At 44.2% G+C, this 71,507-nt stretch overlaps 4 protein-coding genes across 5 annotated transcripts; 2 read left to right on the plus strand and 2 right to left on the minus strand.

The window, feature by feature from the left end:
• Positions 1-2,207: 2,207 nt before the first annotated feature.
• Positions 2,208-24,367, plus strand: LOC120056427 (cyclin-J-like). Its single transcript, XM_039004585.1, has 6 exons — positions 2,208-2,473; positions 3,118-3,219; positions 19,526-19,736; positions 22,354-22,653; positions 22,788-22,947; positions 23,258-24,367. The coding sequence occupies exons 2-6, from the start codon at positions 3,151-3,153 to the stop codon at positions 23,742-23,744; spliced, it is 1,227 nt and encodes a 408-aa protein (XP_038860513.1). The 5' UTR covers positions 2,208-2,473; positions 3,118-3,150; the 3' UTR covers positions 23,745-24,367.
• Positions 24,368-28,090: 3,723 nt separating this feature from the next.
• On the minus strand, positions 28,091-32,364 carry LOC120056842 (gastrotropin-like). The gene is made up of 4 exons (XM_039005079.1): positions 29,355-32,364; positions 28,942-29,117; positions 28,314-28,403; positions 28,091-28,207 (listed from the first exon to the last, which is right to left on the minus strand). The coding sequence occupies exons 1-4, from the start codon at positions 29,548-29,550 to the stop codon at positions 28,157-28,159; spliced, it is 513 nt and encodes a 170-aa protein (XP_038861007.1). The 5' UTR covers positions 29,551-32,364; the 3' UTR covers positions 28,091-28,156.
• Positions 32,365-33,002: 638 nt separating this feature from the next.
• LOC120056843 (PWWP domain-containing protein 2A-like) lies at positions 33,003-45,133 on the plus strand. Its single transcript, XM_039005080.1, has 2 exons — positions 33,003-34,162; positions 41,655-45,133. The coding sequence occupies exons 1-2, from the start codon at positions 33,024-33,026 to the stop codon at positions 43,516-43,518; spliced, it is 3,003 nt and encodes a 1,000-aa protein (XP_038861008.1). The 5' UTR covers positions 33,003-33,023; the 3' UTR covers positions 43,519-45,133.
• A 4,616-nt stretch (positions 45,134-49,749) lies between these two features.
• Positions 49,750-63,967, minus strand: LOC120056844 (tetratricopeptide repeat protein 1-like). 2 transcript variants are annotated; one of them, XM_039005082.1, is made up of 8 exons: positions 63,920-63,967; positions 62,047-62,590; positions 61,845-61,905; positions 59,039-59,151; positions 57,340-57,376; positions 56,876-57,024; positions 50,975-51,029; positions 49,750-50,089 (listed from the first exon to the last, which is right to left on the minus strand). In XM_039005082.1, exons 2-8 carry the CDS (start codon positions 62,566-62,568, stop codon positions 49,929-49,931), a joined length of 1,098 nt encoding a protein of 365 aa, XP_038861010.1. In that variant the 5' UTR covers positions 62,569-62,590; positions 63,920-63,967; the 3' UTR covers positions 49,750-49,928. The 2 variants fall into 2 exon arrangements, with proteins under 2 accessions (XP_038861010.1, XP_038861011.1); XM_039005083.1 differs by having other exon boundaries at positions 63,901-63,956.
• Between the last annotated feature and the right edge of the window lie 7,540 nt (positions 63,968-71,507).

Genomic DNA, 71,507 nt, shown 5'->3' on the forward strand with positions numbered 1-71,507 from the left:
ATCTGGATGATCCAGAGGAGGAATGGGAGAAGGTCATGTGGTCTGATGAGACAAAAATAGAGCTTTTTGGTCTAAACTCCACTCGCCGTGTTTGGAGGAAGAAGAAGGATGAGTACAACCCCAAGAACACCATCCCAACCGTGAAGCATGGAGGTGGAAACATCATTCTTTGGGGATGCTTTTCTGCAAAGGGGACAGGACGACTGCATCGTATTGAAGGGAGGATGGATGGGGCCATGTATCGCGAGATCTTGGCCAACAACCTCCTCCCTCAGTAAGAGCATTGAAAATGGGTCGTGGCTGGGTCTTCCAGCATGACAACGACCCGAAACACACAGCCAGGGCAACTAAGGAGTGGCTCCGTAAGAAGCATCTCAAGGTCCTGGAGTGGCCTAGCCAGTCTCCAGACCTGAACCCAATAGAAAATCTTTGGAGGGAGCTGAAAGTCCGTATTGCCCAGCGACAGCCCCGAAACCTGGGTGTTCCTTTTGTCTAGGTGGGAACGGGCAGTGTTGAGTGCAATAGAGATTGCGTTATCTGTTGGGGCGGTATGCGAATTGGAGTGGTGTCTGGGATGATGGTGTTGATGTGAGACATGACCAGCCTTTCAAAGCATTTCATGGCTACAGATGTGAGTGCTACAGGGCAATATTCATTTAAACAGGTTACCTTGGCGTTCTTGGGCACAAGGACTATGGTCATTTGCTTGAAACATGTAGGTATTACAGACTGGGCCAGGGAGAGTTTGAAAATATAATTGAGTCTATCTCCATTTTAAAGTATTCAATTTTCTTATTCACGAATGACTGATCCCTCCTGATGACCCAGTTGGACATGACTCCCACAGGGTCACCAGGAAGGATCAGCCAATGAAGTTGGACTACATTAAAATGGTGGAAGCCCTCAACAGCGCTGCACATGCTAATAAGGCCTTTCGGGCACTGGAGTCCTCTATCATTCTCTATGGAACAGGCTGACAAAAATGAATACATGGCCAGTGGTGGAAAGAGTACCCAATTGTCATACTTGAGTAAAAGTAAATATACCTTAGTATTTATTTATCTAACTAGGCAAGTCAGTTATGAACAAATTCTTATTTACAATGACGGCCTATCCCAGCAAAACCCGGACGATGCTGGGCCAATTGTGCGCCACCCCATGGGACTCCCAATCTTGGCCGGATGTGATACAGCCTGGATTCGAACCAGGGACTGTAGTGACACCTCTTGCACTGAGATGCAGTGCCTTAGACCGCTGCCCCACTCAGGAGCCCATAGTAGAAGACTTGAGTAAAAGTTTAAAATTATTTGGTTTTAAATATACTTAAGTATCAAAAGTAAATGTAATTTCTAAAATATACTTAAGAGAATCATTTCAAATTCCCTATATTAAGCAAACCAGACGGCAACATTTTTATTTTTATTTTCGAGAGCCAGTGGCATACTCATACTATACTTTGTATATAATTTACAAACTAAGCATCTGTGTTTAGTGAGACTGCCAGATCAGAGGCAATAGGGATGACCAGGGATGTTCTCTTGATAAGTGTGTGAATTGGACCATTTTCCTGTCCTGCTAGCCATTCAAAATGTAGCGAGTACTTTTGGGTGTCAGGGAAAATGTATGGAGTAAAAAGTATATTTTCTTTAGGAATGTAGTGAAGTAAAAGTTAAAGTGGTCAAAAAATATAGTACTTTAAAAAAAAGTAGTACTTTAAATTATTTTTACTTAAGTACTTTTACACAACTGTCCATGGCAAGCAGTTGAGTTCATGTGCCACCTGTTGGTCAAACAGAGAGATGGCATAAGGATCACACTGTGGTCAATGCCATTGTTCTACATGCTGGATCTGATTGTATTTACACATGGTTTTGATAATTTCTCTAGTTCACAAATATCGCCTATAGATTCTTATGTCCAGAAGGCCTATATGACCTGCACCACCAATATGCATTAGTCAAACTCAGTAGCCTTAATGCTGTCATTTCATATAGGCCTGCCCTGATCTTCCCAGAATATAAAACACTAGTTCAAATCCTGTAATAATGTACAAGTATAATATAGATGTTACATAGAATATCCACCAGAAGTTGATTTTAGTTGAATGCTGTCTGGGGGGCGCTGTCAAAACCCTCCCCATTCAAGATTTTCTCCACGGTACCAACAGGGAGAACAGCGTGTGGTTGTCTGACCAGGTTCCATTGAGTTGACGGGAACACATCAGAGGGGGTGAATGAAGAGGGGCGTCGAACAAAAATATAATTCAAACTCAACATACCAGTCTTTGGGTTTGAGTTCATGGATCTGTGACGATTAGACTAGGAGTTTATTATTTTTGCTGTTATTTTTCTGTTGTTGAAGGTGTTTAAAGGTGTAGGGAAACTGTCGGCGAAGATTTTAATCAGAATGCTGCTGGTCTGAAACAAAGGGTTCGGGACTCCGGAGTGTTGCTGTGGTAAAAACAGGTTGAAAGGTAACATTTTAGTGGATACTAGCCTACAAGTCCAACATGTGACTAGCTTTGCACGTTGTCACCATTCCAACCTCTTTCCAGTATGCACTGTGGTACAGTCGTCATGTGTAGAACAATTCTCAGAAATATCCGATTGGTCACCATAACTTTCTAGTGTGGCGAGGTGAGTTGCCACGCGTGGTAGATTAGTAACAATTTATAAGCACGAATATAAACAATGTATCCGAACATGAGCATGTATGTGCAATACAGATGGCGAATGTGAGGTGTTCGTTTTTTTTAAAAATTACATTTCTGTGCTGTAGGCTAGCTTACATATTTTTTGAATTTACCTAAGTGTAATGAAAACTGTTGTACAATAAGCAATACGCTATAGTATCTGAAATCAATGAGTGCGCACATACAAGTAGGGCACACTAGGCTGGCTACCCTAACGTTACTTCATAAAAAAACGGAACAAAATCTGAGTAACGTTAGTCAGTTTGAGTGCATTATTTTGCAGCAAATCCAAATGATTTGGATACCATAACACATAAAATCATACAACAATTCAAGTTAAACCTGTCAGTTTCCCAAAGTTTGCCTTGATGTAGATCGGACAGGTACCTAATGTGTTTCTGGGCACTGTTTGACGTTTTGCTCAGGGTGGACAGTGGCCACAACTCACCACTGGCAAGATGGAGCGGGAGGAGCAGTGGTGGACGTGCCAGCTCGCTGCAGACATCCACCAGTCTCTACGAATAAAGGTGAATGTCTCATTCTGATTCTCTAATGGTTTTTATCCACAGAAAACATGGTGCTTAGTTGAATTTCACAAATACCATCAGAAAATGACGTGTGTGTATTTTATTTGCCAGTAGTGAGTTAATCTATTCCTGTTACTACTTACTGTCTTTGGTGCTGAGGTGTGAAATGTCACGTGCCCCTCTGAAGCTTGGGCCTAAACCGTAACGCTTGATGTAGTTTCCCTGTCTGGTTAGCAGAACCTCTACCACAGCCTTGCCTACAATTGGCTGTGTTTAGACAGGCGTCCCAGATCTTTTCACATCAGATCTGACAAAAAATATCAGCCACTAAGTGTCACTAAGACCAAGAGATTGCATTTATCTGACCCGTTGTATCATTATATTTTGTAGTTCAGGATTTCCACGACCTATCAGGGATTGACACTTAATGGTTGTGAACAATAACAAAACCCGAAGACGGCTTCAAATAGAGATGTATTGATCAGTCATCTTAAATTGTAATTAGTCAAATTGGCCGCGCTATTGTGTGCAAATGCTGTCCAAATGAGCTGATGCAGCCAACTGAGCTGAGAGAAGATCTGTGAAGTGGGTTAATGGGTGGAGGGGGGTTCATTCAGGGCAGACTGTAATTGTCTGTGTTGAGCACTGAGGACCTGACGACTCTACTCAGCCTGTTGGCTCTGTTGTGGCTGTTTGTGTTTGTCTCCTGTTTATGGCACGGCTGTATATCATGCCCACTTCCTGTAGGAGCTGCTAAGTGGAAGCCTTTTTTGGCTGTATGTGGAGCATTTGCTTTTATGCTAATTTAGGATCTTGCTCTCTTGCCAAAGACTCAACATTGTTAGATCCAGGGGCGCATCTTTCACTGGGGACGTCCACATACTGAAATTGCATTTTTGTAATGTGATACAAAATGATGGCAGCGGGGTGCTTTAGGACCATGCGGACGACTCCGAGCATCGGATAGGCTGTTTGGAGTGTTTATCTGACTGGATTAGAAATAATGATGTCCCCCCCCCCCCAAACTTCTAAAACCAAAGTTGCGCCCCTGGTTAGTTCTGAAGTTCCTCTTGTCCTGCCTGTTACCCAGTAGCCAGATAAGGGGGCTGAAGTGCAACGACAGATAATGGGTCTGAAGTGATGTGTAACTTTATACTGACATTACTTGGTCATCGTGAAGGAATGCAATCTCCAGAGCTTTGATGTTTACACTCGCACCGCCCTCGTTCTAGTTTAAAACCATTTACAAGCTGGCAACTACTGGCAAGATCTGATTTTTATCAGCAGCTATTCAGAAATAGAATTTGACAGGCTTCATGGAATAAATATTTTAGCAAATGGTTGCATTAGAGCTAAATCTTGGTGCTTTTTTCACAAGGATGGTTTTTCATGAGAGCTTTGATGCATCTGCAGGGTTACTGTATGATAAATTGCACAAACCATTCTTTCCCACAGACTATGGGAAATGGCTATGGAGGCCTCTCTACCTGTGTCCTCCGTGCTCACCAAAGCCTGTTGAATGTGTTAATAGCGCTTCTCTGTATAAAAAGACACCGTTTGCTGCTGCCGGGTTGTAGGCCTAGTTTGTTGCTGCATCGCTAATTGCATTTTCACGATAATGCAGTTCACAAGGTTGAAGTAAAACAATTGACATTGAAAGTGGAACAATAATATTAGTGCTTTTGAATGACCAATTCATTAATACATTCCATTTCACAATTTGACAAGAATTTCCTGTAAGTGTGATGTCATCAAACCCTTCAGAATCTTTCAAAGTCATATCACCCACTGCCCTGGAGAAAATTAAATACTGAGAATCCTGCACAGGAGAATGTTGACCCAATTTCAACTGCGTTTCAGAATAGGTTTGTGCCGATATTACGACAAATCCAATATCGTAATATTTGACACTGACGATATATTGTGAAGTGCAAGACGATATATGACATGAATGTCAATTTAAGGCAGCCCCCCGCACCACTCTGATTCAGAGGGGTTGGGTTAAATACAGAAGACACATTTCAGTTGAATACATTCAGTTGTACAGCTGACTAGGTATCCCCCTTTCATTCAGTTGGACAACTGACCAGGTATCCCCCTTTCATTCAGTTGGACAACTGACTAGGTATCCCCCTTTCATTCAGTTGTACAACTGACTAGGTATCGCCCTTTCATTCAGTTGGACAACTGACTAGGTATCCTGCTTTCATTCAGGTGGACAACTGACCAGGTATCCCCCCTTTCATTCAGTTGGACAACTGACCAGGTATCCCCCCTTTCATTCAGTTGGACAACTGACCAGGTATCCCCCTTTCAGTCAGTTGGACAACTGACCAGGTATCCCCCTTTCATTCAGTTGGACAGCCGACTAGGTATCCCCCTTTCATTCAGTTGTACAACTGACTAGGTATCGCCCTTTCATTCAGTTGGACAACTGACTAGGTATCCTGCTTTCATTCAGGTGGACAACTGACCAGGTATCCCCCCTTTCATTCAGTTGGACAACTGACCAGGTATCCCCCCTTTCATTCAGTTGGACAACTGACCAGGTATCCCCCTTTCATTCAGTTGGACAACTGACCAGGTATCCCCCTTTCATTCAGTTGGACAGCCGACTAGGTATCCCCCTTTCATTCAGTTGTACAACTGACTAGGTATCGCCCTTTCATTCAGTTGGACAACTGACTAGGTATCCTGCTTTCATTCAGGTGGACAACTGACCAGGTATCCCCCTTTCATTCAGTTGGACAACTGACCAGGTATCCCCCTTTCATTCAGTTGGACAACTGACTAGGTATCCCCCTTTCATTCAGTTGTACAACTGACTAGGTATCGCCCTTTCATTCAGTTGGACAACTGACTAGGTATCCTGCTTTCATTCAGGTGGACAACTGACCAGGTATCCCCCCTTTCATTCAGTTGGACAACTGACCAGGTATCCCCCCTTTCATTCAGTTGGACAACTGACCAGGTATCCCCCTTTCATTCAGTTGGACAACTGACCAGGTATCCCCCTTTCATTCAGTTGGACAGCCGACTAGGTATCCCCCTTTCATTCAGTTGTACGACTGACTAGGTATCCCCCTTTCATTCAGTTGGACAACTGACTAGGTATCCCCCTTTCATTCAGTTGTACAACTGACTAGGTATCGCCCTTTCATTCAGTTGGACAACTGACTAGGTATCCTGCTTTCATTCAGGTGGACAACTGACCAGGTATCCCCCCTTTCATTCAGTTGGACAACTGACCAGGTATCCCCCCTTTCATTCAGTTGGACAACTGACCAGGTATCCCCCTTTCATTCAGTTGGACAACTGACCAGGTATCCCCCTTTCATTCAGTTGGACAGCCGACTTGGTATCCCCCTTTCATTCAGTTGTACGACTGACTAGGTATCCCCCTTTCATTCAGTTGTACGACTGACTAGGTATCCCCCTTTCATTCAGTTGTACAACTGACTAGGTATCCCCCTTTCATTCAGTTGTACAACTGACTAGGTATCCCCCTTTCATTCAGTTGTACAACTGACTAGGTATCCCCCTTTCATTCAGTTGGACAACTGACTAGGTATCCCCCTTTCATTCAGTTGGACAACTGACTAGGTATCCCCCTTTCATTCAGTTGTACAACTGACTAGGTATCCCCCTTTCATTCAGTTGTACAACTGACTAGGTATCCCCCTTTCATTCAGTTGTACAACTGACTAGGTATCCCCCTTTCATTCAGTTGGACAACTGACTAGGTATCCCCCTTTCATTCAGTTGGACAACTGACTAGGTATCCCCCTTTCATTCAGTTGGACAACTGACTAGGTATCCCCCTTTCATTCAGTTGGACAACTGACTAGGTGTCCCCCTTTCATTCAGTTGGACAACTGACTAGGTATCCCCCTTTCATTCAGTTGGACAACTGACTAGGTATCCCCCTTTCATTCAGTTGGACAACTGACTAGGTATCCCCCTTTCATTCAGTTGGACAACTGACTAGGTATCCCCCTTTCATTCAGTTGGACAACTGACTAGGTATCCCCCTTTCATTCAGTTGGACAACTGACTAGGTATCCCCCCTTTCATTCAGTTGGACAACTGACTAGGTATCCCCCCTTTCATTCAGTTGGACAACTGACTAGGTATCCCCCCTTTCATTCAGTTGGACAACTGACTAGGTATCCCCCCTTTCATTCAGTTGGACAACTGACTAGGTATCCCCCCTTTCATTCAGTTGGACAACTGACTAGGTATCCCCCCTTTCATTCAGTTGGACAACTGACTAGGTATCCCCCCTTTCATTCAGTTGGACAACTGACTAGGTATCCCCCCTTTCATTCAGTTGGACAACTGACTAGGTATCCCCCTTTCATTCAGTTGGACAACTGACTAGGTATCCCCCCTTTCATTCAGTTGGACAACTGACTAGGTATCCCCCCTTTCATTCAGTTGGACAACTGACTAGGTATCCCCCCTTTCATTCAGTTGGACAACTGACTAGGTATCCCCCCTTTCATTCAGTTGGACAACTGACTAGGTATCCCCCCTTTCATTCAGTTGGACAACTGACTAGGTATCCCCCCTTTCATTCAGTTGGACAACTGACTAGGTATCCCCCCTTTCATTCAGTTGGACAACTGACTAGGTATCCCCCCTTTCATTCAGTTGGACAACTGACTAGGTATCCCCCCTTTCATTCAGTTGGACAACTGACTAGGTATCCCCCCTTTCATTCAGTTGGACAACTGACTAGGTATCCCCCCTTTCATTCAGTTGGACAACTGACTAGGTATCCCCCCTTTCATTCAGTTGGACAACTGACTAGGTATCCCCCCTTTCATTCAGTTGGACAACTGACTAGGTATCCCCCCTTTCATTCAGTTGGACAACTGACTAGGTATCCCCCCTTTCATTCAGTTGGACAACTGACTAGGTATCCCCCCTTTCATTCAGTTGGACAACTGACTAGGTATCCCCCCTTTCATTCAGTTGGACAACTGACTAGGTATCCCCCCTTTCATTCAGTTGGACAACTGACTAGGTATCCCCCCTTTCATTCAGTTGGACAACTGACTAGGTATCCCCCTTTCATTCAGTTGGACAACTGACTAGGTATCCCCCTTTCATTCAGTTGGACAACTGACTAGGTATCCCCCTTTCATTCAGTTGGACAACTGACTAGGTATCCCCCTTTCATTCAGTTGGACAACTGACTAGGTATCCCCCTTTCATTCAGTTGGACAACTGACTAGGTATCCCCCTTTCATTCAGTTGGACAACTGACTAGGTATCCCCCTTTCATTCAGTTGGACAACTGACTAGGTATCCCCCTTTCATTCAGTTGGACAACTGACTAGGTATCCCCCTTTCATTCAGTTGGACAACTGACTAGGTATCCCCCTTTCATTCAGTTGGACAACTGACTAGGTATCCCCCTTTCATTCAGTTGGACAACTGACTAGGTATCCCCCTTTCATTCAGTTGGACAACTGACTAGGTATCCCCCTTTCATTCAGTTGGACAACTGACTAGGTATCCCCCTTTCATTCAGTTGGACAACTGACTAGGTATCCCCTTTCATTCAGTTGGACAACTGACTAGGTATCCCCCTTTCGTTCAGTTGGACAACTGACTAGGTATCCCCCTTTCGTTCAGTTGGACAACTGACTAGGTATCCCCCTTTCGTTCAGTTGGACGACTGACTAGGTATCCCCCTTTCGTTCAGTTGGACGACTGACTAGGTATCCCCCTTTCATTCAGTTGGACGACTGACTAGGTATCCCCCTTTCATTCAGTTGGACGACTGACTAGGTATCCCCCTTTCATTCAGTTGGACGACTGACTAGGTATCCCCCTTTCATTCAGTTGGACGACTGACTAGGTATCCCCCTTTCATTCAGTTGGACGACTGACTAGGTATCCCCCCTTTCATTCAGTTGGACGACTGACTAGGTATCCCCCTTTCATTCAGTTGGACGACTGACTAGGTATCCCCCTTTCATTCAGTTGGACAACTGACTAGGTATCCCCCTTTCATTCAGTTGGACAACTGACTAGGTATCCCCCTTTCATTCAGTTGGACAACTGACTAGGTATCCCCCTTTCATTCAGTTGGACAACTGACTAGGTATCCCCCTTTCATTCAGTTGGACAACTGACTAGGTATCGCCCTTTCATTCAGTTGGACAACTGACTAGGTATCCCCCTTTCATTCAGTTGGACAACTGACTAGGTATCCCCCTTTCATTCAGTTGGACAACTGACTAGGTATCCCCCTTTAATTTTCAGTTGGACAACTGACTAGGTATCCCCCCTTTCATTCAGTTGGACAACTGACTAGGTATCCCCCCTTTCATTCAGTTGGACAACTGACTAGGTATCCCCCCTTTCATTCAGTTGGACAACTGACTAGGTATCCCCCCTTTCATTCAGTTGGACAACTGACTAGGTATCCCCCTTTCATTCAGTTGGACGACTGACTAGGTATCCCCCTTTCATTCAGTTGTACGACTGACTAGGTATCCCCCTTTCATTCAGTTGTACGACTGACTAGGTATCCCCCTTTCATTCAGTTGTACGACTGACTAGGTATCCCCCTTTCATTCAGTTGTACGACTGACTAGGTATCCCCCTTTCATTCAGTTGTACGACTGACTAGGTATCCCCCTTTCATTCAGTTGTACGACTGACTAGGTATCCCCCTTTCATTCAGTTGTACGACTGACTAGGTATCCCCCTTTCATTCAGTTGTACGACTGACTAGGTATCCCCCTTTCATTCAGTTGTACGACTGACTAGGTATCCCCCTTTCATTCAGTTGTACGACTGACTAGGTATCCCCCTTTCATTCAGTTGTACGACTGACTAGGTATCCCCCTTTCATTCAGTTGTACGACTGACTAGGTATCCCCCTTTCATTCAGTTGTACGACTGACTAGGTATCCCCCTTTCATTCAGTTGTACGACTGACTAGGTATCCCCCTTTCATTCAGTTGTACGACTGACTAGGTATCCCCCTTTCATTCAGTTGTACGACTGACTAGGTATCCCCCTTTCATTCAGTTGTACGACTGACTAGGTATCCCCCTTTCATTCAGTTGTACGACTGACTAGGTATCCCCCTTTCATTCAGTTGGACGACTGACTAGGTATCCCCCTTTCATTCAGTTGGACGACTGACTAGGTATCCCCCTTTCATTCAGTTGGACGACTGACTAGGTATCCCCCTTTCATTCAGTTGGACGACTGACTAGGTATCCCCCTTTCATTCAGTTGGACGACTGACTAGGTATCCCCCTTTCATTCAGTTGGACGACTGACTAGGTATCCCCCTTTCATTCAGTTGGACGACTGACTAGGTATCCCCCTTTCATTCAGTTGGACGACTGACTAGGTATCCCCCTTTCATTCAGTTGGACGACTGACTAGGTATCCCCCTTTCATTCAGTTGGACGACTGACTAGGTATCCCCCTTTCATTCAGTTGGACGACTGACTAGGTATCCCCCTTTCATTCAGTTGGACGACTGACTAGGTATCCCCCTTTCATTCAGTTGGACGACTGACTAGGTATCCCCCTTTCATTCAGTTGGACGACTGACTAGGTATCCCCCTTTCATTCAGTTGGACGACTGACTAGGTATCCCCCTTTCATTCAGTTGGACGACTGACTAGGTATCCCCCTTTCATTCAGTTGGACGACTGACTAGGTATCCCCCTTTCATTCAGTTGGACGACTGACTAGGTATCCCCCTTTCATTCAGTTGGACGACTGACTAGGTATCCCCCTTTCATTCAGTTGGACGACTGACTAGGTATCCCCCTTTCATTCAGTTGGACGACTGACTAGGTCTCCCCCTTTCATTCAGTTGGACGACTGACTAGGTCTCCCCCTTTCATTCAGTTGGACGACTGACTAGGTCTCCCCCTTTCATTCAGTTGGACGACTGACTAGGTCTCCCCCTTTCATTCAGTTGGACGACTGACTAGGTCTCCCCCTTTCATTCAGTTGGACGACTGACTAGGTCTCCCCCTTTCATTCAGTTGGACGACTGACTAGGTCTCCCCCTTTCATTCAGTTGGACGACTGACTAGGTCTCCCCCTTTCATTCAGTTGGACGACTGACTAGGTCTCCCCCTTTCATTCAGTTGGACGACTGACTAGGTCTCCCCCTTTCATTCAGTTGGACGACTGACTAGGTATCCCCCTTTCATTCAGTTGGACGACTGACTAGGTCTCCCCCTTTCATTCAGTTGGACGACTGACTAGGTCTCCCCCTTTCATTCAGTTGGACGACTGACTAGGTCTCCCCCTTTCATTCAGTTGGACGACTGACTAGGTCTCCCCCTTTCATTCAGTTGGACGACTGACTAGGTCTCCCCCTTTCATTCAGTTGGACGACTGACTAGGTATCCCCCTTTCATTCAGTTGGACGACTGACTAGGTATCCCCCTTTCATTCAGTTGGACGACTGACTAGGTATCCCCCTTTCATTCAGTTGGACGACTGACTAGGTATCCCCCTTTCATTCAGTTGGACGACTGACTAGGTATCCCCCTTTCATTCAGTTGGACAACTGACTAGGTATCCCCCTTTCATTCAGTTGGACAACTGACTAGGTATCCCCCTTTCATTCAGTTGGACAACTGACTAGGTCTCCCCCTTTCATTCAGTTGGACAACTGACTAGGTCTCCCCCTTTCATTCAGTTGGACAACTGACTAGGTCTCCCCCTTTCATTCAGTTGGACAACTGACTAGGTCTCCCCCTTTCATTCAGTTGGACAACTGACTAGGTATCCCCCTTTCATTCAGTTGGACAACTGACTAGGTATCGCCCTTTCATTCAGTTGTACAACTGACTAGGTATCCCCCTTTCATTCAGTTGTACAACTGACCAGGTATCCCCCTTTCATTCAGTTGGACAACTGACCAGGTATCCCCCTTTCATTCAGTTGGACAACTGACTAGGTATCCCCCTTTCATTCAGTTGGACAACTGACTAGGTATCCCCCTTTCATTCAGTTGGACAACTGACTAGGTATCCCCCTTTCATTCAGTTGGACAACTGACTAGGTATCCCCCTTTCATTCAGTTGGACAACTGACTAGGTATCCCCCCTTTCATTCAGTTGGACAACTGACTAGGTATCCCCCCTTTCATTCAGTTGGACAACTGACTAGGTATCCCCCCTTTCATTCAGTTGGACAACTGACTAGGTATCCCCCTTTCATTCAGTTGGACAACTGACTAGGTATCCCCCTTTTATTCAGTTGGACAACTGACTAGGTATCCCCCTTTTATTCAGTTGGACAACTGACTAGGTATCCCCCTTTTATTCAGTTGGACAACTGACTAGGTATCCCCCTTTTATTCAGTTGGACAACTGACTAGGTATCCCCCTTTTATTCAGTTGGACAACTGACTAGGTATCCCCCTTTCATTCAGTTGGACAACTGACTAGGTATCCCCCTTTCATTCAGTTGTACGACTGACTAGGTATCCCCCTTTCATTCAGTTGTACGACTGACTAGGTATCCCCCTTTCATTCAGTTGTACGACTGACTAGGTATCCCCCTTTCATTCAGTTGTACGACTGACTAGGTATCCCCCTTTCATTCAGTTGTACGACTGACTAGGTATCCCCCTTTCATTCAGTTGTACGACTGACTAGGTATCCCCCTTTCATTCAGTTGTACGACTGACTAGGTATCCCCCTTTCATTCAGTTGTACGACTGACTAGGTATCCCCCTTTCATTCAGTTGTACGACTGACTAGGTATCCCCCTTTCATTCAGTTGTACGACTGACTAGGTATCCCCCTTTCATTTCATTCAGTTGTACGACTGACTAGGTATCCCCCTTTCATTCAGTTGTACGACTGACTAGGTATCCCCCTTTCATTCAGTTGTACGACTGACTAGGTATCCCCCTTTCATTCAGTTGTACGACTGACTAGGTATCCCCCTTTCATTCAGTTGTACGACTGACTAGGTATCCCCCTTTCATTCAGTTGTACGACTGACTAGGTATCCCCCTTTCATTCAGTTGTACGACTGACTAGGTATCCCCCTTTCATTCAGTTGTACGACTGACTAGGTATCCCCCTTTCATTCAGTTGTACGACTGACTAGGTATCCCCCTTTCATTCAGTTGTACGACTGACTAGGTATCCCCCTTTCATTCAGTTGTACGACTGACTAGGTATCCCCCTTTCATTCAGTTGTACGACTGACTAGGTATCCCCCTTTCATTCAGTTGTACGACTGACTAGGTATCCCCCTTTCATTCAGTTGTACGACTGACTAGGTATCCCCCTTTCATTCAGTTGTACGACTGACTAGGTATCCCCCTTTCATTCAGTTGTACGACTGACTAGGTATCCCCCTTTCATTCAGTTGTACGACTGACTAGGTATCCCCCTTTCATTCAGTTGTACGACTGACTAGGTATCCCCCTTTCATTCAGTTGTACGACTGACTAGGTATCCCCCTTTCATTCAGTTGTACGACTGACTAGGTATCCCCCTTTCATTCAGTTGTACGACTGACTAGGTATCCCCCTTTCATTCAGTTGTACGACTGACTAGGTATCCCCCTTTCATTCAGTTGGACGACTGACTAGGTATCCCCCTTTCATTCAGTTGTACGACTGACTAGGTATCCCCCTTTCATTCAGTTGTACGACTGACTAGGTATCCCCCTTTCATTCAGTTGTACGACTGACTAGGTATCCCCCTTTCATTCAGTTGGACGACTGACTAGGTATCCCCCTTTCATTCAGTTGGACGACTGACTAGGTATCCCCCTTTCATTCAGTTGGACGACTGACTAGGTATCCCCCTTTCATTCAGTTGGACGACTGACTAGGTATCCCCCTTTCATTCAGTTGGACGACTGACTAGGTATCCCCCTTTCATTCAGTTGGACGACTGACTAGGTATCCCCCTTTCATTCAGTTGGACGACTGACTAGGTATCCCCCTTTCATTCAGTTGGACGACTGACTAGGTCTCCCCCTTTCATTCAGTTGGACGACTGACTAGGTCTCCCCCTTTCATTCAGTTGGACGACTGACTAGGTATCCCCCTTTCATTCAGTTGGACGACTGACTAGGTCTCCCCCTTTCATTCAGTTGGACGACTGACTAGGTCTCCCCCTTTCATTCAGTTGTACAACTGACTAGGTCTCCCCCTTTCATTCAGTTGTACAACTGACTAGGTATCCCCCCTTTCATTCAGTTGGACAACTGACTAGGTATCCCCCCTTTCATTCAGTTGGACAACTGACTAGGTATCCCCCTTTCATTCAGTTGTACAACTGACTAGGTATCCCCCTTTCATTCAGTTGTACAACTGACTAGGTATCCCCCTTTCATTCAGTTGGACAACTGACTAGGTATCCCCCTTTCATTCAGTTGGACAACTGACTAGGTATCCCCCTTTCATTCAGTTGGACAACTGACTAGGTATCCCCCTTTCATTCAGTTGGACAACTGACTAGGTATCCCCCTTTCATTCAGTTGGACAACTGACTAGGTATCCCCCCTTTCATTCAGTTGGACAACTGACTAGGTATCCCCCTTTCATTCAGTTGTACAACTGACTAGGTATCCCCCTTTCATTCAGTTGTACAACTGACTAGGTATCCCCCTTTCATTCAGTTGTACAACTGACTAGGTATCCCCCTTTCATTCAGTTGTACAACTGACTAGGTATCCCCCTTTCATTCAGTTGGACAACTGACTAGGTATCCCCCTTTCATTCAGTTGGACAACTGACTAGGTATCCCCCTTTCATTCAGTTGGACAACTGACTAGGTATCCCCCTTTCATTCAGTTGGACAACTGACTAGGTATCCCCCTTTCATTCAGTTGGACAACTGACTAGGTATCCCCCTTTCATTCAGTTGGACAACTGACTAGGTATCCCCCTTTCATTCAGTTGGACAACTGACTAGGTATCCCCCTTTCATTCAGTTGGACAACTGACTAGGTATCCCCCTTTCATTCAGTTGGACAACTGACTAGGTATCCCCCTTTCATTCAGTTGGACAACTGACTAGGTATCCCCCTTTCATTCAGTTGGACAACTGACTAGGTATCCCCCCTTTCATTCAGTTGGACAACTGACTAGGTATCCCCCCTTTCATTCAGTTGGACAACTGACTAGGTATCCCCCTTTCATTCAGTTGTACAACTGACTAGGTATCCCCCTTTCATTCAGTTGGACAACTGACTAGGTATCCCCCTTTCATTCAGTTGGACAACTGACTAGGTATCCCCTTTCATTCAGTTGGACAACTGACTAGGTATCCCCCTTTCATTCAGTTGGACAACTGACTAGGTATCCCCCTTTCATTCAGTTGGACAACTGACTAGGTATCCCCCTTTCATTCAGTTGGACAACTGACTAGGTATCCCCCTTTCATTCAGTTGGACAACTGACTAGGTATCCCCCTTTCATTCAGTTGGACAACTGACTAGGTATCCCCCTTTCATTCAGTTGGACAACTGACTAGGTATCCCCCTTTCATTCAGTTGGACAACTGACTAGGTATCCCCCTTTCATTCAGTTGGACAACTGACTAGGTATCCCCCTTTCATTCAGTTGGACAACTGACTAGGTATCCCCCTTTCATTCAGTTGGACAACTGACTAGGTATCCCCCTTTCATTCAGTTGGACAACTGACTAGGTATCCCCCTTTCATTCAGTTGTACAACTGACTAGGTATCCCCCTTTCATTCAGTTGTACAACTGACTAGGTATCCCCCTTTCATTCAGTTGGACAACTGACTAGGTATCCCCCTTTCATTCAGTTGGACAACTGACTAGGTATCCCCCTTTCATTCAGTTGGACAACTGACTAGGTATCCCCCTTTCATTCAGTTGGACAACTGACTAGGTATCCCCCTTTCATTCAGTTGGACAACTGACTAGGTATCCCCCTTTCATTCAGTTGGACAACTGACTAGGTATCCCCCTTTCATTCAGTTGGACAACTGACTAGGTATCCCCCTTTCATTCAGTTGGACAACTGACTAGGTATCCCCCTTTCATTCAGTTGGACAACTGACTAGGTATCCCCCTTTCATTCAGTTGGACAACTGACTAGGTATCCCCCCTTTCATTCAGTTGGACAACTGACTAGGTATCCCCCCTTTCATTCAGTTGGACAACTGACTAGGTATCCCCCCTTTCATTCAGTTGGACAACTGACTAGGTATCCCCCCTTTCATTCAGTTGGACAACTGACTAGGTATCCCCCCTTTCATTCAGTTGGACAACTGACTAGGTATCGCCCTTTCATTCAGTTGGACAACTGACCAGGTATCGCCCTTTCATTCAGTTGTACAACTGACCAGGTATCCCCCTTTCATTCAGTTGGACAACTGACTAGGTATCCCCCTTTCATTCAGTTGGACAACTGACTAGGTATCCCCCTTTCATTCAGTTGTACAACTGACTAGGTATCCCCCTTTCATTCAGTTGGACAACTGACTAGGTATCCCCCTTTCATTCAGTTGGACAACTGACTAGGTATCCCCCCTTTCATTCAGTTGGACAACTGACTAGGTATCCCCCCTTTCATTCAGTTGGACAACTGACTAGGTATCCCCCCTTTCATTCAGTTGGACAACTGACTAGGTATCCCCCCTTTCATTCAGTTGGACAACTGACTAGGTATCCCCCTTTCATTCAGTTGGACAACTGACTAGGTATCCCCCTTTCATTCAGTTGGACAACTGACTAGGTATCCCCCTTTTATTCAGTTGGACAACTGACTAGGTATCCCCCTTTTATTCAGTTGTACAACTGACTAGGTATCCCCCTTTTATTCAGTTGTACAACTGACTAGGTATCCCCCTTTTATTCAGTTGTACAACTGACTAGGTATCCCCCCTTTCATTCAGTTGTACAACTGACTAGGTATCCCCCCTTTCATTCAGTTGTACAACTGACTAGGTATCCCCCTTTCATTCAGTTGTACAACTGACTAGGTATCCCCCCTTTCATTCAGTTGGACAACTGACTAGGTATCCCCCTTTCATTCAGTTGTACGACTGACTAGGTATCCCCCTTTCATTCAGTTGTACAACTGACTAGGTATCCCCCCTTTCATTCAGTTGGACAACTGACTAGGTATCCCCCTTTCATTCAGTTGTACAACTGACTAGGTATCCCCCTTAATATTGTGATGTGCAGAACTTTACTCCATGATTGTTCTTTTATTGTTGATCTTATTTTTTTTACTTTCGTTTATTTAGTACATATTTTTCTTAACTGTGTTGTTAAGGGCTTGTAAGTAAGCGTTTCACGGTAAGGTCTACCTGTTGTATTCAGCGTTTCACGGTAAGGTCTACCTGTTGTATTCAGCGTTTCACGGTAAGGTCTACCTGTTGTATTCAGCGTTTCACGGTAAGGTCTACCTGTTGTATTCAGCGTTTCACGGTAAGGTCCACCTGTTGTATTCAGCGTTTCACGGTAAGGTCTACCTGTTGTATTCAGCGTTTCACGGTAAGGTCTACCTGTTGTATTCAGCGTTTCACGGTAAGGTCTACCTGTTGTATTCAGCGTTTCACGGTAAGGTCTACCTGTTGTATTCAGCGTTTCACGGTAAGGTCTACCTGTTGTATTCGGCGCATGTGACAAATAACTTTATTTTATTTTTACGATTAAAAACAGTACAGTTTTATCAGTTAGGATGTGTCAATGTGTTGAAAAAGAGGTCAAAATGTGTTAATTAAGCCTTATTTCTTCGGCATACAAATCAAATTGTATTGGTAGCGTGAACATCGCAGGTGCAGCGAAATGCTTATGTTTCTAGCTCCAACAGTGCAGTAATACCTAACAATACACACAAATCCCCCAAAATAAAAATGAAGAAATATCAGAACTAATATTACATACTAAGATTATTTCATGAGAATGTGACTATAATATCGTAAATAAGATGACAAATGTCACAGTCTAGAATTATCTAGTCATTAATGGTGCAAAACAATTTATATCGGATATCTCGATATTTGAATTGGCATATCGTAGAAGAGGTCTCCCCAAGTATCGCCCCACCCTAGAAGACAGGAGAATGTTGACTCAATTGGAACTACGTGTTGCAGAATATCAAGACCATGCCTTCAGCTGATCAAGAAGCAGCTGTAGAGTTCCCTAAATGAAAGCCGTGCTCTACAAAAGGCTGTGTTCAGAGGGTCAGACCCAAGCCCCTCACCCCCAGGGAGACAGATGGCTGTGAGACATGTGGCCTGGCTGGCTGGGCTTGCACAACCATGGGAGACTCCCTGGTTCCCACAGCAGACTCCTTGAATATGAGCTACGTATAGATGGGAGATATATTGAAGAGGTGGATTTGGATCCTCTGTGTCTTCCTTTGCCTAGCAACAGTGACCTTGCCAGACACAGAATTAAATAGAGATAGGTATGTCAATGTTTCCAGGTCTGAAATAGGATAGGTTGTTCACACGTCTGTGGGATGCATATTTTTTAAATGATCCGTAACATATTTAATGCAGGTTAGTGGGTTATTTTAATATTTAATTTCCCTCCAACATTAATGTTAACAATTTATGTGAAGAATAAGCTTTTATAGCTGGCGACGGGTCTGGAAGGCATGGGAGAAACAAGTCGCTTAGTTCTAAAAAATATAAAACTAATTCATAATATATTGAGTAATCTTTTAGGCCCATGGTCCAGAATGTGTTGCAATTTCTTGTCAGTTCTTCAGATTTTGAAGTGGAGCTTTGGCACATGCTCTTACATCGGCAAGGTCACCTGTGATACAAGTCAGAAGTCGACGTCCGTCCATGTCTGGGGACGTCGGGAGATGAGGTGGAAACCGGCCACTAGGGACTACAGTGAGCTCTGTTACCTTCCAGCAGGTTTTGGTTTTGCCAGGGCTTTGTGGAAAGGGATGATGGATGGGCATAAGCATCTGCTTCTGATTCCAAAGGTTGCATGTTTGAATCCAGTGAAGGTTGTTTTTTATATTTTTTGTTTTAAGCCTATCAAGCCTATCCCAAACCTTTGCCTTAACTGTTCAGATTTAATGCCTAAACGTAACCTTAACAATGTGGAGTTGATGTCTAACCTTAAACATTTCGTGAATTTGATGTTTGAAACAACTTCGAAATTTGACGTTTGAGAAACATGGACGAATGTCTAATTCTGACGTGAGACTGTGAGAGCTTGTAGGTTACATGCCTCCTGACACAGTGCTGTTTGTTTTCTGTATACCCAATTCAACTGTGCAATATCCTTAGTGCCACACATTTGTCTTGTCTCCTCTCCTTGTCTCCTCTCCTCAGGAGCTGAAGTTGCCTACATACAAGGCCCACTCTCCTCAGATCAGGATGCGGCGTTACTTTTCTGACCTGCTGGCTGTCCTCAGTAACCGCTACCAGCTGTGCCCAGCGGCTCGCCACCTGGCCGTCTACCTCCTGGACTTGTTTATGGACCACTACGATGTGGCAGTCCGCCAACTCTACGTCATCGCCCTCTCCTGTCTCCTCCTAGCCAGTAAGCAAACAGCAACAGTCGATCCGGTAAAGACGGAGCAGCAGTAAGACTACCCTCTAGAACATGTAATCTCATAGTGACAAGTACTTCAGTTATAAGATCCTTCCTTTACAAGGACAGATGTAGGTTGTTTGCTCTTGTACAGAAAGCGGCATTTTCAACTACACGTGTATATATGTTTTTGAATTATAATTGATGTGAAAAAGTAAAGTGGGGATCGTGGAGCAGCCTGTGACTGCGTGGTTTGTCTGAGGCGCTGTGTTTAGTGTGAGCTGTGTGTATAAGAGCCTCGGCCTCCCCCAGACCTCTGTCAGTCACCAAGGGAACTTATCACATGTAAAAACCAGTAGAACTGCGTTACCCACAACCCTGGCCTGCGTTACCCACAACCCTGGCCTGCGTTACCCACAACCCTGGCCTGCGTTACCCACAACCCTGGCCTGCGTTACCCACAACCCTGGCCTGCGTTACCCACAACCCTGGCCTGCGTTACCCACAACCCTGGCCTGCGTTACCCACAACCCTGGCCTGCGTTACCCACAACCCTGGCCTGCGTTACCCACAACCCTGGCCTGCGTTACCCACAACCCTGGCCTGCGTTACCCACAACCCTGCGTTACCCACAACCCTGCGTTACCCACAACCCTGCGTTACCCACAACCCTGCGTTACCCACAACCCTGCGTTACCCACAACCCTGCCCTGCGTTACCCACAACCCTGGCCTGCGTTACCCACAACCCTGGCCTGCGTTACCCACAACCCTGGCCTGCGTTACCCACAACCCTGGCCTGCGTTACCCACAACCCTGGCCTGCGTTACCCACAACCCTGCGTTACCCACAACCCTGCGTTACCCACAACCCTGTCCTTCGTTACCCACAACCCTGGCCTGCGTTACCCACAACCCTGCGTTACCCACAACCCTGGCCTGCGTTACCCACAACCCTGTCCTTCGTTACCCACAACCCTGGCCTGCGTTACCCACAACCCTGCGTTACCCACAACCCTGGCCTGCGTTACCCACAACCCTGGCCTGCGTTACCCACAACCCTGGCCTGCGTTACCCACAACCCTGCCCTGCGTTACCCACAACCCTGTCCTTCGTTACCCACAACCCTGGCCTGCGTTACCCACAACCCTGGCCTGCGTTACCCACAACCCTGGCCTGCGTTACCCACAACCCTGGCCTGCGTTACCCACAACCCTGGCCTGCGTTACCCACAACCCTGGCCTGCGTTACCCACAACCCTGGCCTGCGTTACCCACAACCCTGCCCTGCGTTACCCACAACCCTGTCCTTCGTTACCCACAACCCTGGCCTGCGTTACCCACAACCCTGTCCTTCGTTACCCACAACCCTGTCCTTCGTTACCCACAACCCTGGCCTGCGTTACCCACAACCCTGGCCTGCGTTACCCACAACCCTGGCCTGCGTTACCCACAACCCTGCGTTACCCACAACCCTGTCCTTCGTTACCCACAACCCTGTCCTTCGTTACCCACAACCCTGGCCTGCGTTACCCACAACCCTGGCCTGCGTTACCCACAACCCTGGCCTGCGTTACCCACAACCCTGCGTTACCCACAACCCTGTCCTTCGTTACCCACAACCCTGGCCTGCGTTACCCACAACCCTGGCCTGCGTTACCCACAACCCTGGCCTGCGTAGTAATTCAAGTTGTTGAAGAGAACAATCACAATGGTGACTTCTAGAGATTAGATGTCTTCTAGAGATTAGATGTCTTCTAGAGGATAGATGTCTTCTAGAGGATAGATGTCTTCTAGAGATTAGATGTATTCTAGAGAATAGATGTCTTCTAGAGATTAGATGTCTTCTAGAGATTAGATGTCTTCTAGAGAATAGATGTCTTCTAGAGATTAGATGTCTTCTAGAGAATAGATGTCTTCTAGAGATTAGATGTCTTCTAGAGATTAGATGTCTTCTAGAGATTAGATGTAGGCCTGACTAACAGAACAGTTGCCGTGGACAGGGTTGCCGTGGACAGGGTTGCCGTGGACAGGGTTGCCGTGGACAGGGTTGCCGTGGACATTGACAACATTTGTGTTTTAGATTGAGAGGTCTCATTGTTTTGGGCTGTTTCTGCCTTCTGTTGTGGAACAATGATTACCCCTGCACCTCTCTGAGAGAGGAAGGGCTGCGGGGATGATTTTGCAAACAGAAAAGCGTTAATAAGTAATGTTGGGCCTTTTCAGTGAATGTTGCTGGGGTGAATATATGCATGAATGTTGAATGACTTAAAAAATGAAAAGTGGGGTAATTATTTGCCCCCTCAAACACACACACCCTCCACTGATCTGTTGAAAGGGCCTCTCCCTGAGTGCCCAGGACTGGTCTCCAGAGGTCAGGGCTTCTGCATTGTTAGAGCATCTGACTCTAGGGGGATATGCATGATGAGGATTTAGCTGTGACCAGTGAAAGGGAAGATGGAGGTGTGTGTGTGTGTGTGTGTGTGTGTGTGTGTGTGTGTGTGTGTGTGTGTGTGTGTGTGTGTGTGTGTGTTATGAATTATACACCTATAAGCAGTCTTTTGAGCACACTCAGTATTTTCTCACACGACCCATAACATGTGTTCGATTTTTTTTCACTCACTATAAGGTAAGTTTGAGGAGAAGGAGGACTGTGTGCCAAAGCTGGAGCAGCTCAACTCTCTGGGCTTCATGTGCAGTCTGAACCTGTCACTGACAGAGAAGGATCTGGTCAAGATGGAGCTGCTTCTCTTAGAGACGTTTGGCTGGAACCTGTGCATGCCCACGCCAGCACACTTCATAGACTACTACCTCCATGCTGCTGTACAGGACGGAGACCTGCACAACGGCTGGCCTCTCTCCTCCCTCAACAAGACCAGAGCCTTCATGGACAAATACACACACTACTTCCTGGAAGTCTCACTGCAAGGTAAGGAGGAGATTAGGAGTGGAAGTTCATAGTGACAGCAGTGGGTGGTTTAATGGGCAAGACAGATTTCCTCTTTAGTGGGGCCATCCGTTGTTGAGTAAATGTAACTGATGATCTGTGTCTGTGTGTCCCAGACCATGCCTTCCTGGGCTTCCGGCCGTCCCAGGTGACAGCAGCTTGCATTGCGGCGTCCCGCATCTGTCTCCAGATCACCCCCAGCTGGACCACCGTCCTCCGCCTGCTCACCGGATACTCCTGGGACCACCTCACCCAGTGCATAAAGCTGATGCTGCTGTAATACTGCTTTACATAACGTGCTGCACACCCACATTCATCTGGCCACAAACCAAGCTGACGGCCATCTGCCTAGACTTCATGTATCGTCTGCCATGTCTAAAGTCAGCAGATTTTGTGTTTGTGTTGTGCTCTTCCCATGTATGCACTTTTCCTTCATGTTGTGGTGGGTTAATGCAAGGTTAATATTCTACAGCTTTTTCATACTGTCAATACCATTGACCCTTAGTTATTTCCTCTGTATATTGATGTTTATGTCCATCAGCTAAAGGTCATCAAGTAATGATTTGCACTCTTTTCCTCCCTGTAGTGCCCATGACAACGATGTGAAACAGGCCAACAAATCCAAGTCCAACTCTCCGTCTGGCCAGAGCCCTCACCAACCCCAGGCCCATCCCTCGCCCTCCACAGTCTCCTGCTCCACCCTGATACAACCCTCTTCTGGCTCCCAGCAGCTGCTCTTCCAGACAGGTAGCTACCAGCAGCACCTCACCCAGCACTCTACTTCCGTTTCCCAGATGCACATGCTAGGTGAGTCCCAGGCTCTAGGCCCTGTTGGGTCTCGGGACTACCTCCAGTCCCACCAGACAGGGCTCCTCTCAGGCTCGGTTTCTCAGGGAGCCTTCCCCCCCTTCCCCAGCCTGACCTCAGGACTGGGCTCCTCCCTGCCCCTCCAGGGACCCATCTCCATGCAAGTGGTCCTTGCTGCAGAGCCCCGTCACTGTCTCGGCCTGTCCTACGGGGGAGGCTACCTGGGCTCCCATCACACCTTCACAGCAGGCTGCTTCGACAGGTGACGCCAGGAGAGGGAGGACGAACTGAACCTGGGCCAGTCGGTGTCCTCCACCTGTCCTGAGTCCCTGTCCTTCTCCACCTGTCCTGACCTAATCGACCAAGGACGAAGGAAACCAAAAGGAAGAAGCAATGTCAACGCAGATATTGCTGCGGTTTTGACCTAACAAAGGTCCTAACTATTTGAAATGACACAATATTTGTGATGAGTTGTTTACATACAGTATGTTCTGTTCCTTTCACATGACTGCTTGCTCTATACTGAGAGACTGTGAGGCTGGTATGGCCAATGTGATTCTGATATCAACTGTGATTCTGACTCCCTGCTTCCACACCATGTTTTTTTATTCTAGTATCTTTCAATGCTGCTGCCTTAAACAAAATGATGGCTTTATGATCATGCAAGTGGTCTGTCTTTGGTATTGTTTACATCCGCGGTTCTCCAACCTCTCCTCAGGGACCGCCAGACATTTCAATTTTCACCTGATTCACCTATTCAAGGGCTTGATGATTAGTTGACAAGTTGATTCAGGTGTGTTAGCTCTAGAATAAATAAAATACCTGGAACGGCTGGGGGTCCCTGAGGAGAGGTTTGAGAACGACTGGTTTACATGAACAATACCATATATCAGGGTGTTTGATGGATTACTTGGGGGGGGGGGGGGGGGGGGAGCTGTATTTTAACTTCTACTGGTTAAAGACATGTGTATTGTAATGTAGGAGAGATGTCTCACTGAGATTTCTGTTCTATTCTTTGTCCTTGGCTGGTGTTTTATTTTTTTATGTAACCTTTATTTAATTAGGCAAGTAAGTTTTAAGAACAAATTCTTATTTACAATGACGGCCTACCCCGGCCAAACCCAGAGGACGATGGGCCAATTGGGCGCCGCCCTATGGGACTCCCAATCACGGCCGGATGTGATACAGCCTGGATTCGAACCAGGGACTGTAGTGATGCCTCTTGCACTGAGATGCAGTGCCTTAGACCACTGTGCAACTCGGGAGTAGACTCCGTCTTGTTTTGCTGTTCTGGTGCCACTGCAGGCATGGATCCCTGGTGTCCAGGGGAACAGACACATCTGTCCTCTCAGCAAATCAACCACAGGGGAGGAAGTGATACTTTACTAGCTCGTCTCCAGAGGGGGGCGAAGCCACGCTTTCTCCTCAGTTGTCATGTAAATTCTCCTGACTGGTACCATTTAATATGTGTGTCTTTGACTGAAACCCATGCCAGTCACACAACCCTCGATGGAACAGCTTCTGCTGCTCTCATTGTCACAAACACCTTGAGCAGGTAATGACGCCATGAGAATGTTGCTGCACAGGATATCTTGTAGCATCCATCATATTGTTCTGCATTACTGCTCTGTTGGAGATAGAAACACAAGCATTACGCTGCACCCGCGATAACATCTGCAAATCTGTGTATGCGACCAATAAACTTTGATTAGCACATACAACTACGGATGTCCTACCTCAGTCACTCTCCAGGGTTGTCGTGTTATTACAACAAACCTGCTGTAAAATTGACCTTGCTGGGTCAGATGGATGGAGTGGCACCAAAAATGAGATCCTATAAAATGAGCAAAATTATAGTTGACCATAAGATGTTTTGTGATTTATTGGTTACCTTGGATACGACCCATTGAATGTCAGTAGGAATATCTCTGACAATTGAAGTACAGAAGCAAACTAACAAAGTCTGACTTTTTTTCTTTGATGCTTACATGGAATATTGCCGCGTTCACATGCTAGCCGGAATTAGGGAACTCTTGACATTTCTGACTTGCTAACTGGTTGAATGCGGCACGTGTATAACTACAACCAGTTAGCAAGTGGGAAATGTCAGAGTTTCCTAATCCCGACTAGCATGTGAACATGACGTGAGCTTGACGTTTGTATCATGAGTCATGACGCTGTCATTTAGTGAGGTCTAAATCCAGGCAGGCCAGACATGCTGTTACCATTTAGCCAAGTACACGTGGGTCCAGTGTCCGTGTCTCAGGCTTGATGGGGTGAGACTTTTATTTTTTATAGAGTATTAAATATTTTCCACTGATCACATCCTGACCACAATGTCTGTCTGCTTCCACTACTGCTGACAAATGACATAAAGAACCCATAGACTTCTAGTTTAGTGGGTCTCAGATATAAAAAAAAAAAAACATTCTTCTGCTTACCTTAACTTTGACCTACCTCAATATATAGTGCAACCTATGTTTTATTATCATTAGACCAAATGTTTGTACATTTTATATTTGATGTACATTTATTTTATCTTGTGTTTTTTGTTGTTAACTGTGTGTTTTGTTGGAATAGATGAAGAGTTCAATGCAGCATCAAAGACCAATGTACTGTATCTTGTGTGATCTGTAGCCGAACGGGTGGTCATTTTAGATACAACCACTTTCAATCACATCGCCATCTAATGTTTTAAAGGTCTCTTTTTTTCCCGCTAATGTTTTTTAGTACTTGTGTTTTTAACTGCTTAAAGGCAGTGGATTTCTTTACCTTAAATGAAAATGTTGTACATTTGCAACCACCTAGTAGCCAAGTGGACCAACTACATCTACTCCAATGGTACAATGATTACAGCTATGTGCAGGAGAAGCACATTGGGGAAGGGAATCAAAAAACAGTGTTTACTCTGTCAAATGAGGTGCAAATAAAATCCAGTCTGGCAGTATCGTTCCTCCACCCTTTGTTTTTGGTCTTTGTCGAGAATATGCGTAGCTAGAGGTATTGCAAACCTCTCTGAAGTCGATTAGCATACCCCAAGGGGAATAGTTTAATATGAATGTCTCAACTCATTGCACATGAAAAGGTCTTCAATGGGGGTGAGAGGAGTGGGCTCTACCAATTAGCTCCACCCTCTAGATCAGTAACCTCACCCCGGTCTCTCCTGATGCTCCCTCCCTTCCTCTACAGACCTCAAGACAATGGAGGAGATTCCTATCCCTCATGTTTACCCTCCCTTTGCCACTAAACAAATGAAGTCAAGACACTGGAGACTATCGATACTGTAGGCGTAACGGGGATTTGTATCTCACAATGAAAAGACCAATGTGATTAAGTGTAAAGAAGAAACTATGTGTGGAGAATCATTGCAGATGAAGAATTATGAAAACATTTTAGTCTCTCTTGAGATATGAACCACAACAGAAAGACAAAATGAGGAAGTAGAAGCAATGCAAAGGATGTTCTGTGTATAGAGATACTCAGTTCAAGGGTCTTTTAGCGGAGTTTTAGTTAAACTACAACAGGAATTAAATTCAGGAACAATGCATAGACTTTGCCTGTCAGCTGTACGACGAAAGACCGATATACGATAAAGGCAGCTTTTTTCCCCCGATTATTTCAGCAGTTTTTTTCCTGGTACTTTTCAGAGCCTTTCTGAGAGGTTTTGTAACATCATCCTTTGTGGCCTGTATTCATTCACCATCGTTTCCATGATTGGGGGATCCCGAGTGGCGCAGTGGTCTAAGGCACTGCATCTCAGTGTTAGAGGCGTCACTACAGACCCTAGTTCGATTCCAGGCTGTATCACAACTAGCCGTGATTGGGAGTCCCATAAGGCAGTGCACAATCGGCCCAGCGTCGTCCGGGTTAGGTTTTGGATATGGCCGTCATTGTAAAATAAGAATGTGTTCTTAACTGACTTGCCTAGTTAAATAAAGGTTAAATAAAAAACAAGAGTCTTCTAATTTCAGTTGAACACTGATGATAGGAAAGTGAGTGAGAGGTTATAGTAGCCCCCCTTCTTTGGACAGCTTGGTAGGGGGTACTGAAGTGGGGACGCTGGGGTGGGCAAGGGGGGTTGGGTAATGGATCATTCTCGCTAGCTTTGTTTACAAAGCAGGGAGGGGGGAGGGGTTGGCTAGCATAGTCCTCGGCTTACCCAGGGGCACTCACTCACCCGAGACATCCTCTTCGCTGCTTAGCATTTTATTGTGTCTATCCCAGAGAGCTTAACGGCTAAATAAGAGTGAGGCACAAACCTATTGATTGCTTGTTAATGTTTAATACTAAAACTCAATGTACATCTGTCATGGTGGAATGAGAATCAAACTCGATTCCACATTCTGTTCTACACTCTGTTTAATCTTGATGTTATAGGGTTTGAACATTTCTAGCAAATCTTGATAAAGACTTATTTCAACCTTTCAAATAGTCTGAAAGTTACTACTACTGTATATTTTGTATTGTGTTTAAAGATAGATTGCCCCCAGTGGTTGTCCCAGGATAAACATAGTGACATTTGACAAGACTGAGGTTTTCCTGTACCCATTATATGTGGCAAATGTCATCAAGCGTAAGAAAGACATTGAGACCAAGGCAACAAGTTGGCCAGTGCAGTCTCATTTTATTGACTCGTTATTCAGTTAGAGTTGTTGTTAATAACACGGTCACAATATCTTTACATCTTCTTGCTGGTTCTTTTCAACACGACCGAGCCCACGGTAGAGGTCTAAACAGAGGGGGAAAAGACGTTAAACATCACTTGGAACTGCCCAAACTTATTTTATCCTCTCTCTCCTAATATACACCATCTTCTGCCAAAGTGCCACTCTTACCTCAATCAGCTTTCCTCCGCTGATTTCAGATGTGTGGTGGTATTTGGGGAATTTCGTGCTCAGCTTGCCCCCCTCCATTGTAACGGTGGCCTGAAATGGATGGACACAAAAATGCTTTTTATTCATACTGTCATTTATTCAACAAACAACCTCAGTTTGTTTGATCTAGATGTCATATAATACATGCATCCAAGTTCCCCTAGACATAGATTTATTTTGACGTTTAGCAGACACTCTTATCCAGAGCAACTTACAGAAGCTATTAGGGTTAAGTGCCTTGCTCAAGGGCACATCAACATATTTTTCACCTAGTCAGCTCGGGGAGTCAAATCAGCAAACTTTCGGTTACTGTCCCAACATGCTTAACTGCTAGGCTACCTGTCGCTCTTCTGATCTTCGCTTTGCTATTAAAACCCTCCAAAACATTAGACAAACTTGCTGCAGATTTCATTATGCGAATTTGAATGTCAATATACACATGATAACTGTCTCTCTTGTCCGAATGTCATCTTTACGGCTATTGACCCTGACTACTGACTATATGAGACTTGAGTCGGAAATACTACAGCAGCTTACACAACAGACACCGGTACAAAATTCCCTAATTTCTGATCTAGAGATGTTTTACCTTGAACTTTTTCCCACCGATGGTCTCCATGTCACATTCCTGGTCAATTACAAACTTGTTTGTGACGCTCTTGTTTGTGGGGTAGAGCTGGGACCATGAGAACTCATTGCCGTTTTGCACCACCTCAGTGATGAGTTTGTAGTCGCGACCCTTCTCAATGATGTCATCAGGGATGCCTTGGATTACAACAAAATATATAGTTAGACTGGGGGCAATGAGGCTATTTTGAATCACATACTATCATACGTGTGAGCCCAGTTTAAGCACTGTCATTTTTCCACACTGACGCTGCTAATCACCAATGAATATGATTACATCCCTTTCAATACATTGCATAATCCAAGTTAATTCCAGATGTCAAGACAAATAGTTTTTATAGGCTCTAGGCTAGTAAGATTGAGTAAATGCCTCACCAACGAGCTTGCAGAATTCTTCGTATCCCTCCTGGGTCTCAGTTTCCCACTTTCCAGCGAAGGCCATGTTGTACAGAGAGTTGATGGGTTGAGGAGAGGTGAGCGAAAAATCAATTCCAAGGCAAGCAGGGAAGAATAAGGTACTGAGTGACAACCTGTCCCTCTTTAAATACACACAGTCACCATCTCCACCCATCTCTCATGACACTTTTGGTACAGCACTACCATAACTATACCATAAACATTTATGGTGCCACCTGGGTAATATGGCGAGTCATCAGAGAGCTGGTGACCATGGGGTCACTCACCTTTCCACATAGTATAGTAGCCTATGGTGAAATACCCACTGCACCGAATGTTAAGCCCTTAAACAACACAACCAGACGTGAGCCCGACTGAATAGATTTAACTTTGAACAATATTTCAATACTACATCAAATGGCAGCATAGAGGTCCAAAGTGCCTCAGAAAAGTGGACAAGATTGTACCGTACAACTCCTTTTTAAATTTGTTAGTAAAGGGTGAATCACATTGTGAGTTTACCGACTGCTTCAGTCTAGGCCCCTAAGGCTGCCTTACATAGAGATGAAACAGGCTCTGTGAATCAACCACCATTTTGTCTTGCCTGTTTAGTTCTCCTCTGTCACTGGGAGTGTTGTTGTAACCCCCTATGGACAGCCACAGAGGTGTACTGTGCATTTTCCACTCTTGACAAAAGGGCCTGCAAAGCTGTGATGAGGCTCGATCTGGGAATTGGCAGTACACAAGGTAAGCTCATGTAGATCAACAGCCACAACACCAGGGATGATCTTCAGGTGTGGACAGTGAGTTCGAGCACATGGGAAAGCACACCTAGCCTCAGACCTTTTCCAGAAATTCACACACCAATGCAATTCAGTGTTCCACTACTCAGAGTATCTCTTAACACACACACACAGTGTGTGTTTCAGAATTCTAAAGTCGTTTTTGAGGAAGCAACACATACTCCAGGTCAATAGCCTTAAGTGATAGGGGTAAAACCCATTGCTCATCATATAATCTCTACTGGTGTATGCCTTTTCAAACTGCAAGCCACAAGACTGTGGCTTTCTGCCCATGTTTTTGATCATTCCTTGATTTACGTAATGCTCTAATAATTTGTATTTTTTAAATGCTCATTTGAAATGCTTACAACAGTGAGACGAAGTCATCCCTAAGTCTATTCGGGTATCAGTTACTCATTGACTTAAACTGTGTCACCTTTGATTTCATCACTTGAGTCGTTGTTGTACTATGCCATGAGAAAACATAAATCTCTTTCATGATTGTATGCTCAACAGTGTCCTTCAGCGCTGAGCCAAATAATTTTATTCCCCTCTCAGGGTTGAATCAGTTTGAAGAATATAAAACACTGTGAAACATCAACTTTTATAGTGCACCATACTAATTCAAAGTACACCTTACCAATGACTCCCGAGTGGCGCAGCGGTCTAAGGCACTGCATCTCAGTGTGTCACTACACACCCTGGTTCAATCCTGGGCTGTATCACAACCGGCTATGTATTAGGAGTCCCATAGGGTGGGTTGCACAATTGGCCCAGAATCGTTAGGGGAGGGTTTGGCCGGGGTAGGCCGTCATTGTAAAATAAGAATGTGTTCTTAACTGATTTGCCTAGTTAAATAAAATGACAAATGTAATACTTGCCAAATCTCATACAAATCGTAAGTAGGTGCTCCTCTCTTATTGATAATCTGTAATTCACACAACTGACACAACTAACTGTCTTTGTCCATAAAATATGGCCTATACTGTATTCTCATATTCCATAGTATGCAATCTGCAAGGAGTATGTCACATTTGTGCTCTCAAACCTTATAGCATGTAGTATCTGTGGCGTGATTGTATCTGTCTGATTTCTTTGCAAAGTACTAATAAACTATTTGAATATGTCCACATTTCCTCAACTCAAAATGTAGTTCAGCTGCCTAGTCAAATAATTTATCTCCCATCCAGCCCCAACGGTATTTCCTGCTGAGATGCTTTGACGGTGCTTTTCAGAGGGAACACTGTTGACCAAACACTATCAGTTTGATCAACAGCCAGAGCTGCTATAAAAAATACAAAAACCCTGTATCCATTGAATAACCAGATGAGGGATATACAGTAGTTTGCATTGTATTTCTACAATTGATCCATTCAAACACTTTTTATGTAGATGACATAAATGGTAGAGCTGATACGACCCCTCGTTTTTTGGGATCCTGTCTTCAGAAACGGAGAAACTGTAGCATACATAGACCTTCTGGTAATTGGGGATTCTATGGAGACATACAAACAATGTGAGAAAATAAGATAAAAAAATACAAATTTGCAATTATGGCCTAGGACATTGAAATCCCTTGCACCACCCAGTAATCCTGAAGCTGAGGCTACACCAAGGACGAGCCATTGATTGTGCCATTTGTTGTAGTTTGAACAGTAAGAGGAGACTGCTCAAAGTCATTGCAGGAATTTTACTGTATATTGTGTTTGCTCTCAGTTTTTTACTAGAGTCCCTTCCTGGTGAATTTGCAGTGACTTATGTTTAAAGCAATGCATTGAGTGTTGCTCTGAATTTTGTATTTTTTTGGAAGGGACAGATAGAACTGCCCCAGTAGAAATGCCGACGATGAGTATGAAGGGTCTCCTCTCTAACACCCGGGAAGTTACGATTCAAACTCCCAGTACACATCTCTCCAAGCGGTATAATGTCAAAATACGTTTTTCTACTCATCAAATATAGAGTTTCGCTGAGCATCTATCTTCATTTAAGCCTGTAATGTATTGTAACGACCCAGGGTCATTACAGTATGTACTTCCCAAAATAAGAATTTACAAGCAACAGAAAATATGCCTATTCGGCACCACCAATTGATCACTCATTACTGCCAATACGGGTTGGAAGGCTAGAACAGCTACATGTATTACCTTTATTTAACTAGGCAAGTCAGTTAAGAACCAATTATTGTTTACAATGACGACGCTGGGCCAATTGTGCACCACCCTATGGGACTCCCAATCACGGCTAGTTGTGATCAGCCTGGACTCGAACCAGTCTGTAGTGACGCCTCTAGCACTGAGATGCAGGTGCCTTTAGACCGCTGCGCCACTCGGGAGCCCAACAAATACTTTTGAGGTGCCGAAGCAGCATTTTTTCGGTTACTTGAATTTTTTTATTTACACCTTTTTAGAAGTACATACCGGAGTAAATGAAGCTAGTTGCTCAACGAAACTCCATATTTGACATTAAAACGTTTGCAAAGCTGTCTATTGTGAGTTTGAATCCGAGCTTCCTGGGCTTTAGACATCTCTAACGCACAGATACTGGGGCAGTATTGAACCAAAGACAAAGGTCCTAATGTCAATGGGCCTACTGTAAATGTTGTAACATTTCTGCTTGAACATCGCTGGTGCCTAAAATACAATACAATACAATATCGCCCCTTGTGGCAAATGTTTACAAAACCAGACAAAGGGAGCCAATTACAAAAGTGTTTCCAGGGGTTTCTGTTGAATGACGTGGACATTGACCAGTCAACTACAACTTTGTAGTTTGCTGGCCAATCCCAAGTGGTCTTGGGTTTCAAGTGGGCGGGCTCTATCGCTATCACAGGGAGAGGACCTGGCCGTACAAGCAAAGCGGAAAGAAAATGGCGGCCGTGGCTCCGGAGCCAGGAGCTGCTGCGGCATCAACAACAACAGCGGGGAACAGTGGTGATTTCGAACCGGAACCGGTGCCGGAGGCCAAAATCGACTTCGATGCGACGCAGGAGTACGCACCAGTAATGGACCATGTTCACCAACTCAAGGATGGGGATGCAGTTCAGGAATGCAACCAGGTCCAAATGGAGCTAGTGAGCAGGCCAGACCTAGAAGCAGCGGGAAAAGCCCTCGCTGCTAGTGCAGAGGATGAACAGATCGAGGCAGGCTGTCTCGGGGTCGGCGTAGAAAAAACGGAGAACCATGCTCTCGAGGGCTTTGGCTCCAAATACACCATGTCGCGAGCGGAACGTTTGAAACAGTTTTTTTCGCCGAATGTTGAACCTGCAAACGAGGTCAGTAAGCACGAGCCCTACGCCTGCCTTCAGAATAGCTCCATCTCCGATTCACAGCCATCGGTGGTCTTTTTGCATTCGTTCCCTGCGCAACCTGTGGCTACGGAGGCTGAGCTGTCGTTAGCAGAACCAGCAGAACCCATTATAGATTACGATAAGAACCCAGAATTAACCCAACCTACTAATATCGAGTGTGACTATAGAGCTTTAATTAAACCGTCTCACGAGGCTGAACTGGATCCCGAACCCGCAGATGAATTTCCTTCTGTCTCCGAGTACAAGAATGACGACTCCTCAGAAGCTGCTTCGCTTGAACGTCCCCAGTCCATAGACCACGTCGACTTTCTACCAATTCTAGAGAGGGAGACAGTCCTTGGGACACCCGTGGAGGCTGGTTACATGTGTGACTTTTCGAGCATAACAACCCAGAACATTCCGAGACCCGAGGTTCCTGTAATGCCAGTGGACCAGGTACACTCCTCGGCAGAACTTGGAGACTCGTGCTCATCACAGAGGTTCGAAACGAATTTCAATGAAAGCGATCCAGTATCGAAACCCTCTCTCCCTGTGTCTGGTGCTGAAACTGAGGAGCTACAGCCGGATTCTGTGCACAACCTGATACCTGGGTCCGAGGTTCGAGTATCTCTGGATCACATAATCGACGACGCACTGGTGGTGTCCTTTCAGTTAGGCAAGAAAATATTCTCCGGGGTTCTGATGGACCTATCTAAAAGGTATATTATGATCCTTGTCAGAAATGTCTCTTATTATGTTTTTCTAGCTTTGTCACTTTCTGTCACTTTTCTGTTCTTAAGTTTAGGCCTACACCTGGAATCATATCACTTTGTTTTGTTTACTACTGACATCCATGGCACATACAAATGTACACTCCTGAAATATGTGGTGCGTCTACATTCCTAACTTGTGCTTTTGCAAACCCATGTCCCATCTTCCTAACCTTAACAGACACCGTTTTCTACTCTTGCCACAGGGCGAGGGGTCAAGCAACCAAGTGACCTCTATAGCTTGACAACCAAGTCACAAAAAATACAGAGAGTAACTGCTCGTATCCCCAATTATGTGGGCTGTGCTTTCGGTTTTAGTCTTTTCAGTTTACAAAACTCATCTTGGTTTTATTTACAAAGTCCAGTTATATCAGAGGTCAACTGGAGAGGAGGATCACATGAACAGTCTATAGTGTAAGGTCAGTCTTATGATGTATTTCCATACAGGATTTACCCTAGCGTTTTACCCAAAAGGCTCAGAGACTTTTCTGTTTCCATTTACTTGAGCCTCAATGGGCCATGGCTCCGGCAGCCCTGCTCTCACTTAGGGCCAAAGCCAGGCCACTGGTACTTTTCAGCTGTCATTTTACATAACAATGGCTAACTGTGAACTTTTAACACCTTCGCACAAAGCAACACTTTTTATTATGCAGAGGTTGTTGATTCTGCTCTTCACAAGTCCTCACTGTCAGCCCTAGCTATGTAAACACAATGCCCCTAGTATATCATAAGGGTGTATACACACTGGTAACACTGGTGTTACAGTCGAAAAGCAGCATTGGAGAATGGTGCAGTTGGTAGAGTAGAACTATGCTACTGTTACCCCCCCCCCCCTCGGTTTCTGTCTTATTTTCCTCTTTGTCATTTATCACCCGCCTCATCAACACCTTTCCTCCACCCCCCCACACTTCTTTCTCTCACTTATCAGCTGCAGATCTATATTTAGGGTCATCGTTAAACGTTCTTATTTTTGCCTGGGGCCTATGTAAATTATCCTTATTATGTTAAGCAAAGGTGACATCTGCACACACAAACTTTACTAAACTATTAAGAGGAAATCAACACTTTGTGGTGTTTCGTTTCCCTTCACAAGCGGCTCTTTGTGGAGTTGTGCTTTAGATGTTCATATCATTTCAGGGTATAATTTCAGGATATCTTCATATCATTTCAGGGTATAATTTCAGGATATCTTCATATCATTTCAGGGTATAATATCAGGATATCTTCATATCATTTCAGGGTATACTATCAGGATATCTTCATATCATTTCAGGGTATACTATCAGGATATCTTCATATAATATCAGGATATCTTCATATCATTTCAGGGTATAATATCAGGATATCTTCATATCATTTCAGGATATAATATCAGGATATCTTCATATCATTTCAGGGTATAATATCAGGATATCTTCATATCATTTCTGGATATAATATCAGGATATCTTCATATCATTTCAGGATATAATATCAGGATATCTTCATATCATTTCAGGATATAATATCAGGATATCTTCATATCATTTCAGGATATAATATCAGGATATCTTCATATCATTTCAGGGTATAATTTCAGGATATCTTCATATCATTTCAGGGTATAATATCAGGATATCTTCATATCATTTCAGGATATCTTCATATCATTTCAGGGTATAATATCAGGATATCTTCATTACATTTCAGGATATAATATCAGGATATCTTCATATCATTTCAGGATATCTTCATATAATATCAGGATATCTTCATATAATATCAGGATATCTTCATATCATTTCAGGGTATAATATCAGGATATCTTCATATAATATCAGGATATCTTCATATCATTTCAGGATATAATATCAGGATATCTTCATATAATATCAGGATAACTTCATATCATTTCAGGGTATAATATCAGGATATCTTCATATCATTTCAGGATATCTTCATATAATTTCAGGGTATAATATCAGGATATCTTCATATCCTATCTGATATTATACTCTGAAATTATATGAAGATATCCTGATATTATACGCTGATTTGATATCTTGATATAATTTCAGGATATCTTCATATCATTTCAGAGTATAATGTCAAAATATGTTAATTTTTAGTGTTATACCGTGTAGACCTAGGCTATTAATATAGTATATCAATACATGGAATAATATATGCTATAACTTGGGAAGCCACATTAGTTTAAGTTGCTATGATAAGATCCTGAGCAGCGGTCATCTCAAAGACAATGGTCAGTTCATTGCAATGACAAGATGGAGGCCACTAAAACCTTAGGGTTTCCTTTTCCAATCTTACAGCACTGTAGATAATCAGCACCCTCTACAAACAAAATACTTTTTTTTTTAGATTCTCATTGTTGAGTCTAAGCAGAGACCTGTATATAATGACAAGATGCTTATTTCTCCGCCTTAACAATAGGAGTCGTTGTCCCAAAGAGGGGAAGGCAGGCAACATAGAAACTCATTGGGCTTATTTTAGATAGATTTTGGTGAGAGTTAAACCTCTTGTTTCGCCATTTCCTCTCTAGTTTAAGGGATCGGTTTATGGCTTTTGTTTTCCAAAAGTCCCCTGAGTGCAGGCCTTGTGCCTGTGATTGGCCAGAGTGTGTTCCATAACATAGGTCATTAGAGAATGACCTATATGGATTTTTTTTAGGGCCGATAGCGATTCTTGAGGATCAAGGAAGCCAACTGACAATATTTTAGACTGATATTCAATATCATTAAATTTAAAAATGTTGATTACAAAATTTCCCAGAGACAGCCATGTATACATTCATTTAAAAAATCTAACAAAAAATGTGATTTTGATAAAATATTCGAACTACATTACAACATAATGGTGATAATTTTATTTGAATGGTAAATCTTTTGATAAACTGGGTAAATTAAGATGGCAAAGGCTTACTCACAATACAGGTGAATGCATATTCAATAGGAGTATTTGAGCTTGTTTTGGCTGACCAGTGTCTATGGTGCTACAGAGGACAATCTGTATTCCTTCCATGTGGGACTTCTATTAGCCTACTGATCAACAACGTTTACATAGAAGCATCACTCCATGTCAAGCCGGTATGGAAGGACATCATATAGGCTTTTAGTTTGACTATATTAAATAACATCTATTCAATCCAAATGGGTCCGATGTAACCTAATGATTTGGGATCACGGATGCTTATGGAACTAGTATTTTTTTGGTAATTTTCCGTGAGTAGGAAAACGTATTTTTTTCAGATGTCATGACTCATCTCTAAACAGCTCTGCTGCTAGGATGAAACAACTCAATTGGCTAGTTCAGCTATCTGTCAAGAATTGGGCGGGTTGTAACTTGATTCTACTGCTACGATTGGATAGAGTTAGGCTGTAACTCCACTTCCTTTCACATCCCTCCATCGCTCATATCACTTGGTGCTATTTAGTTCTCATAGTAGCAGTATCTCAATGGCGATGACATTTGCTACCAAGTCATAATGTGCATAATATCTAACGAGAGCGAGGCTAGGAAAAAAAGACTCACATGACGATGCAAGTTCTGTTCGAATGACTCAAATCTGAGGAGTGAGAATGCACACAAGCACGGAAGACACATTTCAGTTGAAGTCATTCAGTTGTACAACTGACTAGGTATCCCCCTTTCCCTCTACAGCTTTCTTGGTCCATAAACATGCAGGAAGATTTTTAGCTAGCTAAACCCATTGCCAACCTATATTTAGGTATTTTAAAACACTTGCTTCTTTCCCTATTATGACAATAATCTAATCCAACTGTCAACTGTCAATTTACGGATACAATTGCCTGTTGGTCAAATTAACACACCAGTAAATAGCTAATGTTACATCGCAAGTCAGATGGCTCGTTGCCGAAAATGGTGCATGTTCAAAATGATTATTAAGAACAAATTCTTATTTATAATGACGGCCTACTCGGGAACAGTGGGTTAACTGCCTTGTTCAGGGGCAGAACGACAGATTTTTACCATGTCAGCTCAGGGATTCGATCCAGCAACCTTTCGTTTACTGGCCCAACGCTCTAACCACTAGGCTACCTGCCGCCTCCCAAGAGAAGGCCCGATAGACTAGAAAAGGCCAATATCGGCCCGATATATCGTCTTGGCCGATTATCGGTCTTTCTCGACAGATCATATGGTGTTGTTTTCCCCATTGGATGTGTGCTCAATAGACTGTCGGTTTGAACTATAGACATAGACCTAGGCCCGGTTCCCCAAAAGCATCTTAAGGCTAATAAGTTCATCGTTAGAATCATCAATGGTTCTAACGATGAACAGCCATAAGATGCATTTTGGAAACCAGGCCCTGGAACATTCCATATTCTACTTAAGCACTTATCTGAAACATCAGGAAAAAAATCGGTATTACAAATGATGGTGGAAATTCCACCCACCTATCATAAGGTGACACTACTACCATATTGCATGCACCTATCCAATAGTGATGGGGGGAGGGGGTCGATAGTTACATATCGCAATATTATTTTTGGGATGATATTATATTGATCCTATAACTCCAAGTATGGATTTAAATGTTTGCTTGTTTTTGTTGCTCTGTAGCATGCAGGTAGCCTAGTGGCTAGAGTGTTGGGGTGGCAGGTAGCCTAGTGGCTAGAGTGTTGGACCAGTAACTGAAAGGTTGCTGGATCGAATCCCTGAGCTGACTTGGTAAAAATCTGTCGTTCTGCCCCTGAGCAAGGCAGTTAACACACTGTTCCCCAGGCGCCGAAGACGTGGATGTCGATTATGGCAGCCCCCCGCACCTCTCTGATTCAGAGGGGTTGGGTTAATTGCGGAAGAAGCATTCAGTTGTACAACTGACTAGGGTATCTCCCTTTCCCTAACTAGTGCTAGTCGGCTGTACCTGTGCCAAAACCCCAGTATTTTTCATCCTATAGCTCCTATAGCTTGTGTGAGACAACATATTTTCACTACTTTTATTTAAATTACTGATCAAAACTCCATTTTCTCAAAGCTCTCTCTTCTCTCTGCAACAAATATATAGTGAGCAATATGTTTGGAACATCAGATCGCAATACATATAGAATGGTGAGAATCACAATACATATCGTATCGGCCCTTACATATCGTGATAATATTGTATCGTGAGGTCTCTGGCCATTCCCAGCCCTATACTATCCAATAAGCCTATTTCAGATCTAGGGGTAGAATCTGTTTCTTGACCAAGCCATCTTTTTGTCCAGCATCCCTTAATAAGGAAGGAGAAGATGGTGGTTGTGTGACAATGAAAGGTGTTGGTTGATAAGGAGGCTGCTGTGATGGAAAGCAAAGGCAGTGGCTAGGAACGGCATGTTCTCCTGTTCATGGCTGTTTCATTAGTTGTGATCAGTCTTCCTAATCCTTGTGCAATCACAGAGGCTGTCACAGAGGAATCTGCATCTTTCGACGGTTTCAAGGATGTTTATAAGTAGGAACGGATGGGCTCATGGCCAGATTAATGCAAGGATGGATGTACTTGCTTTATGTAACTGCCAGGGAAGCAATTAATTTCAACTGGACACATCCCTCTGGTTTGGAGAGATTGAATGTTTGTATGTAGCCTTCAGTGCAGTAATTAAGTACAAGCATCCCAACCCTCCACGTTTAATGTTATGCTCTGAAAAAGGCCGTAGCCTACCACTATTGTCCAGTTACATTTTCAGTTTCCATGATGGCTCAGTGCAGTCCAGGCCTCGTCAAGGTGACTTCTGGGGAATCCTTTCCCCCTATTCTATTAGAGAATATTCTCTATCTATCCTGTGCAGACTGTTTCACACCTTGACCCAGTGCTGTGATGTATAATTCCTAGTCATCTGGTGGTTAGCTAAAACACCATGGCTCATCATCTCTGCTCTGCTGGGGAAAAATATTTTCAGCCCTGATCCTCCATCCTCAACCTGAATCTTGACTGGTATTGTTTCATACCGTCTCCTCGCCTATGTAAACAATGCACAATCTCTCTTCAAATTAGAGAAATTATATCATTATAATTAGTGGTTGCTGTGACTGCAATTTGATCCGTTACTGAAATTGCCCTCCCATGAATGTCAAGTGCATTGAAAAGCAACACTTTTCGGCATACGTTTACTCTCCCATTTGTATAATCATGTTTTGCCGTTGCATTAATTTACAAGATGCTCATGTAGACATGACATAAGGAAATGGGTTAGTATTGGACTATCTCCTAATACCACGTTACAATGAATGCTCCTATTAAAGGGATGCAGCAGAGCTTTTTGTGTAATTTTAGCCAGTAGTTTTGAAAGTAGCTCACAAACCAAAACGGCCCCGAAAAATTGTGAACAATTTTGTACAACGTCTTCCATTTAGTGTATATATATATATATTACGTACTGCAAAAATCAAATAAAAATCCTGAAATTTGTAATTCCAATTTGTACAATATGTTACGAATTTGTAAATGCTTAAGATCCCATTCAATCTCTTTAAGGAAGAGTATAGATCCAATGTTTTGTTCTCCACCCGGCACAGCCAGAAGAGGACTGGCCACCCCTCAGAGCCTGGTTCCTCTCTAGGTTTCTACCTAGGTTCCTGCCTTTCTAAGGAGTTTTTCCCTTAGCCACCGTGCTTCTACATCTGCATTGCTTGCTGTTTGGGGTTTTAGGCTGGGTTTCTGTACAGCACTTTGTGACATCGGCTGATGTAAAAAGGGCTTTATAAATACATTTGATTGATTCTCCAAAGGGGGGGGGGGGGTGGTTCAGTACAGGCCCACTAGAGGTAGGATATGACCCATCCTGCAATCCTTACATTGTAGCGCAGCAGGAGAGTGTGCTTTCATCACTATAGCACATTCAGAGATCGATTTATAGCCATTAATCCAAAATAACGAATAGGTTTTTGACCAGAAAGGTGAGATTTTAACCTTTCTTGGAGTATGCAACATTACTAGTTATTGTTTAGGGTCTTCTCATGATAAATAACTACTTTCGGGGATTACGTAGATTACATTTAAGCGATTTTAAGACTTCATTGTTTCTGACTCACTTTCTCTTCTAATGAATAAAGTTGGAGGGAAGTTGAGCATTAATATTGTAAACAAAGCTTGGTTTCCTGCTGTGTTTTCAGGCCCTTGTGCACTCTAGTTACCTACGGTGGTTTTGTGTTTGTCTGTGGGAACTGCTTTGATCTCCTGCAACACTAGTTTAGTGTGCTGCTGTTCTTCACAGCACTCTTTTTACGTCTGAAACTTTTCTCCTTGCATGTTCACGATTTAATGGCTTTAGATGTATGTACTAAATGTACTTATGTAGGCCTGAAATTAGAAATGTCTTGAATTTAGCATGAAATGTCAGAAATACAAGAGAAACTAAAAACAAACCTTAGCCAATGAATGATATGAGTTATTTTTGTTGTTGTTGAGTTATCCACAGTTTCTAAATCCTCAACTTTCTATTCTCAGGTTTGGACCCTATGGAATTCCAATCACTCTGTTCCCCGAGAGAGAATACAAGGATAAACCTGAATCTATGCAGCTAAAGACGGAACAACTCCAGTCAGAGACTGAGAATGTGGAAAAGCCAATCCAGGAAAACCCTGATGGCCAAGTCGTCACAGTGCCCGAACCAAACCCTGACCCCCAGCCTAACCCATGGACTTCAAAACCTCCCCCACTGTTTCAGGAAGGAGCCCCTTACCCTCCCCCTTTGTTCATCAGGGACACCTACAACCAGTCGTTACCTCAGCCGCCTCCCCGCAAGATCAGGCGGCCCAAGCGCAGGCTGTACCGCGAGGAGCCCACCTCCATCATGAATGCCATCAAGTTGCGGCCCCGTCAGGTGCTCTGTGACAAGTGCAAGGGCGCTGTCACGACAGTGGACAAGAGGGAGCCACGCAGAGGCCCTGTGTCAGACTCTAGGAGCGAGGATGCCAAGCGGAGACGCAACGACAGTGCAGCCACTGTCAGCAAGCGGCTGCGCAATGACCCCCGCTCAGAGGAGAAGAGCCGTGCTGCTGAGGTGGCCAAACGACAGGTCTCCTCTTCTTCCTCCTCTCTGGGCCAGGTGAAGGGCGGAGCTGGAGGGAACAGGGTTCTGAGGGCGACCTCCACCACAACATCATCACCGGTGAACAGCGGCTCCAGAGTCCAGCTCAATGCCAAGAAAATGCTGCAGAGCAAAAATGTTGATCACTCCAAGGCCCGGGAGGTGCTGAAACTGGCCAAGACCCAGAAGAGGCAGAGGGAGACTACGGTCACTGACAGCAGTGGCAACGCCAAGACGGTGACGAGGGCAGCCGCCCTGCAGGAGGCCCACGCACACCAGAAGGTCCACTTCACCCGGCGGCTGCAGCAGATCAGCGGGGTGGGACCAAGCAACGCCACTCCTCTCCCACCCAGGATGCGCATCAAGCCTCAAAGGTACCGTAATGAAGAGAATGACTCTTCTACATGTAAGCTGCCTTGCCTGGAGAAAGTGCCGGGAATTGGCTGTTTGTCCCCTCCAAAGCCAGACGCGCCCTGCTGCACCGCCACACGCTCCTCCTCCTGCTCCACAGGCCAGGCCGCTGCTGCTGAAAGCCAGGGCCCAGATAACGGGCCAGAACCTGAGGTTTGTCCTCAGCCCCAAGTGGAGCCCCCCACGGCCACGGAGCACAGTGACCCCAAGGCGGAGCCAGAGGAGCAGGGGGGGCAGGAGGAGAGGCGGGAGACGCGTGGCAGCAAGGCTGGCAACCTTGTCGTTTTCATGAACCTTAACCCCGGCCAGCCGGACTCCTCTAATACCTCCATGTGCAGCGTTGATAGTGCAGACGACCTAAAGTCCTCAGACTCAGAGTGTAGCTCTACGGAGAGCTTTAACTTTCCCCCTCCCGGTCGCCCCTCGCCCCCCGTCCCCGGCACGTCCTCAGCAGTCGCTGACCCGTCGCCTGCCCCTACGGAAGAGAAAAAGCCCTGTAAATCTCAGAAAGTGTTTTCTAAAAATGTGTCTAAGTGTGTCTCTCTGGAGGGCAGGACCATTTGCGTAGGGGACATTGTTTGGGCCAAAATATATGGCTTTCCCTGGTGGCCAGCCCGCGTCTTAGGCATCCAAATCAGTCGCAAAGATAATGGGCTCTTAGTCAGGCAGGAGGCCCGTGTCGCCTGGTTCGGTTCACCCACCACCTCCTTCCTGGCTCTTGCACAGGTCGCCCCTTTCCTAGAAAGCTTCCAGTCACGCTTTGACAAGAAGAGAAAGGGCTTGTACCGTAAAGCCATCACAGAGGCAGCCAAGGCTGCCAAGCAGCTCACTCCCGAGGTTCGTGCCTTGCTTACGCAATTCGAGACGTGAGGTGGTGTGCTTTGGGGGAAAAGGAAAGGTAGGCAAAAATGGCACCCACTTTCGTCCCCCCCTGCATCTCTCCCCTGCTCGTCACCTACCGGGCCCCCTCACCTTCCAGGGAGAAAGAAACAAAATAATTCAGGCCAGAACACCACCAGTAATAATTTTTTTTGTACGCTTGAAAAGGGACTGGATGGTATGGGGTTTATGAACCTTGCTGGGTATATAAGGATGGCAGTGTATTTTTACTTTATCCTATCAAGTATCACTTTTTTCCAACCTGGTGGAAATCTGGTAATTGTATATTTTAGGAACATTTTTATTCACTGGTCAGTGATTTTGAATATTCTCCTTCTTAAATTGAAGCCTTTAAATGTCACTCTTTGTTCAAGGAAACTTACGTCATGTTCTAACACTGCGGGTTCATAGGTTAATCAATCGAGTTCCGCTGCCAATTGTCAAAATCTTAGAGACAAAAAAGGTATTTCTTTCCGTCTATGCAACAAACGGTTCAGTGTCAGATACTGTGAATGGAAAGATACAGAATCTGAGCAGGAGTAGATATTATGTATCTGTACGGGTGGAAGACATGCTGTAGCTGTGATGTGACCAGGAAGTGGACACTTGTGGATTTGAAGAGAGAGCAGATGTAGGGGCTTATGTACCTGCTGTACCTCGGACATAGTCATAGCTGCCTGGCTGTGGGAGCTGCCAGCCAGGACTTTCCAGACAGTTGAGCCTTGGTAGCGAGGAGAGGAGGTGCCTTTAAGCCAGACAGGTGAGCCGGGGTGGTGAGGAGAGGAGGTGTCTTTTTAAGCCAAAGTCGCCTCAAGTGGAGGTGAGAGGAGGATGGTGTGCCATTCCTCATCCCCTCTCAAAATAGAGATGGCTATTGATACAGTACCCCCCTCCACCCATATTTCTACATTGCTACTACATAATCTAGTTCCCTTGACTCAGGCCTCCTCACTCCCCCTGTCTCTGTTCTTCTATCTGACTATGTCCTGTCTACCTAATGCTCTACTGAGTTATCCAAGACTGTTCTATTCCTACTTCTCTAATCTTCCTAGCTAGCGCCTTGGTTTTTCATACATAAAACGATGCCCAATTGTTTTAAAATCACTGATTTAATGAATTGTCTGCATCGGGACATTTTCAACAAACATTTAGTTGATGCAGTGAAAGCTTCCCATTCCAATGATAATTGAGTCGACTAGCATTGGCAGTGGGAAGCCATTTTAGTTACTCCTCTCATAAACCGATGTGATATGGTAGCACGTTACATTTTTTTGCTAATTTTGTTAAACTTTTACTATGGGTTTGCCATATCTTGTTGATTTACTAAGTTGCCCAGTGATTTCTCAGTCTCCGTTGTTAGACCTACTCCACCCTAATTTGAAGTGGGAAATGTGTGCTGACTTTATTTGGTGCGTCTGAACTTTATCTTCTATCACTTCCTTCACTGCTTGGCTAATCTCGTACGACTGTGAATCTTGATTTGATATATTATGTACAGTACAATCTGTATCAAATTATTTACAACTTTCATGATGATTCATGTTAAAGGGTTTTCTTTAGTTTGACTGAGGGGAGGGCGGGGTGAGGAAAGGTGACCTCTCCTGCTGGCTGAAGGGGGGGGGGGGGGGGGGGGTTGTGAGGAAAGGATGACCTATCCTGGCTGAAGGGGGGGGGGGGGGTTGAGGAAATATGAACGATCCTGGCTGAAAGGGGGGATGGGGGGGTTGAGGAAAGATGACCTATCCTGGCTGAAGGGGGGGGGGGGGGTTGTGAGGAAAGATGACCTATCCTGGCTGAAGGGGGGGGGGGGGGGGGATGTGGGGGGTGAGGAAAGATGACCTATCCTGGCTGAAGGGGGGGGGGTAAAGATGATCTGTTCTGTAATTATGGGTTCACTTCAGATTTGACCATTTCATCACAAAAATGATGAATTACATTTCCTAAATATGTTACTAGCCACTCTGACTAAATATGAAACGACATACAGTAAGACTAGCATTGCCTCCCCTTTGGCCCGAACAGGTAGAGATCAGAGGCCTATTGCTTGGTAGCACACACTGACCTGACCATTGTTACAAGCAGACACATTTATGGTTATGACAGTTGGCTCTGTTTCTTTCTGACTTCGATCATCTGTTTGCAGATCAGAGAATGCTGTATAGGAGACAAAACCGTTGAAAAGTAACATTTGATGAACACTTGTGTAAATGTTTTCTGCTGTTTTTAAAAAAGTATATAAATAAAATGTAAACTTTAAAAGAATCTTCCCTAGTTGTCGTCATTTTAGTGCTCCTTCCATTAACACCTACAAATCCAATGACGTTTATAAGCCTTCAGTTTCACCTTGAAACAAGCTGTTGTAAAGACATTGATGGTCATTTGGAATTTGAGATACTTCTATTGTCTCTTTTGCACCAAATGGGGGGCCTTTTAAGTTGACAATGACCACGCCTTTTAAAATGGGGCTTGTGGTCTTTATATTAGCTGCGATTTTACTGCAACATTTTGTGGGGCTTTTATGAAATAGCAGACCTGTACAAAAACGCATTTGCCAGTCAAAGCCCCATCTGTCACCTGAGGCTGTTAGCCAGTCAAGCCCCTGTCTGTCACCTGGGGCTGTTAGCCAGTCAAGCCCCTGTCTGTCACCTGGGGCTGTTAGCCAGTCAAGCCCCTGTCTGTCACCTGGGGCTGTTAGCCAGTCAAGGCCCTGTCTGTCACCTGTGGCTGTTAGCCAGTCAAGCCCCTGTCTGTCACCTGAGGCTGTTAGCCAGTCAAGCCCCTGTCTGTCACCTGGGGCTGTTAGCCAGTCAAGCCCATGTCTGCCACCTGGGGCTGTTAGCCAGTCAAGCCCCTGTCTGCCACCTGGGGCTGTTAGCCAGTCAAGCCCCTGTCTATCACCTGGGGCTGTTAGCCAGTCAAGCCCCTGTGTCACCTGGGGCTGTTAGCCAGTCAAGCCCCTGTCTGTCACCTGGGGCTGTTAGCCAGTCAAGCCCCTGTCTGTCACCTGGGGCTGTTAGCCAGTCAAGCCCCTGTCTGTCACCTGGGGCTGTTAGCCAGTCAAGCCCCTGTCTGTCACCTGGGGCTGTTAGCCAGTCAAGCCCCTGTCTGTCACCTGGGGCTGTTATCACATGAACGATAATGGGAGGAAAAGGGGGAATATGGTAGAAAAATGTTGCGCCAAATCATTCATTTTATTGAACAGATTTTCTTACCTGCAAACAGATATAGGACCTATCTATTAAATATATCACCTGGTCAGACCATTATTACTGTTCCAACTGGCTGATAGACCTTACAGTAATAATTGTCTGACTAGGCAATAATTTAATAGCTAGGTCATACAGAATAAATCAACCTTTATATGTCACATGCTTCGTAAACAACAGGTGTGGAACAACAGTGAAAGGCTTAATTACGGGCTCTTCCCAACAATGCAGAGAGAAAGCAAATAGAGACATAATATAAAAGTAAAGGCGTACCAGTACTGAGTCGATGTGCAGGGGTACGAGTTAATTGAGGTAAATATGTACACAAGCAGTCTTATGACTTGGAGGTAGAAGATGTTCAGGGTCCTGTTGGTTCCAGACTTGGTGCATCGGTACCGCTTGCCGTGCGGTAGCAGAGAGAACAGTATGATTGACACCGTCTGGTATAGAGGTCCTGGATGGCAGGTCATTGACTTCATAGGCTAATGGAAAAAGAGCCATTGCTCAAGCAATGCTTTTGTAAATGAAATGGTACTGTGAAGTAACGTTTTGCTTTGAAATACAAATTAAAAGACAACCTATATATATTTATGTTGAGCAGCATACACAACCTTACTTAAATAAAACAATCCACTCGGCAGCAGTCTATGTTATCTGGCTTGAATGTCAAGGACATTTGAATATTCCGTTGAGTTAAATGCATGGCAGACCAGCAAACTGCTGAAACGTTTATGACGGAACACGATGACTCATTTGTGATGTCTATCTTGGTTTGCCACTGTCACATACTTGCTAGGCTGAGACATCCGTACAGGACAACTCAGGTAGAGATCCCTCATTGAGACATACATGAGCCCTCCCAAAATGCCTTAGAAGTGTTCTCCAGTCTGCAAGTAAAGCCATTGTAGCGTGAACAATGTACCGTTTACTCAAGGAGTACAAGGTTAATTCCTGAGTTCACTGGAGTCCCCTCAAAAACCTTGTGTTGTTGGCTGACTAATGACCTACAGTCATATTCAATGAACATTTTAGTATTTGGATGAATGGCCGTCCTGCCAGGTACCATAGGATTGCCTTTTTCAATAATGTCTGTGCTTGGATAAAAAAAAAAAAGAGGCTTTTTTTTATGGCTATTGAATGTGCTTTCTTCCGGCCAAATGCAGCAAGAACATGTCCTCTGATTTGGATGAAAAGATCCCTGATGTGTCCATCTCTCTCTCTTCTCTTCCAGCGCTGCAACGCTGAAGGGCTGCTGATGGGTCCTTCACTCCTAACACCGCTATTGGTTGCAAGACTGTCGGACGGAAGGACGTGTCCAGAATTGATGGAGACATGTCATGGACATAATTATTTTTTATTTAAGTATCGGAAGAAGGAACATATATATTTATAATGGAAAGCAGACCTACTACTCCAGGCCTATCCATCTGATTTGAGCAGGCGTCCATTTCCTCAAGAATGTGATCTTCGTTTGAGTGGAGACTTCTGCAGTAGACAAGCACACGTGGGTTCTCTTGACTGTTATTGATATCTGTGACAGGACACAGGACTTTGCAGGGTTTTATAGTAGGTTGATCAGTGATCTTGAAATGCAAAGACAGAGAGCTTTGGGCCAGTAACAGGTCGCTTGTTCGAATCTCTGAGGCGACTAGGTGAAAATTGAATACGAATTGCTCCTGTATGTCGCTCTGGATAAGAGCGTCTGCTAAATGACAAAAATGTAAATGTAAAAAAAAAAAAAGGAATAAAAAACAATACTATGTAAAATAAAATATGTAGTGCAATAGAGATTGCATGTGCTATGCTATTGCAGTGCAGTCGCAGAAAAATGGGTTTTGTTGTGCGGGAAAAGTTATCCCGGTGTCCCAGTCGCTACCACAACCCTAAATTAGCTCCTGTTATTCCAGTGAGCTACCAGCTGAGCTACCAGCAGCCTTAGGGCTCGATTCAATCCGTATTGCTGAAGTCCAGCATTTTATAACGCGATTTAACATTTAGTAACGCGGGAACATTGCTTTTACATTTCGATCGCGCTTGTAGCGCAGCTCTTCACGGATCGAATTGAGCCCTGCTGAACACCTCCAAATGTCTAGAATGTTCCTGGGCAGCTGGAGTGTCGCAGTACTTGAGGTGTGTCGTCTACAGTTGACAGTCAAATACAGGAAAACAAAGATAGGCCTATATCACACTCCCCCCGCTCAGTGTCGTGTGACTTTCACACTGTCTTTCACCTTCCCTTGTTCTCTCCCCCTTATCCAGCTCAAAGAGGTTATGACATTAAAATGTGCGAATTTAAGAATCCATGTCATTTTCCTTGCCAGCTGTCCCTCACTCCCTTTCTCTAGGGTCAAACCAACCTACATACAGTAGTCTTCTTCCTCCCCGAGTTCCTCCTCACATCAAGACACATAGGGCCAGTTGACTTGACCCCTGGAGGCCATTATGTGATACAGGCCAGATTGGGGATTCCCAAAAGGGAAACGTTCAGTCAGTCAGGAGCAGCTGAAGAGAGAGCCACAGTGACTGAATCGGCTCATCTCTCTTTCTCGTGCACATATATATGCGTTTCAATACAATCAAATCGTTTCTTGACTAAACATACGACTGACTGGTGGTTGTGGGACATCCTGTTATTACTGTATCTGCATCTAAAAAAAATCAGTAAATTTGCTGTTTGCCTTTGTACTTGGTGTGTGAGTATTTTATTCTATATTGTACTTCGCCATCCTCTGAATATTTAAGTAAAAAAATAAATAAAAAGGCCTACAAAGTAATTCATCCTTTCAATACAATTTTAACAACTACACTATGGCCCTTTACACACCGAGGTTGTACAACCCATTTGACAAATGGTGTGATACCACATATATTCTTGAGAAGTTGTGAAATTTGTTGTACATCAATTGTATAACCTGAGTGTTTACAGGCCAATGACACTTTCAATCCTCAAATCCTAACGTCAAAGTGGCAAATGAAATCGCTCCATAAAAATTTAAAAAAAGATAACGCAGCAAAGTAACAGTCACTGATCATTTAATGGCCCTTTCAGACTGTCCGCCATCTCTCACACACACAATCTTATTTAACCATGAAAGACTGTCTTTTACATTTCAAACGGATCCCACTCTGACACACCAGTGGAGGGTCCTGACTGTCTCTTAGCTCTGGTGGCCAAGCCAGGTGTGACGACGGCTCTCAGACAGGCTCCTCATGCTGTGATCTGTTGTTGTTGTTGTTAGGATTCTGAACAAAGTTGACAGAGTAGGATCCAGTGCCCGAATCCTGGTTTACCTGGAAGTTTGATGTGGACAGACCAAATGGCCGCAGGAACATATTGCCCAAGTCCTTCAGTTTGCCTGATGACAGATAGATAGGGAGAGACATTAAAAAGCTAAATAATGACAAAAACGATGATGAAAACAAAACGACCAATAACACATGAAAACATTTAATTGAAGTCAGTATTTTTCTATTGACAATTGCAAATGAGAGGATATTCCGATACACTGTATGCTTAAGTTTTGTTCTACTCCACAAACGTAGTACTTTAGAAGTGAGTTTTCCCCAGCACAGCTCCAAGGGTCTTAATGCAGCCAAATTAATAGGAAATGTTGATATAGGACCTCTCGGGCCTCTCTCCCTACACACCGCTTTGTGGTCAATTTCAATTCCAAGCAGTTGATATGTGTTCCCCACTCCCAGCCTAGTGAGTAACATCTGGGTCCACACCACCTTATAGTTGACCATGATGGAACAGAACCAGCTCTACACTTATGTTATTTTAGGTCCACCCTCACCTGCCAACAATATGATTTAAAACATATCACAAGGCACCATTGTTTTTTTTGTTGTGCTAGTCAGTGAATGTACTTTATTCTTTAAAAACAAGTTGTAGAAACATCTCAAGAATGATCAATGGGGAAAAAACGATGCACCTGAGCTCAATTTCGAGTCTCAAAGCAAAGGATCTGAATACTTATGTAAAGAAGCAATCTGTTGTTTTAAAAAAAAAATACATTTGCAAACATTTCTAAAAACCTACTTTCGCTTTGTCATTAAGGGCTATTGTGTGTAGATTGATGAGGATTTTTAAATCCATTTTAGAATAAGGCTGTAACGTAACAAAATGTGTAAAAAGGGAAGGGGTCTGAATACTTTCCGAATGCACTGTACTTATGTCTTTGAAATGTTTTCCTGGGGGTGCAATCTACGCAAAACAAAAGCAGTTGGTGATCTCATACCCATCATATCGTCCTTCAGCTTCTCATTTCGCTCGTGGATCTGTTGTGGAAGCCGCTGTATGGAGGAGAGGGAGAGAGACAGTCAAGGTAAATGACTAGCCATGCGCCTGATTGCCAGTAGTCTTCACGGCAGATACGGTTTACCTTCTGCTGATCTTACCACAAACAACCTTATATTCTACTCATCCTACCAGCACTGTTTGGAATGGAACTTCAACGGAATAAAACACTTTCTACTACTTTACCTCCAGGTTGTCTTGGTAACATCATTGTGGTGGGAACACTGCATTACACCTAACCCCTGCACTAGAGTTAGCGGGAGGTAACCCTTCACAGTAACACCTCATCCATCTCAAGTCAGAATGAGCCCTTTCCTCTGCTTTGTAATCACTGTCATCTTCCATCTAGGGTGCTGCATGTCTACACAGCATCTTCTTACTAGGGTGCTGCGTGTCTACACAGCATCTTCTATCTAGGGTGCTGCAGGTCTACACAGCATCTTCTATCTAGGGTGCTGCGTGTCTACACAGCATCTTCCATCTAGGGTGCTGCAGGTCTACACAGCATCTTCCATCTAGGGTGCTGCATGTCTACACAGCATCTTCTATCTAGGGTGCTGCGTGTCTACACAGCATCTTCCATCTAGGGTGCTGCAGGTCTACACAGCATCTTCCATCTAGGGTGCTGCAGGTCTACACAGCATCTTCCATCTAGGGTGCTGCAGGTCTACACAGCATCTTCCATCTAGGGTGCTGCATGTCTACACAGCATCTTCTATCTAGGGTGCTGCAGGTCTACACAGCATCTTCTATCTAGGGTGCTGCATGTCTACACAGCATCTTCTATCTAGGGTGCTGCAGGTCTACACAGCATCTTCTATCTAGGGTGCTGCAGGTCTACACAGCATCTTCTATCTAGGGTGCTGCAGGTCTACACAGCATCTTCTATCTAGGGTGCTGCAGGTCTACACAGCATCTTCCATCTAGGGTGCTGCAGGTCTACACAGCATCTTCCATCTAGGGTGCTGCAGGTCTACACAGCATCTTCCATCTAGGGTGCTGCAGGTCTACACAGCATCTTCCATCTAGGGTGCTGCAGGTCTACACAGCATCTTCTATCTAGGGTGCTGCAGGTCTACACAGCATCTTCCATCTAGGGTGCTGCAGGTCTACACAGCATCTTCCATCTAGGGTGCTGCAGGTCTACACAGCATCTTCCATCTAGGGTGCTGCAGGTCTACACAGCATCTTCCATCTAGGGTGCTGCAGGTCTACACAGCATCTTCTATCTAGGGTGCTGCAGGTCTACACAGCATCTTCTATCTAGGGTGCTGCAGGTCTACACAGCATCTTCCATCTAGGGTGCTGCAGGTCTACACAGCATCTTCTATCTAGGGTGCTACAGGTCTACACAGCATCTTCCATCTAGGGTGCTGCAGGTCTACACAGCATCTTCCATCTAGGGTGCTGCAGGTCTACACAGCATCTTCTATCTAGGGTGCTGCATGTCTACACAGCATCTTCTATCTAGGGTGCTGCAGGTCTACACAGCATCTTCTATCTAGGGTGCTGCAGGTCTACACAGCATCTTCTATCTAGGGTGCTGCAGGTCTACACAGCACGCCTCCAAGGACAGAAGTTCTCATCACACATTATCCATTCTAGATCAAACTACACTGAACAAAAATATAAAAACGCAAATAGAAATATTTTATTGAGTTACAGTTCATAAACGCAGCAAAAAAACGTCCTCACTGTCAACTGCGTTTATTTTGTGTAAATATTTGTATGAACATACGAATCAACAACAGACAAACTGAACAAGTTCCACAGACATGTGACTAGGAGAAATGAAATAATGTGTCCCTGAACAATGGGGGGGGGGGGGGGGGTCAAAATCAAAAGCAACAGTCAGTATCTGGTGTGGCCACCAGCTGCATCTCCTCCTCATGGGACTGCACCAGATTTGCCAGTTCTTGCTGTGAGATGTTACCCAACTCTTCCACCAAGGCACCTGCAAGTTCCAGGACATTTCTGGGGGGAATATTCGCACTGAGCCCTCACCCTCCGATTCAACAGGTCCCAGACATGCTCAATGGGATTGAGATCCAGGCTCTTCGCTGGCCATGGCAGAACACTGACATTCCTGTCTTGCAGGAACTCACGCACAGAACGAGCAGTATGGCTGGTGGCATTGTCATGCTGGAGGGTTATGTCAGGATGAGCCTGCAGGAAGGGTACCACATGAGGGAGGAGGATGTCTTCCCTGTAACGCACAGCGTTGAGATTGCCTGCAATGACAACAAGCTCAGTCCGATGATGCTGTGACACACCGCCCCAGTCCATGACGGACCCTCCACCTCGATCCCGCTCCAGAGTACAGGCCTCGGTGTAACGCTCATTCCTTCGACGATAAACGCAAATCCGACCATCACCCCTGGTGAGACAAAACCGAGACTCATCAGTGAAGAACACTTTTTGCCAGTCCTGTCTGGTCCAGCGATGGTGGGTTTGTGCCCATAGGCGACGTTGTTGCTGGTGATGTCTGGTGAGGACCTGCCTTACCACAGGCCTACAAGCCCTCAGTCCAGCCTCTCTCATCCTATTGCGGACAGTCTGAGCACTGATGGAGGGATTGTGCATTCCTGGTGTAACTCGGACATTTGTTGTTGCCATCCTGTACCTGTCCCGCAGGTGTGATGTTCGGATGTACCGATCCTGTGTAGGTGTTGTTACACGTGGTCTGCCACTGCGAGGACGATCAGCTGTCCGTCCTGTCTCCCTGTCTTAGGCGTCTCACAGTACGGACATTGCAATTTATTGCCCTGGCCACATCTGCGGTCCTCATGCCTCCTTGCAGCATGCCTAAGGCACGTTCACACGCAGATGAGCAGGGACCCTGGGCATATTTCTTTTGGTGTTTTTCCAGAGTCAGTAGAAAGGCCTCTTTAGTGTCCTAACTTTTTATAACTGTGACCTTAATTGCCTAGCGTCTGTAAGCTGTTAATGTCTTAACGACCGTTCCACAGGTGCATGTTCATTAATTGTTTATGGTTCATTGAACAAGCATGGGAAACGGTGTTTAAACCCTTTACAATGAAGATCTGTGAAGTTATTTGGATTTTTACGAATGATCTTTTAAAGACAGGGTCCTGAAAAAGTTTAAGGAAAATCGGTCAATTGAAATAAAGTCATTAGGCCCTAATCTATGGATTTCACATGACTGGGAATACAGATATTCAACTGTTGGCCACAGAAACCTTTAAAAAAAAAGAAGCACTGCACATATATCTTTGAAATGTTTTCCTGGGGGTGCAGGAAAACCAGTCAGTATCTGGTGTGACCATTTGCCTCGTGCAGTGCGACATCTCCTTCACATAGAGTTGATCAGGCTGTTGATCGTGGGATGTACGTACATACCCCAACCAGAAGCCATGGATTACAGGCTACATTCGCACTGAGCTAAAGGGTAGAGCTGCCGCTTTCAAGGTGCGGGACTCTAACCTGGAAGCTTATAAGAAATCCTGTGGAATGGTTTCCTACTCCTCTTCAATGGCTTTGCGAAGGTTCTGGATATTGGCGGGAACTGGAACACGCCGTTGTACGCATCGATCCAAAGCATCCCAAACATGTCTGGTGAGTATGCAGACCATTGAAGAACTGAGACATTGTCAGCTTCCAAGTAGTATACAGATTATCATGCTGAAACATGAGGTGATGGCGGTGGATGAATAGCACGACAATGGACCTCAGGATCTCATCACGGTATCTCTGTGCATTCAAATCGCCATTGATAAAATGCAATTGTGTTCGTTGTCTGTAGCTTATGCCTGCCCATACCATAAACCCACCATGGGGCACTCTGTTCACAACGTTGACATCAGCAAACCACTCACCCACACGACGCCATACACACTTGTCTGCCACCTGCCCGGTACAGTTGAAACTAGGATTCATCCGTGAAGAGCACACTTCTCCAGCATGCCAGTGGCCATTGAAGGTGAGCATTTGCCCAGTGAAGTCGGTTACAACGCCGAACTGCAGTCAGGTCAAGACCCTGGTGAGGACGACAAGCACGCAGATGAGCTTCCCTGAGACGGTTCTGACAGTTCCTGCAGAAATTCTTCAGTTGTGCAAACCCACAGTTTCAGCAGCTGTCCGGGTGGCTGGTGTCAGACGATTCTGCAGGTGAAGAAGCCGGAAGTCCTAGGCTGGCGTGGTTACACGTGGCCAGCGGTTGAGGCCAGTTGGACATACTGCCAAATTCTCTAAAAAAACATTGGAGGTGACTTATGGTAGAGAAATGAACATTAAATTATCTGGCAGCAGTTCTGGTGGACATCCCTGCAGTTAGCATGCCAATTGCACACTCCCTCAAAACTTGAGACATCTGTGGCATTGTGTTGTGTGACAAAACTGCACATTTTAGAGTGGCCTTTTAATGTCCCCAGTACAAGGTGCACCTGTGTAATGATCATGCTGTTTAATCAGCTTCTTGATATACCACACCTGTCAGGTGGATGGATTATCTTGGCAAAGGAGAAATGCTCACTAACAGGAATGTAAACAAATTTCTGCCCAAAATTAGATAAAAATAAGCTTTTTGTAAGTATGGAAAATTTCTGCTCACGAAACAAGGGACTGACACTTGTTGCGTTTATATTTTTGTTCAGTATAATTAACTGTGGAGTTGTTGGGAGGAGTGGATTCTCTGGTAAGTGTATGTGTGCGTACACGTGTGTGTCGGGGCTGGGGAGATAAGACGAGAGTATTTTGAGACCATGTAGTGTCAGATGGTGCATTTCAGATGGAGAAAAGCTTCTATTCCAGGCCAGTCCAAGCCGCGCCTCAAATGGTACCCTATTCCCTATATATTGCACTTAGTAGGGACTAATAGGGTGCCATTTGGGATGCAGACGTTGTGAGCTTGTGTTGTGTAAGCCTCCCCCTCATGGCTACATTAGTAAGAGCTGCTGCTCGGCTCCTGTTATTATTGCAGGGCCTCATTCAGAACAAAATCAGGAACATAGATACAGTCAACCACAAACCTCATTGAATGGAAAGATGAAAAACACGTCTTTGTCCAAGACATTTCAGTTTGCCTAGCATTCAATATTTCATGTTAAACAGTAATGCATTTTTTTATTTGATGAATTTGACACCCTAGCTATTAAACAAGCAAAATCAATGAAATGGTTTAATAACTGGGCCTCATATCAAACGCCTAATATCAATAATATATCAAATATTATTATTGATTATAATGACTCTTCGGGTTTTGCCAAAGGCAAACCTAACAACATTCAATGTTGGTAAGCAAGAAGAAAATGTAAAACCAACCCTTACACAATACTGTTCATGTGTTAACTCCGACATTGAAATGTGCATTTAGAGTGTTGTTTTGTTGTATATGTTTTTTGGGGGAGGGTATTACTTTTGTCCCCCGATCTTGTCTCATCGCTGCAACTCCCAAACGGGTCGAAAGAGGCAAAGGTCGAGTCATGCATCCTCCGAAACATGACCTGCCAAACCGCGCTTCTTAACACCCGGAAGCCATCCGCACCAATGTGTCAGAGGAAACACTGTTCAACTGACGACCGAGGTCAGCCTGCAGGCACCCGGCCCGCCACAAGGAGTCTCTAAAGCGTGATGAGCCAAGTAAAGCCCCCCCCCGGCCAACCCTCCCATAACCCGGATGACGCTGGGCCAATTGTGCACCGCTCTATGGGACTCCCGATCACGGCTGGTTGTGATACAGCCCGGGATCAAACCTGGGTCTGTAGTGATGCAGTGCCTTAAACCTCTGCGCCACTCGGGAGGCAAAGAGTGACTTAAAATGTAAGCCTTCTCTATTCTGCTAACAATTATATATTAGAGTTAAATGTCAGTGGTTGCTACTAACCATGCAGGCCTCTCTGGCTGAAGGCAGGTCGGGGTCTTTCTCCAAAGCAGCCTTGTAGTCTTCCAAAGCCTCATCCAGCTTGTCTGTTTTCTCATAGAGCTCTGCCCTCCGCAGGATCGCTCGCATGTAGTTTGGGTTCAACTCTATGGCTGGAGGTGACGAAACAAGGACACATGTTCAGAGTGCTAGTTACGTAGCGATGGGTATGAATAATAAAAATGGCATTTATCCAAATCTGCAGCTGGTGTTTGTGATTTTGATCATAGCAACTGTAATTTAAGGCGATACGCCTGGATTGGTTGAACAGAATTATTATTATTATTAAATATTTTTTTTAACAGTGTTCTGGAGTGGGAATTGTGTCTTCTTCACACACAATATACTGGGAATGAAGCACACACCATGTCACAGACAGTTCAATCGTCTGGCATTGTGGAATTAGAACAGAGAAGTAACAGACTCACCCTTTGTGCAGTCAGCGATGGCTCTCTCATTCTTATCCTATTAGGGGGGGAGGGGGAAGGTGTTTCAAACTCAGCAGTCACCATTTTGTTATGTATTTGTTTGGGTGGAAAGGTTATGACAAGATGACATCAACTCCAAATGACCTGTTGATGTCTTGACCCGAGCCATCTGAATAACCAGGTAGGATTGTGTTTGCCAGTCAAACCTATCCTAAACTTATGTAGTATGTAGCTACAGTAGAGCACCACTAGGGGTCACAAGAGATCTGTCTCTCTTAGCCCCACCCTCTTGGGAGATAATGGTGGTTTACTCAGCGCTTCATTTTAGCCTGCTAGAACAGGATCCAGCACCTCTCCATTTTGGACTGTTTAATTCCGGAACCTATTTGACCGGATCCGGTACCTATCGTGGCATAAAACATAATTTTCACTTTTTGCTATGTAAAAATGCAGATAAAAGAGATCAAAGTTCATTCGTGTTGCCTCATTGTTAATTCCCCCCCCCCCCCCCCCCCCCCCCCCCCCCCCCCCCCCCCCCCCTCAAAGAGGTGATGTGATAAAAAGTAGATTTCCAGCCCAGGGTTGATATTCTAAGAGTTGATTCGGGTTGGGCCGGTCAGGGCTTAAGGTTTGCACAGCGTTGTAACCTATACTTGAGACCAAACAAGTGGCCGTGGCTGTGTGAGAAGCACACCAGTATCTCTCACAGAACTGGAATGAAATCCCCTTTATGTGATCTTTCTCCCTCTCTCCGCTCTGATAGACTTGACCCTGCAACTCATCATGTATTTCCTTACAGATCATATATAAAGGGTTCTGAAGGAGCTATATAAAGGGTTCTGAATAGCCTAGTACACCATGAGAATGCCTATAATTTGGCCGCAGAGGATCAATAGCTTCTTTAAAAATAGCCTAGCTGTGGATGGTATGTAGCCCAATAACAAGGCATGCCTACAGTCGGGAATGCGTGGCAAATCTGTCAGCGAACAGCATGCAGACAAAACAGGCCTTGAGCAATATTTTAAAATACAATCGTGTGAAAACACAGGTTGGAAAGCAAATGGCTCCTGCTGAAAAGAGAAGACTAAATCAGTTTGTAGGCTACCAAAATATTCGATCAAATTTCAACAGTGGAGGCTGCTGAGGGGAGGACGGCTCATAATAATGTCTGGAATGGAATAAATGGAATGGTATCAAACATGCAAACCATGTGTTTGATACCATTCCATTGACTCCATCCCGATCATTATTATGAGCCGTCCTCCACTCAGCACTTCCACTGACTTTCAAATATTGTTTTACAAAGTAAAACAAGAGAGGCTTTTGGCACGAGCTCGTCGGCCATCACCAGCGACTGAGCTGCGCATCACTGGGTGAGTCAGTGAAACTGGAAAGCATTTTTAGGACTGTATTTTCCTCCTCATATTGTAGCCTACAATGTCTCCACACACCTAGGCTATTGATCGATTCAAGACAAGGTCGTTTTTATTGATCACAGACTCTGTCAGTGTCAAAGTAATGTCCGGTAAGCACTGGGTTTACGTGATATAAATGTGCAATAAAATGTAGACTTCAGCTGTCTGAGACTGACATTCAGGAGACCTCAGAAGGGTTATAACTACCCAACCTGATTACCTGAAATGGGTCCTCAGAGTTCCCCACTTGTTTAAGTTGAAATGTTACTAGCTATCACTCTTACCAGGTGCAGGCGGGCAGCAGCACGGTTAGAGAAGAGGATAGCTCTCTCCTTGCTGTAACACACAGGGCATAATCCTAAAGCTGCAGTGTACGACTCCTCTGCCTCAGTGTGCTCTGGGAAGATATGAAGAAGTGTCAGTCAATTATCCATCCAAGTAAGCATTGCTGCTGGTGCACACATACATACAGTATACAGTGCATTCGGAATGTATTCAGACCCCTTGACTTTTTCTACATTTTGTTACGTTACATCCTTATTCTAAAATTGAGTACATTTTCACCCCATCAATCTACACACAATACCCCATAATGACAAAGCAAAAACGGGTTTAGACATTTTTGCAAATGTATAAAAAGAAACAATGAAATATCACATTTACATATGTATTCAGACCCTTTGCTCTGTACTTTGTTGAAGCACCTTTGGCAGCGATTACAGCCTCGAGTTTTCTTGGGTATGACGCTACAAGCTTGGCACACCTGTATTTGGGGAGTTTCTCCCATTCTTCTCAGCAGATCCTCTCAAGCAGTCAGGTTGGATGGGGAGCGTCGCTGCACAGTTATTTTCAGGTCTCTCCAGAGATCGGTTGATTGGTTTCAAGTCCGGGCTCTGGCTGGGCCACTTAAGGACATTCAAAGACTTGTCCCGAAGCCACTCCTGCGCTGTCTTGGTTGTGTGCTTAGGGTCGTCGTCCTGTTGGAAGGTGAACCTTTGCCCTAGTCGTAGGTCCTGAAAAGTCTGGAGAAGGTTTACATCAAGGATCTCTCTATACTTTGCTCCGTTCATCTTTCCCTTGATCCTGACTAGTCTCCCAGTCCCTGCCGCTGAACAACATCCCCACAGCCTGATGCTGCCACCACCATGCTTCACCGTAGGGATGGTGCCAGGTTTCCTCCAGATGTGACACTTGGCATTCTGCCCAAAAAGTTCAATTTTGGTTTCATCAGACCAGAGCATCTTGTTTCTCATGGTCAGAGTCCTTTAGGTGCCTTTTGGCAAACTCCAAGCGTCTGTCATGTGCCTTTTACTGAGGAGTGCCTTCCGTCTGGCCACTCTACCATAAAGGCCTGATTGGTGGAGTGCTGCAGAGATAGTTGCCCTTCTGGAAGGTTCTCCCATCTCCACAGAGGAACTCTGGAGCTCTGTCAGAGTGACCATCGGGTTCTTGGTCACCTCTCTGACCAAGGTCCTTCTCCCCGATTACTCAGTTTGGCCGGGCGGCCAGCTCTAGGAAGAGTCTTGGTGGTTCCAAACCATTTAAGAATGATGGAGGCCACTTCTTGGGGATCTTCAATGCTGCAGAAATGTTTTGGTACCCTTCGCCAGATCTGTGCCTCGACACAATCCTGTCTCGGAGCTCTATGGACAATTTCTTCGACCTCATGGCTTGGTTTTTGCTCTGACATGCACTGTCAACTGTGTCTATACCTTATATAGACAGGTGTGTGCCTTTCCAAATCATGTCCAAATCAAATCAATTGAATTTACCACAGGTGGACTCCACTCAAGTTGTAGAAACATCTCAAGGATGATCAATGGAAAAAGGATGCACCTGAGCTCAATTTCGAGTCTCATAGCAAAGGGTCTGAATACATACATACACACATATTTTATACATTTGCAAAAATGTCTAAAAACCTGTTTTCGCTTGTCATTATGGGGTATTGTGTTTAGATTGATGAGGAAAATTTTGATTGAATCCATTTTAGAATAAGGCTGTAATGTAACAAAATGTGGGAAAAAGGGAAAGGGGTCTGAATACTTTCCGAATGCACTGTATACACAGACACAGCCTTAATGTGAACAGTATGTTAACACTAAAGCACATTTTGGGGCCGACTCTCACTATTTTCTCACAATTGGTTTCCATCCAATTGGTGACGGTTTTTCATGTGAATATTCAAAAATCAGAAAACTTGACTTGTTGTGGATAAAAGACTGTGCGTGATGACATAGTGCACATAAAAATACCTTTTGTGGTTAAATTCACATACACTGAATAAAAAATACAAGTTAAATGGGTTTCCATCGCATTTTCAACTCTACTGATGATTTTCTCACAAAAAAATTGCGTTATATAGTGAGTGTGCCCACTCTGGTATTGGCAAATGCCTTTTAGCCAACAGCTCGCAGATACAGTGTGGGTATAGCCACTATCAGCGGGTTACAACTTTTTTCAGTTACTGTACCACCAACTGAATGATGCTCTGTCCAGAGTACCCCTGAAGTACCCCCTCTTGTGCATTTTACCAGTATCCTATTGGTCTCATGAGTCTTCTCAAGTACCCCCTGTCGATAGACCAAGTACCCCCAGGGGTCCTAGTACTCCTGGTTGGGAACCACTGGTTATACTTGATGAGATTATTATGGACAAAAGAGCAAGATTATTTTTATTTGTCAACCAGCAACCAAGTATCGATCATCATGTCACCAGACTAAGACCCTCGATATTTATTGGAAAGAAGCATGAAGCTCATCCATCACCCTGTAAAGTTAACCATCATTTATTTAATCTGTAGCTCCATAAACTGCATGCTTTTCCCGACGAGTCGTAGTGGGAGGACCACACAACATGTCATCGCGTGACTCCAAGTTCACTTTGATGGTTATTATGTCAATATCTACGCACAAATGCGTTTCCACTGACATTTCTCGCATAATTAACTTTACCGACGTGTACTTTACTCACGTAAAAAGATGACATATCAGCATAAATTTAAGTGAATCATTCTCTAAGATCCTGTTGGCCACGTTTTCTCAAACATCCATCCTCTAGCAGTATACAGTTTAGCCTACAGCAGCTTACCTCCACTCTTGAACTGACTGTTCCCCTTGTCCTTCAGGCTCATGCTCTCCTCTCTGCGGCTCTATGGCACAGCAAAAAAACAACAAACACATCAGATTGAGCTCTTGTAATGCCAAACTTACTGACCACCAAAATGATGGTTGTAGAGTTTCAAATGGCGCAATTTTTTGTTGTTGTTGTTGACTAGGATGAAGAAGTTCACCTCTGTTTCCTCCTCTGTCATGTCTTTCTCCACTTGTCTCAGATACTCCTCATCAAATTCAGGGGGGGGGTTCTCTTCTTCATTCAGTTCAGTATCAGAATCTCCCCCTTCAACTGCCATACTCTTGTCTTCTTCAGTGCACTCATCCCAAGTTTCTTTTTCCTCCTCCTCTTCACCTCCCAATAATGTAGTTCTCTCCCTTGACAATTCAGCTTCTTCTCCTAACTCTGCATTGACGTGTTTTTTCTCTGTGTTTGGTGAACATCCCTCTGTTTCCTGGCATAATGCTGGGGCTTCTGAACAGTCAGTCCTTCTTTGCCTGTCACCCATGGAGCCGTCTGCTCCATCCAGAGACTCCTCACAGTCAAAGAAGGCATCGTCCCCCTGCTCAGTAGCTCTGTGGGCTGCAGTGCTTTGGCCGTCTGGACATTCATGCTGTTCAGATAATCTCATAACATTGGTCAGAGAGTCGGTCATTCTGTCAAGGAGTGCCTCAGACTCCTTGTCTGCTGAGGATTCCATTGAATTTTCTCCCTGTACAAAACTTCACATAGGAGGAATTGCAGTCAGTTTTTACATTGTCAATTTAATCTGTATCTCAGTTTAATCTTGGGATAGATTATGTCAGTCACACTACACTGAGATATGGAAATCTGACCATAGCAATCATATAATTCACATTCTCTATCAATTCTGTGCTAGTGACATTGCTAGCTAGATCAGTGGTCTCTAGCTTTCAGTCAGAGAGGAAGAGAGGCCCAACTCAGCAAAAAATCTGGCATTTTTTCGTTGTTCCGCCCACCTAGCAAGGACCTTTTGTATGGAGGTCAATGAGTGTCAAATTGTCAACAAAACATGAATGGCTTTTTTGCTATGTGAGGTTTATTTGCTCAAATAAGTATTTCAATGTTATGAGTTTATTGATAGAAGTAAAACACGTGACATCCAGGCAACTTTGAGAAAAAACACTTTATATCGGAGTTGTCTCAACATGGCTATGGATATTCGTGAAATGAGGCTAGTAACATAGCATTTCTCTCCATTGAATACAGGCGGTTGACGTCAACACCCCTCATCGAATATTCAAAAAGGGATTACAATAATGAGATGTTCACCAAGCCAAAGAAAATGAAATAAATATATATAACCTTGAGCATATATATAGTTGTTTATTTTATTTAACTAGGCAAGTCAGTTAAGAACGAATTATATTTACAATGACGGCCTACCCCGGCCAAACCCTAAATCGGACGACGCTGGGCCAATTGTGCGCCGCCCTATGGGACTCCCAATCACGTCCGGTTGTAATACAGCCCAGGTTCAAACCAGGGTCTGTAGTGACGCCTCTAGCACTGAGATGCAGTGCCTTAGACCGCTGCCCCACTCGGGAGCCCAACGATAGGCGGGAGCTGGACGGCTCCTATTGTTAAGTCAGAGAGACATGTATCTTGTCAGTATATCCATAATCTTCTGACTGTTCAGTTGCACCCTCGGCTAGCTAACGTTAGCCTAATAACGTCAGCTTGCTCTTTAACACAAAAGTAGTAGAGGTACTGTTTTTACTGCTACTAGGCCAGCGACATGACATATAACATAATAATAGCTACCAGTAGGTATGTTTTTCTAGCTAGCTGCTAACTTTATCCCATTTTTTTTTTTTACTTCAGCGACAAAGCTATCTTTCTGGCTAGTCAGCTAATGCTAGCTACCAGTTACAGACCCAAATGATACATATTGTGACATCTTTTCTATGTTTTCTATATCTTTGAATACTTGAAACTTAACTATGTATACACCAACGTAAATATACACAAAAATGGGTTGTTAATGGGTATAATACTGCATATTTTATACCTTGTGGCTACAGTCCTACCTGTACTCAGGATGACATTTCCTCTGTAAACATCTTTTCCGGCTTAACAAATCAATACGACGCTGAGGCACTCTGGGAGATGTAGTCATTAAGGAAACAGTTGGCTCAAAGAACGTTTCACCTTCAACATAATCATTAAAGTCCCAGTGCAGTCAAAAACATGATAATCTCGTGTTGTGAATATATTTCCACACTGAGGTTGGAATAATTTTGTGAAAATTATGATAATGCCCTTTTAATGTAAGAACATTTTGAAAAGACCGCCTGAAATTTCAGCCTGTTTTGGTGGGAAGGAGTTTTGGCCTGCCTGGTAGTGGTGACCCGTCATTCAGGGCAGGTGGTGCAGAGCCTTACCTGTTTAGCCCCCAAAAAATAGAAAAATAAATAAATAAAAGTTAGCCTGTTTTTTGCGTGTCACATATCAGTTTACAAACAGTGTAAAAAAAAACATTCCCTTACTTAATAAAGCCGCATACAAACATGGTCTCTTATTGAGTAAGGCAGCTCCAACATGCAGGTGTTTTCTGTGGTGGAGGGGCAGCCAGCGAATGCACATAGTGTAGGCGTTGGTAATCTTCTCTAGTTGCGCCGTGATTTGCTCAGTGTTCTGTCACTCATATGCTCAAGATTATATGTCTCTCCCTAGTCCAAGATGGCGTAGCAGTCAGGCGTCTTTGTCTTTGTCTTGTCCCGTGTATATAACTTTTTTCTTTGCATGTATTTCGTATATATATTTTTAAAATATTTTTTAAACCTCAACTCCAACATACTCTCCTGCAACCCGCCTCACCCAATGTGTTATGGATCTGCTATTTTCTTTACTTTAGAACCGGAACCCCCAACAGAAGCTAGCCAGCTAACTAGCTACTAGTTAGTAGTCAGCTAGCCAGCGGTCATCAGCTAACCTTTGGCCCGGACTAAGCTAACCTTAACTCCTGCCAGTCTGCACAGCGCGATTCAACCCAGAGCATACTGGACTCTTTTCCTCCACATCTCCGAATTCCTACCACAAGCTCTGAACCTTTTCACTTGGATCATCGTAGCTAGGTAGCTGCTATCTGAGTGGCTATTCCTGGCTAACATCCCTGCCGATCCATCACGACTGGTCTGCCGGCGTAACTGCCCAAGGGGGCTACAACTGACTCTTCCGTCGCGATGTCCCTCTAAGGACATTCTGCTAGCCTGCTAGCCCCTGCCCGCTAGCTGTCTAAATCGCCGTGTCTCCAGCCTGCCTAGCTACTCACTAGACCCCATGATCACTCGGCTATGCATGCCTCTTCCTAATGTCAATATGTTTTGGTTAGTGATTATTGTCTTATTTCACAGTGAGAGACTGGGGCCTCCAGCCCTGCTCAATATGCCTTAGCTAACCCTTTTGTTCCACCTCCCACACATGCGGTGACCTCACCTGGTTTAAATGGTGTCTCTAGAGACAATACCTCTCTCATCGTCACTCAATGCCTAGGTTTACCTCCACTGTATTCACATCGTACCACACCTTTGTCTCTACACTATGCCTTGAATCTATTCTTCCGTGCCCAGAAACCTGCTCCTTTTACTCTCTGTTCCGAACGCACTTGACAACCAGTTCTCATAGCCTTTAGCCGTACCCTTATCCTACTACTCCTCTGTTCCTCTGGTGACGTAGAGGTTAATCCAGGACTTGCAGTGCCTAGCTCCACTCCCATTCCCCAGGCGCTCTCATTTGCTGACTTCTGTAACCGTAAAAGCCTTGGTTTCATGCATGTTAACATTAGAAGCCTCCTCCCTAAATTTGCTTTATTCACTGCTTTAGCACACTCTGCCAACCCGGATGTCCTAGCCGTGTCTGAATCCTGGCTTAGGAAGGCCACCAAAAACCCTGAAATTTCCATCCATAACTATAAGATTTTCCGACAAGATAGAACTGCAAAATGGGGCGGAGTTGCAATCTACTGCAGAGATAGCCTGCAGAGTAATGTCATACTATCCAGGTCTGTGCCCAAACAATTCGAGCTTCTACTTTTAAAAATCCACCTTTCCAGAAACAAGTCTCTCACTGTTGCCGCTTGCTATAGACCACCGTCTGCCCCCAGCTGTGCCCTGGACGCCATATGTGAATTGATTGCCCCTCCTCAATCTCACACAAATTATCAATGAACCTACCAGGTACAACCCCAAATCCGTAAACACGGGCACCCTCATAGATATCATCCTAACCAACCTTCCCTCCAAATATACCTCAGCTGTCTTCAACCAGGATCTCAGTGATCAGGATCTGCGGTCAAATGACCACCCCTCATCACTGTCAAACGCTCCCTAAAACACTTCAGCGAGCAGGCCTTTCTAATCGACCTGGCCCGGGTATCCTGGAAGGATATTGACCTCAAGGTTACCCACATGAAGGACCGCCGCGCCACAGCACAACAACGGTGAGTCCAAAAATATGTCTTGAATGCTGCTGCATAAATGATGCAATACGCCAGGGAAATACAGTTGAAGTCGGAAGTTTACATACACTTAGGTTGGAGTCATTAAAACTTGTTTTTCAACCACTCCACAAATGTCTTGTTAACAAACTATAGTTTTGGCAAGTCGGTTAGGACATCTACTTTGTGCATGACACAAGTAATTTTTCCAACAATTGTTTACAGACAGATTATTTCACTTATAATTCACTGTATCACAATTCCAGTGGGTCAGAAGATTACATACACTATGTTGACTGTGCCTTTAAACAGCTTGGAAAATTCCAGAAAATGACGTCATGGCTTTAGAAGCTTCTGATAGGCTAATTGACATAATTTGAGTCAATTGGAGGTGTACCTGTGGATGTATTTCAAGGCCTACCTTCAAACTCAGTGCCACTTTGCTTGACATCATGGGAAGATCAAAAGAAATCGGCCAAGTCCTCAGAAAAAAAATTGTAGTCCTCCACAAATCTGGTTCATCCTTGGGAGCAATTTCCAAACGCCTGAAGGTACCACGTTCATCTGTACAAAAAATAGTACGCAAGTATAAACACCATGGGACCACGCAGCCATCATACCGCTCAGGAAGACGATGCGTTATGTCTCCTAGAGATGAACGTACTTTGGTGCGAAAAGTGCAAATCAATTCCAGAACAACAGCAAAGGACCTTGTGAAGATGCTGGAGGAAACAGGTACAAAAGTATCTATATCCACAGTAAAACGAGTCCTATATCGACATAACCTGAAAGGTCGCTCAGCAAGGAAGAAGCCACTGCTCCAAAACCGCCTAAAAAAAGCCAGACTACGGTTTGCAACTGCAACAAAGATCGTACTTTTTGGAGAAATGTCCTCTGGTCTGATGAAACAAAATTAGAACTGTTTGGCCATAATCACCATCGTTATGTTTGGAGGAAAAAAGGGGAGGCTGATGGCATCATGAGGAAGAAATGAGGAAGAAAAATTATGTGAATATTTTGAAGCAACATCTCAAGACATCAGTCAGGAAAAAAAAGCTTGGTCACAAATGGGTCTTCCAAATGGACAATGACCCCAAGCAAACTTCCAAAGTTGTGGCAAAATGGCTTAATGACAACAAAGTCAAGGTACTGGAGTGGCCATCACAAAGCTCTGACCTCAGTCCTGAAGAAAGTTTGTGGGCAGAAGTGAAAAAGCGTGTGCGAGCAAGGAGGCCTACAGACCTGACTCAGTTACACCAGCTCTGTCAGGAGGAATAGGCTAAAATTCACCCAACTTATTGTGGGAAGCTTGTGGAATGCTACTCGAAATGTTTGACCCAAGTTAAACAATTTAAAGGCATTGCTACCAAATACTAATTGAGTGTATGTAAACTTCTGACCAACTGGGAATGTGATGAAAGAAATAAAAGCTGAAATCAATCATTCTCTCTACTATCATTCTGACATTTCACATTCTTTAAATAAGGTGGTGATCCTAATATTTACGAGGATTAAATGTCAGGAATTGTGATAAACTGAGTTTAAATGTATATGGCTAAGGTGTATGTAAACTTCCGACTTCAACTGTAGCTAAGAAAGTAATACTAAGTGTATTTTGTGTCGTAAACTGTTAGTAGTCCATGTGTCTCAACCTAAGAATTTTGTCCTGCCCCTCAGAACTTAGTCTACTGTTCTGACTTGGTGGTGCACATGTAGCCTATAGACTGTTTTAGAGAAATGAAATCATTGGATATTGTAAGAGCTTTCATTGTCTGCTTATATGCCCCCGTTATTTAACCTTTGGTTCTGACTTGGTGTACAGGGAGAATAATGTAAGACCGGGCCATGTTCTGAATACTTTCGCAGTCCATTTCGAAAGGGCGGAACAAATAGGCATATCGACTACATCCATTTTAATCAAAATTACGGCTTGCCTCTTATCCGCTCCGCTTTTCCTCATGCCATAGTTTTTACATCTCCATTGTTATATTGCTTAGGTCTATCTCATTAGTATCTAATTAATAATTTAAGGCAATGTTGGAATGATGCATTTCATTGTTTTGCTTACTTTGTGTATTTTAATTAGATCATGTGCTTTTCTCCACGGGGAGGGATACTATATAATGTTGTTGGGTCTGTAACCATGTTTGCCAGTGACAGTCTCTTCCCATTCAAATATTTATTTTCAACAGAAAGTTCAGTAATAGACCCATGTAATTCCAGCTTTTATTGCGAAGGATGTTTTGTTTGTGCCGTGCGCTGACTGTGTGTCTGTGTATAGTCTATAAAAGTGGATCCTCGTGATTGTATTTTCCTCCCTTTTTAGACCACATTGGCCTAATAAAATACTTCGAATGATAGGCTAACCACGTCTCTCTCATCTCTCTCTCTCTCTCTCCCTCTCCACCTCTCTCTCTGTCGCTCTCTCTCTCGTCTCTCTCTGTCGCTCTCTCTCTCCTCTCTCTAACTCTCTCTCTCGTCTCTCTCGTCTGTCTCGTCTGTCTCGTCTCTCTCTCTCTCTCTCTCTCTCTCTCTCTCTCTCTCTCTCTCTCTCTCTCTCTCTCTCTGTGGTGACTTAAAGAAGAGTAAAGTTAAGGCCTCAACATCTTGCTGAATTTATCTGAATTACCACCTATCTGAATTTCTGTCGGTGTCCATTTTGAAAGTGTGGAACGAATAAGCCTTCCTCGTCGCAGCTTGTTTGCTTGCGCTTGCTTAAACTTAGAGCTTAGTGTTAATGATATAAGAACAAACATTATGAATTTACTGAACATAAATGTAATCATGTTTGTGTATGGTTCGAAAGTCAAAACTCATGTCGGCATTTGTTATTATCGAAAGAGAATGCAGTTCTTATAGAGTTACACAAATTCATAAGGAGTCAGCAGAAACCATATTTATTTAAGCAAGTCAGCCATATCAGCTTTTGTTTTTAAAAAGGCTGTAAATGAGGCTGAATGAACTGTGTCGCTGCCAGACAAGGCTCCTCTGATAGCCAGGTGTAGCAGTGGTAAGGATTCACTACGTGGTGCTGGAAAGAAAGCTCTGCTGTTGTGAAAGCTTTATGTAGGGCCTAACAGTTTGTGGGCACCGTTTGTCACGGTCATAGTACAATTAATTTATTGTTTGGGGTTGTGATGTGTAGTGGCTTTGCTGGCATCCATCTAACAAAAAAATATAGATTTTGCCCCACCAAGATTGACATGCTAAAATTGCCACTGCTGCCTGGTGACATCACCAGGCGGTAAATTGGTTAATAGACCAATAAGAAAGAGAATTCCAAACCTCTCTGCCAATAACAGCTATTTTTCAGTTTCCCCCTCCTCACTCAGACCACTCCCAGACAGTCCTACCAAAATTCTTGCTTGAGATATTGCCCTAAGCTAAGAAGCTATTTTTGTTTATTTTTTTAAACATTTGAATTGAAAACAATCACAGTAAGGTACTTAATTGTTACCCAGGAATGATTTGATATTGAGATTTAAAAAAATAAGTTGCATTGGACCTTTGAAAAACCTGATGAATCAGCATAATATATAGACTAGCCATTCAGAAATATCTGACATAAGTGTAAAGATTACATTCAGCACATTGCAGGGTGGTGATGACCAATGGTCTTGGTTGACCTGACTAGTTTGGCTCGTGATGGAGACAATACACAGTATATATATATATATATATATATATATATATATATATATATATATATATATGTATATATTTTTCTCAGGGAGCCCAGCTAGTGCTACTGCGCTGTGAGTCACAGCCATTATACCCAGTTAGTACTGTGACTCTAAAACACCCAGTTAGTACTGTAACTCTGAAACACCCAGTTATTACTGTAACTAAAACACCCAGTTATTACTGTGACTCTAAAACACCCAGTTATTACTGTAACTAAAACACCCAGTTATTACTGTATCACTAAAACACCCAGTTATTACTGTAACTAAAACACCCAGTTATTACTGTAACTAAAACACCCAGTTATTACTGTATCTCTGAAACACCCAGTTATTACTGTAACTAAAACACCCAGTTATTACTGTAACTAAAACACCCAGTTATTACTGTAACTAAAACACCCAGTTATTACTGTATCACTAAAACACCCAGTTATTACTGTAACTAAAACACCCAGTTATTACTGTAACTAAAACACCCAGTTAGTACTGTAACTAAAACACCCAGTTATTACTGTAACTAAAACACCCAGTTATTACTGTAACTAAAACACCCAGTTATTACTGTATCTCTAAAACACCCAGTTATTACTGTGACTAAAACACCCGGTTAGTACTGTAACTAAAACACCCGGTTAGTACTGTAACTCTGAAACACCCAGTTATTACTGTAACTAAAACACCCAGTTAGTACTGTGACTCTAAAACACCCAGTTAGTACTGTGACTAAAACACCCAGTTAGTACTGTAACTAAAACACCCAGTTATTACTGTAACTAAAACACCCAGTTAGTACTGTGACTCTAAAACACCCATTTAGTACTGTGACTCTAAAACACCCAGTTAGTACTGTAACTAAAACACCCAGTTAGTACTGTATCTCTGAAACACCCAGTTATTACTGTAACTAAAACACCCAGTTATTACTGTAACTAAAACACCCAGTTAGTACTGTAACTAAAACACCCAGTTAGTACTGTAACTCTAAAACACCCAGTTATTACTGTAACTCTGAAACACCCAGTTATTACTGTAACTAAAACACCCGGTTAGTACTGTAACTAAAACACCCAGTTAGTACTGTAACTAAAACACCCAGTTATTACTGTAACTAAAACACCCAGTTAGTACTGTAACTAAAACACCCAGTTAGTACTGTAACTAAAACACCCAGTTAGTACTGTAACTAAAACACCCAGTTAGTACTGTAACTAAAACACCCAGTTAGTACTGTAACTAAAACACCCAGTTAGTACTGTGACTCTAAAACACCCAGTTAGTACTGTAACTAAAACACCCAGTTAGTACTGTAACTAAAACACCCAGTTAGTACTGTAACTAAAACACCCAGTTAGTACTGTAACTAAAACACCCAGTTATTACTGTAACTAAAACACCCAGTTATTACTGTAACTCTGAAACACCCAGTTATTACTGTAACTAAAACACCCAGTTAGTACTGTGACTCTAAAACACCCAGTTATTACTGTAACTAAA

Source organism: Salvelinus namaycush, chromosome 12 (assembly GCF_016432855.1).
Source record: "Salvelinus namaycush isolate Seneca chromosome 12, SaNama_1.0, whole genome shotgun sequence".
NCBI lineage: Eukaryota > Metazoa > Chordata > Actinopteri > Salmoniformes > Salmonidae > Salvelinus > Salvelinus namaycush.

What these genes read in the sequence shown, in the direction of transcription:
- LOC120056842 (XM_039005079.1), bottom strand. Translation starts at nt 29,550, where the DNA reads ATGGGTGGAGATGGTGACTGTGTGTATTTAAAGAGGGACAGGTTGTCA. An exon ending in TCGGTGGGAAAAAGTTCAAG is followed by an intron (nt 28,404 to 28,941) that starts GTAAAACATCTC and finishes CATCCATTTCAG; the next exon opens with GCCACCGTTACAATGGAGGG. An exon ending in GCGGAGGAAAGCTGATTGAG is followed by an intron (nt 28,208 to 28,313) that starts GTAAGAGTGGCA and finishes CCCTCTGTTTAG; the next exon opens with ACCTCTACCGTGGGCTCGGT.
- LOC120056427 (XM_039004585.1), top strand. Translation starts at nt 3,151, where the DNA reads ATGGAGCGGGAGGAGCAGTGGTGGACGTGCCAGCTCGCTGCAGACATC. An exon ending in ACCAGTCTCTACGAATAAAG is followed by an intron (nt 3,220 to 19,525) that starts GTGAATGTCTCA and finishes TCCTCTCCTCAG; the next exon opens with GAGCTGAAGTTGCCTACATA. An exon ending in TGCATAAAGCTGATGCTGCT is followed by an intron (nt 22,948 to 23,257) that starts GTAATACTGCTT and finishes TCCTCCCTGTAG; the next exon opens with TGCCCATGACAACGATGTGA.
- LOC120056844 (XM_039005082.1), bottom strand. Translation starts at nt 62,568, where the DNA reads ATGGAATCCTCAGCAGACAAGGAGTCTGAGGCACTCCTTGACAGAATG. An exon ending in TGACAGAGGAGGAAACAGAG is followed by an intron (nt 61,906 to 62,046) that starts GTGAACTTCTTC and finishes GCTGTGCCATAG; the next exon opens with AGCCGCAGAGAGGAGAGCAT. An exon ending in CTGCTGCCCGCCTGCACCTG is followed by an intron (nt 57,377 to 59,038) that starts GTAAGAGTGATA and finishes CCCCCCTAATAG; the next exon opens with GATAAGAATGAGAGAGCCAT.
- LOC120056843 (XM_039005080.1), top strand. Translation starts at nt 33,024, where the DNA reads ATGGCGGCCGTGGCTCCGGAGCCAGGAGCTGCTGCGGCATCAACAACA. An exon ending in CTGATGGACCTATCTAAAAG is followed by an intron (nt 34,163 to 41,654) that starts GTATATTATGAT and finishes TTCTATTCTCAG; the next exon opens with GTTTGGACCCTATGGAATTC.